Source organism: Melanostigma gelatinosum (genome assembly GCF_949748355.1).
Source record: "Melanostigma gelatinosum genome assembly, chromosome: 20".
In the NCBI taxonomy this organism is placed as follows: Eukaryota; Metazoa; Chordata; class Actinopteri; order Perciformes; family Zoarcidae; genus Melanostigma; species Melanostigma gelatinosum.
Genome location: NC_136653.1, coordinates 10,608,904 through 10,680,992, shown reverse-complemented (window position 1 = coordinate 10,680,992; position 72,089 = coordinate 10,608,904). Strand labels below are relative to the sequence as shown.

Genomic DNA, 72,089 nt, shown 5'->3' with positions numbered 1-72,089 from the left:
AAACTGGATTAAGTCTTGTACAAATGTAAAATCTATCATTGCACATTATAACATCAGTGGTAAAAGAGAACAAATACATAAATTCACTTTTAATAGCCAAACAAAACTAGCAGCACTGATTTGCTTTCGACTATTTTCAGAGCGCCGTCTCCCTTCACACCCTCCTCCTGTTCTCACACCTGCTGCTGTTATAATCTTATTTTGTTTTCAAGGCTCTCACCTTTGCACGATTCAAACCGATTCTACTTTCTCATTAATAATTGGTTGTTTATTAAAGGCCTGAAATGTAAAACTATGGTCATCTGACAAACAACAGTATGACAACAACTTTCATTTCTTTAATGAGTTATTTAATGAGTTATTTAAAAAGTTTCTTTGCGTTTTACAAGTTGCTGGCTTGTACAGGCACAAAGAGAGATGCAGTAGAAAATACACAGAACAAACATGCTCACAGCTTACATGATCGCGCTTCGAGGGAAGCAGTTCTGAACACGAATCAGACCGTTTCTTAGTTAACATAATGAGCACACTGTATCTATCGGCTCCATGAACTCCGGCTCTGGGGTTTAAAAGGGCCGTGGTCCTGCTGCTGGTCAGTTTCCACATGGCAAAGGCAGTAATATGTGTTAATGAGCCCGCTTCTCCGGGTTAGAGACTAAACTTCTAAATCTGCCACAGGCTGAGAAAGATGAAGAACTTCTGGCTTAAAATAAGCACGACTTCTTCAATCCAGGATGACCCACAAATAAAATGTACAGAACACTTTGAGTCTGGGGAAATGTACCCTTTGTAAATATATTGTATGTAGCATGTGTGTCAGATCAAAGGCCGCGAAGTGACATGAAAGCCGTTAACCGTGTTTCCAATAAATTGTCAGGCCAATTTTAAGAAAACGTTTGAAATGTCTCAAAACTAATGTGAATCAGGCGTTTTTCCATCAGCTGGTTTGGAGCAAACAAGGTTTCCAGCCAGAAACAGAACACGTCGCCTTGGCCATCGAACCCATCTATGATAGAACAATGGAGAGAGGTGTTCAGTTTGAATTAGGCAAGCTTTAATTGTTCTGTCACGTGAGCTATGGGAATATCCGGGAGGATGCCGACGGCGGATACAGCCGGTCAGTCATGTGACTGAAGTGGTCGCTATGTCAGAACTGATTTTATAACTAATTTGCATGAACCCTCTTTCAATAAAAGGTAAATCAATCTCAAGTGAGCGTAAAAAAAAAGTGATGTTTCCATGCAGCATTTCTAATGCGATACCTCTGAATGGAAATACACTATCGTTACCTCACCATGTGATTTGTCATTGTGGTCAACAAAGAGCAATGCTTTAAAATATACCTTTTGTTATTTCATCTATTGATCCCTTGATATAATAAATGATATTATCTAATAAACCTTAGTTTGTTAGTCAAAAAGAGTACAAGTCTAACCTACTGTCTCTGACTGCAGACTTGTGATCCATAAAGATGAATTTATAGAAAAACTAAATACAGACTAAGCTCATGATCATGATCATGAGTTTTTAATGAATGCATACAACTCTGATTTATAATTCACACTTTCATCTGCAACAAACTTTTGATCAGTATGCCTCTACAGTATCAAGGATTAGAGGATTTATGTCTCAACAGGATTTGGAAAAACTTGTCCACGCATTTATCTTCAGCAGACTGGACTACTGTAACGGTGTGTTTACAGGTCTCTGTAAAAAGTCCGTCAGAAGGGCCAAAATACATCTCTGATCTGCTGCGACCTTATGAACCATCCCGACCCCTCAGGTCGTCTGGGACCGGTCTACTTTCTGTTCCCAGAGTCAGAACTAAACATGGAGAAGCAGCGTTCAGTTTTTCTGCTCCACATATCTGGAACAAAGTCCCAGAAAGCTGCAGGTCTGCTGAGACCCTCAGCTCATTTAAATCAAGATTGAAGACCTTTCTGTTTGCTGCTGCCTTGAATTGAACCACGTTCAATTAATATATTAATCAATTTCCTGCATTTCTGCATTTTACTACTGCATTTTATTTCTTACACTGTTTTTTAATGTTTTAATGAATGTTGTTAATTGCTTTTAAATATCCTCTTCTTTTGCCTTATGTTTTGATGCTTTTAATGGTTTTATGTGAAGCACTTTGAATTACCTTGTTGTTGAAATGTGCTATACAAATAAACTTGCCTTGCCTTGCCTTGCAGTAGAGGGAGATTAAAGCCAACATTGCATCTTATGGTTAGTAATGTGCTGAAGTATCTCTGCCCAGAGGTGAAACTAATAAATAGATGTAAAACAAACACACACAAAAAAGAGCACGCTATTGCAATAATATGCATTTTTATTTGATACACTGTAATCAGATGTGCATTTGTTGCTGCCTGTAAAGCCGTCTAAGAGCCAATAATCGTGCCCTGGAGGAGATCTTTAGCTGAACTTGAGCTGATCTCACTGTGTGGTCTCAGTTAAAGTCTAAACAGATCCACGCCGCTCTCTGCAGCCTGAGATCCCTCATCGCTCATCGATCGAGTGATCAATACCTGGACATGTGGGTATTGACGAGGGTAATGATGATAGCTACACAACAGCGCAGCCACACACACACACACACACTGTATGGAAATACAGTATGTACACACACATACCTCAGACTGGCTCACACTACACACACTTGCTGTCTTACCAAACTGATCTCAAAAGGCAACTTTCGGAGCAGAGAAGGATTTAAGCTCACACGAGTTGTTAATGTGTGTGTGTTTGTCTGTGTGAGTAAGCCTGAATATACCGTGCACGTACAGGTGTGTGTGTGTGTGTGTCATAACAAATAAACAGCACAATGGTTTTTATAGACTTTCCAAGGCAGCGCTTTATTTGCTCTATAGTGACCCTGACATGGCAGTGAGTGACATTCATCGACCAGCTGACCCAGACGGACTCAGGCCATAAGACGTGAGAATTTGAATCCATCAGTCACTTTCTTCCTGCTTTTATTTACTGTGACAATAGATTCCCCTAAATAGAAAAAATTAAAAATATGAATGCCTGCTGCTGCTCTTTAAGAGTCCATTGAAAACAGTTCGCCTCAACTACGAGTTTAGACCAAAACTGGGTCATGGGTCTGTTTTTGGCAGGTCCCCACTGGACAAAAGAAGCAATATATTTTAATGAGTCCCAGCGCCACGATAACAGATTAAATTACTCATTTTTGTTCTGAAAAGTTTCGAGACCTCTGCTCAGACAGAGGCAAATAGGATTGAGTTTTAGAGCGTCGTTGGGTTAGGGTTAGGTTAACCCTTAGGTTAACCCTTGGAGCACTGGACTGAAAAGGCTGAAGCATTCGGTGCTATCCAGTGAGGAGGTTTACTGTTCTCCTTCATGTTGGAATTGAATTAAACAGTTAAACAGCTCAACAATTTCATCACAACAGGCTTTCCTGGTGACTGGCAGAAGTTAAATTAAGGAATCTAAATCACTTAAGTTAAAACAAGCCCTTAAATGATTTTAAAACAGTATTTCACCCTGCTCTAAAAAATAAAATGCAGAGGTAAATTGAGATACACAGATGTGGCAAAATGAAACATGTTTGGAAGGTGCAAAAGGTGTGCACTGATCGCCAATCAGAAAATGTCCCCACAGCGAAAAAAGGAGGGCACCTTAATTCATTAAAATAATCTCGGCGTGTCTTCATGTTGGTTTGAACCGTGACACACATCAAGGCATTGTTCAGGGAGGCCCAATAAAAGCAACACTGACTTAACAGGCAATTGTGTCTGTCTTGCTGCGAGCGCACTCTTAGTCACGGACAGTGAGTTTATTGGGCGGATCAGTGTCAGGAGCACATGCACGCACACGCACACACACACACACACACACGCACACACACTGCTTTAATAAGTCCACACTTTAATTTAGGCCCCGTCACTACAATGAGGCTTCCAACATCAGACAGCAAATTGTTCTTGTTCAATGAAAAAAGACATCCTGTCTTCTTGTCTGGAAAGAAAGACTGGCGGACAAAACAAAAGGAGGAGGGAGGGGGGGGGGGGCAGTGAGTGTGCAGCCATGTGTGTATTAGGGCATGGATGTGTTTGTGTGTTCGTGCGCACGTGTGCACATGCGCGGACAGAGCAGGGACAGGGAGTTGCATTGTGTGTGCATCCACCACATTGCACACCTGGTGCTTCCACATATTTATACACGCACGTGTTTGTTTCTGTGTGCATATGCATATGAGTGTACTTGTGCAGGTTTCAAACTATCAGGCGGGTGTGTAATGCTGCGTACACACCGGTCGCGTTGATTTTTTTGACACACTGCAAAATCGCATCCAACGCACCGCCGGTCGTGTTCACACCAAACGCCGCAAAATCGCTCCGCGCCGGAGAGGGGGCGTGGTTTATCGTCCTGGAAGCCGTTCACCTGGCCGTCATTTCTTTCCGCTATCAACCGTGAAAGGAATAAGGACAATTGCTGCTTTGTACGTGTTGTGGAAGTCCCTCAAACGTCGGAATGCCAAACGCCGTCATGTCTGGTTCATAATATTGTTCAGAGGAGCTCCGTGGATTGTATCGAGCTGTATTCACTGTCTAGCAAGCCACAGGTCGCTATTTACTACAGCTGTAGGAACACAAAATAAACTGATTTGGCTGTGATTCAACGGCAATAAACCGACAAAAAGGGACTCCGAAATAACTACGTAATGATGCCGATTTGTACTTGTCTTCTCTGACAAAAAGGGACTCCGAAATAACTACGTAATGATACCGATTTGTAGGTTACTGGTCTTCTCAATGGAGCTCTGATGGATCGGTGCTAGGCTATGCTAACATCGTAGCAGCTCCACCAGCACTCAATAACGTCACGTAGACGTAAATACGGCAGCGTCTATTCATTGTTTGTACCGTATGGTTTACACACACACATGTATACACATAGTTTGGTCCGGTCTCTGTTGATATGAGGTATCGTAGAGCTCTGGGTGAACACAGACGGCACAGAAGGATTTATTTCGTGATTCAACAACGGCAGGAAGCCAGTGATGACAGGGGGAGCAACTCAACGCTGATAGGCTATCGCGCCACAGCGTCACGCGATTATTTCTTAGAAGTTGAAAAATTTCAACTCGCGCGTTGGCGATTTTGCGGCGTCCAACGCGTCCACCGCACTGCAATAACGCGTCCAACGCGCCGCGCCATCGCAAAATCGCGGCGCGCCAGTCTCATCGCGTCTGTGCATAGACTTTGTATGTAATCTCGACGCGCGTCAAAAAATCAACGCGACCGGTGTGAACGCAGCATAAGAGTACTCCAGGCAGGAGTTTGTGTGTGTGTGTGTGTGTGTGTAGGGGGGGGGGGGGGGGGGGTGCTCTCTACAGCCTCTTGAATATGTTCAGCAAATAAGCCGATTGTTCTTTAAAAGCTTAATCAAAGCCTAATTAGCATAGCCGTAATTGCACTTGCCTCGTGGCTGTGGCCCATTGACATGGATTCCCATGTTAATTATTGTAATTGCCTCGCTAATACTATGAATACTTCAACGTTATGCAAATTGTGATGATGAGTAATCCACCAAGTGTTTGAAATGGCTGTCATTATACACACATGCGCACACACACACACATGCCATGGACCAGCTGATTGAGAATTGTTGGAAGTGTTTCTTTCTAATGGTAACACTCACATTGACACTCAGGTGAAGATATAACACACAGACTTATTCAGACTCATTGAACACATGTACACTAGCACACAACATTCAAACACTCAGATCAAAGTGTTAAATCATAAAGATGAGAAGCTCTCAAAGAGTCTAACACTTCAAGCAGGGTGGTGGTTGTATTAGTACAAATAATTAATGAGGGCGCACAAATACACTAACCCTCTCACTCACAAAGTCACACACACACACACACACACACACTCTCCATGGCAGACATGCAGCATGTTGGACTATTCTATGGACTAATTACCCTTGGTTCATCTCTCTCATCTCTCTTACTCACTCACTCACTCCCTCACACACACACACACACACATCAATGAAGGCCTGTTGACTGCTGTAATCCCATGCTCATACTCCAGGGAGTCAAATCAATGTGACCCCACAGTCTTTGTGCATAAAGCGGTGCGATAATGAGGTTGGTGTTGGAACACGACGCGTGCGCACACACACACACACACACACACAAACACTTGCTTTTGCACAAAGGTTGATCTCGCTCTCTCTCTGAAGATCAATGACTCAGTAAATGGATGGTCTCTATAAAAGTGTGCGTGTTCGCGGACAGAAAATGTAAGAAGTCCATTTGCAAAACATAACAAATGTCAACAGTGTGTCTGACCATCACAGAGAACATTTTCACACCCGTTGAATTGATGCTTGTTGGACAGAACAAAAAGTTCGACAAACAACAAAGTTAAAACCAAGACCGACGTTTCTAACAATATACAGTGTGGTCTATTTCTAAATAAAATATGTATTCGTAAACTGAATTGCATATGTCATACAAGCCGTAAAGCTCTATTGTATATGCATTCAAGTTCAAGTGCATTTTTTTTTCACATGTGCTTTTCAGTGAGCACGCAGTCAAGTATAGCCGAGCATATTTGCATAATGTGTACTGTAGTCATTTGGTCACTTGCAAATACAATATCCCAGACATGCTTAGAATGGATGGTTGAATTAGGGATCTTACCCTTAAATTACATTATGGTGCTTATAATCACATTCCCAGATTGCTTTCACAGGTTTCCTAAACAACTGTATAATATAGTGAAGCACACTGTGCTGTACATTGATCACCGTGGGACGTACAATTTCCAGTGTGTAATGAATATAATAGCATGCTGTTACAGCTAATTCTGTTTCCTGTAGATGAAAGTGCTTCTTTATCACAACACTTCACACAATCTTGTGCGCTGCCATATTGCCATTTTTGTAATGTCATCTCAATAACGGCAGCGGTATGAAATGTAAAATGTGTTTCCAACAGGAATGGTCACTGTGGTGTCGATGGAGACCGCAAAGAAAGAGGGCACACACATATATCCACGACATACACACAAAATCATATACATACATAGACACATGCGTCTCACACACACACACACACATAGTGACACAGTCCACACGGACAGCTCCCAGGAGAGTGCCACTACAACTTCCACCACTTTATTATTGGTCAATTTGGAGGCTTCTTTCACGGGGGTGACATGGCTTAGGAGATGTCACAGCCCAACCAATCAATACCACTCTGAAAGCTCAGGACCCACAGCCAGAGTGTGTGGTTGTGCGTGCGTGCGTGTGTGTGAGTTGCTGAAAGCTGCAGCAGCTGGGGCTGGACTCTCCCCTTCTGACCTGTTTACCGGACAGTAATTACATGGGAAGAGACGTCCGTCCAGCTCCTGCTGACCAGCTCAACGAATGAAGTAACACACAGACGGATAGGCAACGATAAGGGCAGTCAGGAAGACAGGACAGACACACAGATGGCAAGATATATGGACAGATACAGAAGAAGATGGTATCTGTGTACTTGTGCTATGGATGCTTTGTTTGCAGGCCTGTGTGTCTGCATATGCGCTTGTGAACGTGTGCATGTGCATTCGTGTACGTCTTGCACATACCTATGTGCGCTTACTTTTGCCACGTAGCCTGTGGCAGGATAGGCCCTGACTAGTGGATGAACAAGCCTCACAGCATGTAAGCAATCCCCGGCGTGAGTTTCCTTGACAAACCTATTGATTCTATGGATTTCCACCCAAAGTTGTGATAATGATACATCATGGACGGATTTGGCAGGACAGACTGCTGGGAGAGGAGGTGGCAAAGCAATTTGCAGCTGTAAAGTCTAAAGGGGGGACTCTGATTACTAATACCCCAACGAAAGAAAAAGAGGAGAAATATATCCCTTCATCTCTCTGTCCATCCCTCTATCCCGCTCTCCTTGGGTGTCTTGTTTCCTGGTGTGTCGATATGGATGTATGAATTTGTTTCAGATGCTTCTGGCACAATGGATTGGCTTTGCTGCTTTGTTAAGGATAAGGGCTGCGCAGGCATCATAGACTTTGCTGTGTTTAGCGTGTGAGCAGCAAGAATAGAGCTCATAGATAAACCCATTGTACGTATGTGTGCCGTTTTTCTTTTCAAGGCTCAGAGCATCTTATGTTAGCGGCTCAATCCCGAGGTGTTTTGCAATATTCAAACTATATTTCACTTTCGGGCAGAAAGGTATTTTAAATAAATGTATGAGTTCTTCTTTCCCCACTGCACCGCTGTACAGTGTTGTACATCAGCTGTGAGCTCTAACAGCACATACTTTTTGGAGTTTCCAGAAGTGATGCAATGCGTTCAAGTGTAGCAAATCACACTCCTTCAGGATATTAAGATGAAGGTTTCCAGGTATGACACGTCATGTAGTTTTTGTTTGTATCTTAGTTGTCTGGCATGTATGAAACAGAGGCAGTTGTGCTCCAGCCAGGGCAGGTTAATTCAAGTTTATAATGTAATTCGGATAAAAACCTTACAGTGTTGGAACATAATCCCCATGAGTGAAAGTATACCCGAATGACTTTTAATTCAGAGCTCCTGAATAAAAAGAACTATCTTTTAAGCCTCTTAAAAATGCAGAAAAATTACATTTGTGATGTGCCGCTGCAAAAACACAAGTTTGCATGAAAGGCAATAATTTATGGCCCATATTTCACTCTGATTAAAAAAACTAAGCAGCGATTATAGCGTCTACTCAGCAATCTTCTCTGACATCAAGGCATGTTTTTTCCTCATTCTAATCCACTACATTATAATTATTCAGTCATTTCAACTTTCATAGGGGAAAAATAATCATATTTTGGTTATGCAAATGATTGGGCCGTTGAAAAGGCCTTCCTTGGCAGATGGCTGGTATTTAAAATGGGGTAGGTGTTCATTTGGGTATTTCTGTCATAAGATAGATCTTTGATTTAATGAAATAGGGGCTTAGGCTCATTCTGAAGAACAAACAATACAATTACTTTATAACCACCATCTCTGATTAGAGTAATACTGTCTCTGTGTGTACATCCATGTGTGAGCACTTCAGTTCTGCTGCATTTTATTCAACACTTGGGTGACCCACATACACATGCTTAATCACAATTTGCTTAGTATCTGATTGCAATTATTGACGTACCTTGTTATTCGTTCATCCTAAATCACTTCTGCAGTGTCATCTGAAATTCATTGCAAAACAGATTGTAGAACAGCACTTTTCTTTTTTTTCATGCTCTTTCCAAATTATGAAACAAAATGATATGGACAAAAGGTGCTGTATTTTTTTACTCTTGTATTTAGTCCTCAGTCCTAAAAGAACAAAGTCTCCAACCCCTTTGTCTTTAACAGAGAGCCGAGCTGCCAGTTGGCTATCCAATCCCCAGCCGTTACAGCCAAATCAGGATAATAACACCTCCCTTTATCCCAAATGACCGCAGCGTGGGACTGCCAGCTAAAATTAATTCCACCTCTGACCAGAGGCAAGAATACCCCACTGCTTAACCCCCTCTACACACTCACACACCCACAAACACTCACGTAAGCTCTTACACACACACACTTAAGCACTTACACGCACACGCAGGCTGATGCATGCATGCACACAAGCACAAATACTGAATATGGAGCAGTCCTCATTTGCACTCGCTGCTCACTATTCAGTCTTGATCACAAGCCTGCCAGCAGACACCAAGCTGCAGCATTTGGCCGAGCTGTTGTGCATTGAAGCAACTCGGTTTATTTTTCTTATCCGTCTCTGTAATCGAACACTGAACTTCAAAATGATTAAATAACGAACAAAAAAGCTACAAATGGCATACACATTGGGGAGAGGAGCTAAATGTGGCCTTCTTGTGTCTTTTGAGTCAAACATCAAATGATCAAGACGAGTCACAAAGACGTAGCCTGTCATCTCAGACCTTGATTTGCTTTGAGATGGACTGCTCACCAGAATGGAAACTTTTAACTGTCCCAAAACGCCCATGTTTGAAAACGATTCACACAATGCATAAACTATGTAAAAAGCACCAACACGATATTCTGTGAAGAGGTTACTGTATGCTGCTGCTGCTGCTCCTGCTCAGCACAAAGCCTGTTAAAAATGTGTACGTATTGAATGGAACACTTGATACCACAGCATTAGCTCCCCTCTCCAGCAATATTGATTTACAACATCGATATAGGCTGGCTCCCTCTTAATACATTTAAACTCTAAAAACAGCAATATGTCACAGCTACTTGACTGTGATTCTTCAAAATAAACACGATGTTCTAAAAACACTGCATGATGCGCGTCTCTTTAGACCCTTGGGTTTTGTTTTATTCTGGCTGGTTGTTAAGTGACCATGTTTAAGTGACATTCGTTCTCCTGTCTCGGGGCACACTTTGTCTTTGTTACCAAGTGTTGCAACTGTTCAAATTTCCGTGTTCTTCATGCTTCGCACAATCATCGAACCAATCGAGGCTCTGCCTTCTGCGGCCTTTAAGGTGTTTATGCGCAGACAGAGGCAGCAAATGATCAAGATTCATTGCTGTTCATTTGTCTTCACAAAACCGGAGGAAAGGAGTCCAGCTGCTGCCAAATTTGATTCAGGGCCCGGTGATTTTCTGATGAAGATTTAGAGGACGTGAGTAGTGGGAGGTGACTTTTAGGATTCAAACTTGTTTATATGCATAATTAGACGCAGGAAACCACAAACAGAATTATTATACTATTATGTTGGGTGAGAGCATGACTCTAAACTATGACATCAGTCAGGTTGGGAGAATGTGTGTGTGTGTGTGTGTGTGCCACCCATGCGTGTATGTGTTATTTCTAGGGCAAGTCTAAACTCTGTCATGTTGATTAGCTGTAGGTGTTAACACACTAGATACTGCCTCCTCTCATTCTCTTTCTGACTGATCAATGTCACTCTCTGTCTGGCTTCCTCTTGCTTTTCCTCGCTCCTCTCCATTCTCTCTTTGTCTCTCCACTTTGTATTGGATAAATAAAGCCATTTTATAATAATTATTATTTTTTTTATTTTTGTTTTTTATTTGTTGACCAAATTCATTTAGTTCGAGACTCAGACTCATGAAAACAAACGATTTAAATTGAAAGTGTGTATGTGTATGAAGATTTTGGGGCACAGTTTTGTGATGATATTTCAGCCGGTTGCTAATTGTTCCTTTGCAGCTGCCAGAGGGTTACAACCATGCATGCGTCAACAGATTGTATCCTCTCAGCTGACAGCCTCCCACCAACTGCCTTTGTGCCTCTGCCACTTGACATCTCCATCCGCTGTGTGTGATGATGTAAATAATTACACTCAATTAGCACTTAATTAACAATGCTGAAACAAAAGGACAAGTCCCTGGGCGCAGCTCGTCTTCTCTCTCTCTCTCTCGCTCGCTCTACACACACACACACACACATCAGGGAAAACAAAACATGTCAGCTTTTGACAATGTGCCATCTGTCCTGGAGCCAACAGATAGGCTTAGACACACGCACACACAGATACAGCCCCTCAGCGCCCATAAGACATGTAGAAACACTAATCGGGTCCTCAGGCGAACATAATTACAGCTTGCCATGTTAATGACCTAACAATTAGCGGCCGTCTCTTCCAAGGGGCAATCAATGAATTAGCTTGTGATTCCCATGTTGAGTTGGCAGACAAGCCCTCCCCATCACGCTCTCCTCACTTCTCCCAATTACTCTTTGTCACTTTTTCTACACTCCCACACATCCTGTACATGTCCAATACATACGGTATATAAGCACCTACATGGCACAGAAAATAGGAATTCATTCACACTGTGCCCAATTAGCTTATTTCATATCCCAAGGTGGATTGTAAAAACGTTTTGCACCTTCAGTAAGCAAAGTGGTCAAGAATTCCATTTCCCCTTCTCTATATGCACCTAACGCCTGAGGGCGGCAGTTTAGAATTCAATGTAGAAATAGGCTGAGGGAAGAAACGGTAAAAAAATTATCACAATAGAGGAAATTGAACAAATTGGGTGTCTTGTATTGCTCTGTGTCTTTGTAATTCCCGCTCGTTATCGAATGAATAATGAGAAAATCTTGCTGCCATGATGCGAAATATGAATCTCAATGCCAATTGTGATTGGAAACAAATTGGTGACGCAGGTGCAGTCCTGAGACTAATGATCAATAAAAAAAAACTCATATTTCATCATTTTTAGAGGACCCAAAAAAGCTATCAGTTTGAAAAATGTGCACCCTTTACCAGAGAAATCATCCATCACTGCTCCTATTGAATTCCCCATATTAAAACTCCAATATGGAAGTCATATAGGCTGATAACGCTATCAGATTGAAAATTGAGGAAAAAATGCACCTCCTGCCGATAAATGTATACCAAGGATTAGTGCACGTGGATGGTTGCTTCCTCAATAAAAGAGAAAAGAAAACGGTCGACCTCTTAGAAGGTAAACAAACCTTTTGCTTTCTCTTGTTGCACTCAAGCCAAGTCGAGCTGTAACAGCACAACTAAAGCATTCTCTATGCACCACCGAGCTCCTATATGTGCAAACCAACAGCACACGTATAGACCCACACGTTATTTGATGTATATAATTGAATTGTGCCTCTTTCTCTTGCCCTTATAGACATTTTTATTGCTCCCATTACTCTTCATATTGCACTGGATATTACTGTGGATATTAGAGCAGTACAGATTGGCCTTTAGCTTTTTTTATTACCGAAATCTGAGGCTGGCCACATGCGTTGGTAATTCATTCATCCTGATTGCCTTGTGTTATATTTATATGTCCGTGCAATACGTATCGGCCTGCCTGTTGTAGCAGCTGCTGGTGACATATATTATATACCATGAAACCAATAAATGAGTGGCATATACTTATGTATAAACATCCTGCTAAGTAGGGTTGAAAACATTCCAAAATGGACACACATTCTTTCATTCGCTCACCCTCTTTCAGCACCACCATCACAGACCACAGTGGCCACGCTAGTCCAAGCCACAGACAGCTCTCTAATGGGCCCGGCTGTCTCCTTCTTAATTTGCTGAAATTGCAAAATCAATAGGTGTAGTCGTAGCCGCCCGCTCCCTGTTTTAGTGGGAAAAGATAAAGTCTATGGGAAGGCAATCTTCACTTTCAATTTGCTCCCTGTTCAGCATCGAGGCCGAAGTGCTTATCACTCTACTTAAAGAGACCGTATGCCTGTCTCGTGGTGGGAAGTACTGGTGGACAGGCAAGAGTTCCATTCAGTGTACTGGACAGCTTGAAAAACATCTGTAGTACAACCCAAATAATATCTGCATTGTTAATTATTGTCTGCGATCCAAATTTGGATCAAAATACTTTGGAAGGAAAAATAAGTTGTAGGTTAAATACTGGTTGTTTTTTTGCTTCCGTCTCATTTAATCTTTCAGTCGATTTTGGATTGGACTGTGGATTCAACTTCTATCAATATAGATGCTCCACCTACAACTATTGCTCTCTGGATGTGAAAACTTGAATGCTTAGTATCTCAGGACTCTTCTGAACTCTAAGGCGGGAGTGGGGGGGTCTTCTAATTCCAAGCTCACAGGGATTATTTGACAACATCTTGGCTAAATCCTTTACTGTAAGATCTGTTGCAATGTGTCACTGGAATTCCAGTTTTCCATGAGAGAGCAATCCCAAAATTCAGAGACATCACCTGCGCTGGTGTTCAATGGTTGACTGTTTTAGTGCATGTCATTACATTAGCGCGGCCTTTCATGCATGCGTTTGAAGATATGGCTCTGAGGAGAGATGCATGTGAATGCACATTTGCAAGGCAGAGTGTAGATGGTGTGCATTTACGTGTGTGTGTTCTCAGAGACGTGTGCTCTAAGCAGCTCTTGTCTGTAGGATCTTTTGTCTCAGCGAGCCTGGTCGTCCTTTCCTAATCTCCTCTTGATGCTGCATTTACCCATAATCCTTTCTTTCATTAACTGCCCTCCTCGTATACAGCGCCACCTTTATTGCAGTCTTTCACTTTCTAATTGCAAAGAGACAAGAGGAGGGGGAGGTGAGTGTGTGTGTGTGTGTGTGTGTGTGTGTGTGTGTGTGTGTGTGTGTGTGTGTGTGTGTGTGTGTGTGTGTGTGTGTGTGTGTGTGTGTGTGTGTGTGTGTGTGTGTGTGCGTGTGTGTGTGTGTGTGAGTGTGTGTAGAGAGAGGCTGGCTGGCTGGTGGATGCATTCAGAGCATCTGCATCAGAAGTTGTATTTGCGGAGGCCACAGACCATAACTGAGGGAAAAGGGAAGGACAGAGGGTGTGGGTGGGGTGGGCTTTGTGGTTGATTGCAAAAATAATTTCAAATGTTGTAGAAAAGAGCTAAAATAAATTTGAATCTTGATATGAAGAACATTATATGACGGAGTTAAGAGGGTCACCACCATGGCTGCTCTTGGCAGGAAATCCATAGAAATTAGAAACAGGATTTTGATGATGAAGATGAGACAGGAGGAGGGGGGGGCAGTTAATGTGTGTGCTTGTACCACCATTATAAGTACAATCGTAGCAATTCGCAGAATTTTCTAATTACTTTGCGACTTCAAAACATTTTTCAAATCAGCCCACATTATAATACAATAAGCAGATTTACCGGAGGAGAGGAGGAGAGACAGAGGGAGAGAGAGAAAGAACAGCTACAAGAGAGGAGATGGGAGGGAATAGAAAATGTTTCCAAAACATCCACTGGTGGGTTGCATTTAAAAAATTTTGTTTTTGTGTTGTTAGCACGAAGCAAAAAGAAGGGAGGGTGGAAAGGAAAAAGGGGGAGGGAGAGGAATAAGAGAGGAGAGAGGTTCAATTTTGAAAACACTCGTACTGATGCATATTTATGACCGTGCGTCATAAATGCACTTTATGATAAGGCAAATAATTCACACAGCGCATCACAGACATCACTTTAACATATTCTATAAGCAGAGTTAAAGAACGCCTTGTTTGCTGTTTCCCATTTCACAATAACCCTTCCAACAATAGCCCCCCTCTCCGTCCTCCCCACCTGCTCCCCCCCAGCCCGTCTCTCTCTTCCACCAATGAACAGCGGCTTCAGTGAGGCCTATACTTGGTTACACACTGGCCCCTATTGGTCGTCTTACCACTCGGCCAGATCTAAAGCGATGCATGCAAATGGGCAGAGTTGCATTTCTACAACTGGTCAAGCCATTTTTTATTTGTGGATTTTAGACAAAAAGTAGCATCTGTCACATGATGCTATTTTTATTATGTTTTTATTTAATTTTTTTAATTAAATTCACAAACGAGCCGATATAAATAAACGGAGCGCCGCATAAATGATCTGGAAATTGCACTTGAATTCGTATATATATGGTATGTTCTTTTTAATGTTATATCTCATCATGTATTGAAATGAATAGTTTTTATATTGATTTTCTTCCCCTCATACTGTCATTTTCTTTTTCTTACCCAGACATAAATATTTGTTCAGGTCTGAGGGAATGAATATCACTGTCAGAAACATGGAAATTGATCTCAACAGTAATATCCCTCAATTAATGTTGGGAGTTCTCTTTTTCCAGGGAGGAACAGTGCGTCAGTACATTTCTGCAGCTAAATACATGATTATACTTAAGCCCCTGTAGTTAGGTGTGCCCAATTTCCACACACTAACACAGGAGGAACACAAGGTCACACACAGAGAGTTGGGGAGAAATGGTCAGAAATGGAGGACAGAGTGAAAGACGAAGAAATGAAGACACAGGGAAGGTGTAGCATGGCCACAGTTTTTTTGTTACACCGTTTTGAAAGACATTCTAGATGAGCGATCACGAAATAATGAACTTGTTCCCCTTTCTTTGGTGATGGACTCATATTTGCATTTCCGCTAAACATCCGGATTTAGGAAGTAGAAGAAAAATACCAGACATTTCACAAACTTCAAAACATTTAAGAAATGCAACTTTCTCATTATGGCCTTTATTATGGCAAATGTATATTTTTGCATTTTGGACCTTTAGCTGAACAAGATATTTGAAGATGTCACCTTCGGGCATGGGAAGTTGCAATGGGCACATTTTAAATTTGTTTAAAAATCCCATTAAAATGATGAATTGAAATAATATTTGGCGATTGAGAAAGGAAAATAAACGTTGAGTTACGGCTTCAAACTTAAATGGCAATTCAGTGCGAGATGATAACGCTTTTTCAGCTGTCGTAACGTTTGTTTTAATTTCCAGGATTTTTGCATTAGTGGGAAGAAGCACCTTGATTTTCCATACACTCAGCTCACTTGATTGGAAAAAAAATCGACATTTCTGCCGAGATATTTAATCTGAATGGTTTGTCAATTGATTTTCCAGAAAATAAACTTACAACACCATGCATGTTAATGTCATTATATGAAATTGTATATACTGGGATTTAAGATTTGCTCCACATTGGCCCATCTTTGTAAAATAAATAGAGGTCTCTAAATCAAGAACACACGTATGCAATGTTTTTCTTTTCTTCAAAAATGTTAAAAGTAATAAGATTGAGAGGATTTTCATGATTATTCTGTAAAGTTAAATCAGCCCTATAGAGTCCACAAAATACTTCCTCTGCTTTAGTTTTATTTCCACATTACTTTCAAATTACTTCCACAACAATCTAAAAAGATCCAAAACTATTCCTTGTTCATTACTTCTCCTCTTAAGACGTCTGTTATGAAACTGTTCGGACAATAATAAAGATTTCTGACTGTGGCATTGAAAGGCAGACGTAAAGCAGCAAAGAAATGCAACAAAAGCAATGCAGAAGTTGTCAAAAAGGCCTTCTTTCATGCACGGCAGTGAGATTGCATTTGTCACCACACACGCACACACACACACACACACACACATTTATCCTCAGCTTCTCACGCCGAACAAAAACACCAAATGTATACATCAATACAGCCATATATTTGGTTTGCTCTGACAGCTTTTCAACAGTTACTCTTCCCTATGCAAATGAGTGGAGTCTCTCTCACTCCCAATCGTGGTGAAGTGATATGAGCCGCTGAATATAAATGATTGGAAATGATTGATAGACCCTCCCACTTGCCGCCCTCCACAGACAGATAGAAATTCAGACAGACATATGCATCTCTCTTGCTCCTTCCTTGCTTTTTCTTTCTCCGTCTCCGTCTCACCCACTCCCTTGCTAATCCACTCAGTCACACAGTTATACACGTAAAAACATGCTAATTGTCAACAAGTTAGAAACCATTCATCATGCTTTAACTCAGCCCCCTGAGCCAGGATAACCAGTCAATAATACAACTCATGCACTCAATATCAATCTCAGTTTAGGTTCCAGTCTCAAAACCTACTATGTGCAATCTTTGCTATAATTAGTATAGTATTCAAATATTTCCCGTCGTAATTTATGAGCGAAGCCCACAGAACGAACAACGATATTTTGATGACTAGCTTAGTGAGAAGTTGAACATCAACTCTGCAGACTACAGGACATGACCGGTATACATGAATAAATCAACTCAATGGACCATGAGAGTTTTCAATAAGTCACTGCAGCCATTTTAAATCCCTCAAGGTGTCAACTTTCCTCCACGTTGAGCCTTAACGTGTGACAAGTAACTGCTGAAAAATCCATCCAACTGGTTCTGCACCATCCCGACTGACAGCGCAACTCACCTGACTGTTCGCTGCAGTACATTTGACTGCAGCTCTACCGTACCTGTGCATGCACTTGCTGGGATCTTTTCCTGACAAAGCAGCAAAGCTATGAAGAAACAAGACCCGTACTCAAGAGGGCCAAACTCGAGCAGGGGGCCTCTTTAAAACACACACAAGAACGAGAGCGTTTACAATGAGAAAGTAACAAAAGCACACGGCTAAGACTGGGAATATACAACGCTGTGTTCAATGAAGGGAGAAAAAATAAGAGATAAGGCTATATGGTACACGCAGACAAACACCAAAATATCTACAATAGAATGTATTTACCCGACTGTTTCCATCCGTTCCCTTTCCCAAATGCCCGACTGGCCAGGTGTGTGTATGTCAGTGTGTGTGTGAGCTACCGTTGGAGGGTCTGTGTGTGATTTCTTTCAGACAGGAGACTGGAAATGGGGTAGAAGCCATTACACTGAGAGAATCACCCAGAGCACCCCGAAATGAGGGGCAGGGGCCTGTCAGCACGCATGTGTGTGTGTGTGTGTGTGTGTGTGTGTGCGCGTGTGTGTAGACAGGGTCCAGCCGGTGACCTTCTTCCAATGAGCCCCCCATGATTTATTTACTGTGCCCTTATCCAACCTCTGTCTGCACACACACACACACACACACACACACGCACACGGACAAACACATGATTTCTAGTATTTCAGCGATAAGCTAGAATCTGCAAATGCGGCTTTTTTCACTCAGGACAGGCAGGAGAAAATGGTGTTTGGTGCGAGGAGAACAGATCTGTCACCCTATCTCTTACTGCAGTAGCATCTTATTTTCCCCTCCATTTCTCGTCTCTCTCTGTCCTCTCCTCGTTTTAGCTCCTTCTCCAGAGCCAACGTCTGCCTCTCACCCTTATTCTCCCATTCTCGCCCTCGCTGCGCCTTCCCCTCTCACATTTTGTACCGCCCCGCCCGGACGCGTCGAGATGCCATCTCCCGCTTGTCACCCTTTCCTTCTTTTTTCTCTTTTTCTCTCTCATTCATTCGTTTCCTGTCTCCCTCGTTTTCCCTCTCTCTGTCTCTCTCTGCGAGGGGGGTGGGGTTTAGCTGTCGTTGAGCGAGATGAATTTCAGATTGCTGTCGGGCAGCACGGAGCGCTCTCATTGGACAGAATAAGCCAGGGAGGAGAGGCAAAGGCTGCAGAAAAGAAGAAAAAAGAAAAATGACAATTTTTTTTTCATTGGCTGCATATGACCATAATTGCACCCCCCCCCCCCCCCCCCCCCCCCCTCCCCCACTCAGTTTCCCTTCTCAGCAGAGCAGCAGCAGGCTATAATTTGAACCACTGGAGCCAATTATGCAGATTAGCTGGCCCCAGGTTGACCAATGACCTTCTCCCATCGTTTACATTTGTTTACAATATGCAAATCACCTCTGGGTTCAAAAGCTTGCTGGAGGGTGTCAAAATACCTATAGACTAACGTTGTACTGCCAAAAAAACACCTTCCCCCCCCCCCCTGCCAGCTCCCCCACGCTCCCCCACAAGAAGGAACAAGCTCAAATGAAACAGAAACAACTTAGCAGGAGATGCTGTTTGATGAAGTGTTTGGGGTGTTTTGTACAATGATGACTTCAATTAATATTGCAGGGTCTTGTTCTGAACTTCCGACACCGAGTTAATTCCGATATGTAAAAAAAAACCTCTTGTAATCTTGCTTTGTCTTCATTTCTCTTCACATCCTCTGTTCCTTCCTTCCTTCCACACACTATCCTTCTCTCCCTCCCTCAATCCATGTCAACCTCTCTCCATACATGCCCCTCCTTCCTTCAGCCCCCTCCACCACCCACCTCCCCCCAGTTGGTACAGAGATGGAAGCTGGTCTGTCTAATTAGCTGTATGGTTTACCTTGGCTCAGTGGGGCCTGGCTGCCTTAGCCGGGTTTAAACAGGGAGATGGACGGGCTGAAACGCTGAAACCCTAGACTGTAATTAGAGACAGGCTCACTGAGGGCACACCACTGCTGACACAGAGCCTCTGTTCCACCCAGCGCACACACACACACACTAGGGAAAGCTTGGGAGGCGGACACACACAAACTGGTTGCATACATACACACAAAATGCATGAAAACAAAAGGTGTGGGCATTAAGTTCACCCATCCATCCAGGCATGGTCACTGGCATAAAAACACACATCCATATGCAGAGAGCTGCCGTGCACTCCTGCCAACAAACAGGAGTGTTTCTGTATCCCTCACACACACACACACTGCACCGTATGGTTCGAAATATACACGAGTACTCTCATTTGGTTCCATCTTTCTTATTCCAACTCATATTTTTGCGGTTTATTTTACTGTGTTGCAGCAAGATGTCCCCAAAACACAGTACCAATTATGTCTTTCCCCTCACCTCATCTATTCTAGCCTGCTCTCCACCACTCGTTCCTTTTTTTAACACCATCTCCCCCCCCCCCCCCCCCCCATCTTGTCCGATGATTTATTCAATTTTTTTCTTCTGAATTTAATTGTCCCTCTCTCTGTTACGATTGCATGCTTTGTGGTAGGACCCATTTCTATTTTCTCTCGCTGGGCAGATTAAAAAGACACAAAACGGCCAAAGACAACACGCACACAGTCAATGTCACACACGAGCATGCGTGCACGTCTGCAGCTGTAAGTGTTGTGTTTATTCCCCTCAAAGTTAACTTCATCAAAACAAGGAACAAAGAGACAGAGCCAATCAATGAAATTCCTTAATGAAAACTGAAATGCATTTTATTCTTTTCTAATTACACGCATTGTAGTTTATAATTGAAAGGGGTGTATCAGGACTTGAGATTACTTCACACTTGTGCACGTGTGTGTGTGTGTGTGTGTGTGTGTGTGTGTGTGTGTGTGTGTGTGTGTGTGTGTGTGTGTGTGTGTGTGTGTGTGTGTGTGTGTGTGTGTGTGTGTTGTTGTTGCAGTGTATGTGTGTAAAAGGAGTCAGAGAAAGACAGGCATACAAAAACAAGGAGATGAAGCTGAATGTGGAGACAAAAGTGATATCAGGAGAGGACAGAGGGAAGAGGGTAGAATGAGAGACAAACAGAGAAATATGAAGCAATGGATTGTATCAAGATCTATTTTTCTCTGGTAGTATACTGCCCCCCTCTGTTCATGCACAGAACAACATTTACTGTCAGTCTGAGGAGCGCGTGATGAGACCTTCTGTCCCACATCTTTGCAACTAACAGCATTCACACAAACTAAACAGTCACACTGCATCAAGACTACATGGATGACTTTGATTTGAGTTCATAGTTTGACAGTATAAACTAGATTTGGTTGAGTTTATTGACTACCCAAGGGAAAGATCTTAGCAGAGAACTCAATACTTTTTTTTCCTTTTTATCTGTCTAAAAATGTGGTGTTTCGTCATGAATTCATGTCAGCACAACAAACCTGCTGTTACGTTTCATTGGCAAATCGTGATTGTCGTTCTTGAGATTAAAGTGGACCGTGATAAAGAGAGCATGTACTTACAGGTGTCAGTGTTTTACTGTGTTGTGACAACTGCAAGGCACTGCCATCAACATTGTGCATACCAAAAGTACAGACAGACACCTCGTATTCTTTTAGGCGTCGTTCACCCCCAATCAAACAGAGGATGATTAAAGAAAGGTAGATCTGATGGGCCCGTGAGGGAGCGGGTGCGCGTGTGTGTGTGTGTGTGTGTGTGTGTGTGTGTGTGTGTGTGTGTGCGTGTGTGTGTGTTTGAGAATACTGTTTGCCATCTGGCCCTAACTGCCCCACAATAACAAATGTTCCAGCTTTCTGATTGGGCAATTAAAAGCAGCAGGGGCACTGTGTTGACGGGTGAGAGTGTGACATCCATCATCTGAAACAATCGGCCCCTACCAAGTAGAGGTGTGTATATATATATATATATATATATATATATATATATATATATATATATATATATATATATATATATATATATACGGTGTATGTGTGTGTGTGTATGTGTGTGCATGAAATGGGTTCCTCAAACTAACCCAAGCCCCCTGTGTCTTTATAATAACTCCATGAAGTCAAACACACAACTCCTTATTCCCGGGTGATGCACAGTAGCCAGTGGCATCAAAAAAGAAGAGGGAAAAAAAAGAAAATCAATAATGACCATGTGACCAATCCAGGAAATGCTTGGACCAAGGGCCAGGTATGGTAGAAATCTCACGAAAAAACCTCATGGAAACACACGACTGCGGTAGATTCTGCTGGTCGCTGAACATGAGGTACATCCGAGTTACTGTGTACTGTCATGTTCACAGTCACTGCGAAAGAACTACTGGGAATGTTCAATGATTTTCCTGAGGATTTGAGCTGAGAGTTCTTGTTGCCAGCATCTAGAGGCCATTAGAGGAACTTCACCACTTCTATTCCCCATCAAAGATAAGAGTAAAGCAATTTGCCACAAAATCATTAGTATGTATAACTGTCTACATATGGCACAGCTTAATACTGGTATGAATAAAATGATCCATGTACATGATGTGCACCTTAATATGTAGCTTATACTTCTCAAAGCAAACGTGCAGCTCACTTCTTTTTCTCACGATAGCATTAGACTAAACACACACTCTTGCTTTCAATATTCTTTTGTTTATCACTGTATATCCGAGAGTTCTCAACTTCAAATTAGTCACTGGAATATAAAACAAAAGTGTCAGCGTTTATGGCTCAGAATCTCAGTTGTAAGTTTGAGATAAACTTGGCTTGAAGTTGAGACAGAAATGTAAGTGTGTCCCGTATATTCATTCAAAATTATGAGCGCTGCTGCTAAAATTTCACAAAATCATGAATATCTTGCTCTGGTTTTTCACTGAGGTAGGGTTACCCTCTCCACACACGGAGAGGACCAGAAGAAAACGTTGTCGGTACCGGTTACAAACAGGCTCGGTAGTGAACAACACGCTAACATGCTGACGGATTCAGTGTTTTTAGCTGAGCTAGACTGGAGAACATTTGGTTAAAACAGATCGGTGATGTTTTGCCTTCATTGCTCTCCTTGAAGTTTGCTAGAAGTGCTCTGATTAATTGGCATGCAGTTAACACACTAGTCATAAATTAGTTTTAATGAAAACTCAACTCCTGGCATTTGCTCCCAGTGTTCCTCAATACTGGTTTGAAAGAAATAAGCGGAGTAAAGCGGCAGACCAGCTTTAAAAGTCACGCAGCTGATTTTTTAAGTGCTGTGTGGTGGATCTAATTTAGAGTCAAAAGTAACTGATAAATATTTAGAGATCCTTTAAAGTGTTAACTTTGAGAATGGTAGGCGGTAGACTGATGATATCATAATTTAAGTATAAATTATATAAATAGATCATTGTAAAGATCTGTTAGTTTGAAGATTTGCTGTACCTTCCAAAGCTCAAGAGATACGGAGCCACAAATGAAGTCCACTTGACGCCGTCAACTATGATCTAAAAACAAACCATCATTGAGAGTTGATGTGTACTTATTATAGAAACTGTGTGAAGCAATGTGCTCCCAGACAAAATGAACAGAAATAAGTCATATAAGGCAACATTACTAATTTGACAAGTTCCGAGTGCGTCTTTGGTATGCAAAAGAGGTACTATATTTAAAAATAAAAGAATAAGTTCTTACGATTCAGCACATATCCATGAAGGACTTATACTTCCTGCAATGCAAAACTGAAGCTCAGTATCAAAGTGGAGCCTTAGCCTTAGCTGTTGATTGTCTAAGAGCATAATTAATACAGCAACTAATCCAATGTGCCATCTGGCCAACCCAGAAACGTCCAATCACATTTACTGCTTCAGCTGGGGTTTGAAGCTGCTCAAAGCCTGATTCCTCAGCTGAGGAGCTCTGAGACCTCATCATGACACCATTAACTAAGAAAACACTGGGAATTAGTCAGATGAGAGAAAAGTTGTGCTTCTCCACAGAGCTTTTGTTTCGTTAATTCCCTGTTGACAGGCCAAGTGCTCCACTTGCCTGGAGAAAACTTCCTTGAGAGGGAAAGATGACTTTTTATCCTTAATTAAGGCAGCTTATTTGCATAGCTCACCAAGTCATAATATATGTTAATGTGCATTTACATTGCAGAGCGCTGCGTAGGCAGTTAATGTGGCCTAAATATGTCCATAAATATTATTTTCTCATGTTATTTGAAGCCTTATCGTGCATCTTTTACATATATATTATATGTTTACTATTTCTCTTCATGGTGTTCTTAGTCTCTCAGGTCTTGCTCAATTACACTGAAGTATGGATTACTTACAGCAACTCACATGGCATCTGCAATCAGAACATAACTCAAAACATAACCCAAATCATTGACGTTGTAGGTCTGTGGTAGATGTGGTTGGGGTAAAATGTAAATACTGTTCAGTGTTTGGGACGAGGACAAGATAGTCATTCCAATGCAATTTACGTGTGTGTGTGTGTGTGTGTTTACTTTGCCAGCAGACCATCCTGCAGACCAATCAACCACTGAAGAGGAAAGTTTAAAACGATGCTATTAAATGAGAGGAAGAATATCACAACTGTGTTTTCAGTGCATCTCTCACGGACTGCAAAAGGGAATGAACAAACCCTCATGCCTAACGAATGCAGTAGAATAGGAGGACCTGCGTCATGTCAGCAGGTTTCTGCACAACTGGGTTTGTTTGGAAAAAAAAACACTCATCTTCACCAGCAGAAAAGATAAAACAATAAAGCTTTTTATACCAGAGATGCATATGTTGCAATAATCATAAGTGGCCACAACGTGGAATGTCCTAACTGGCCGCGAGCAATGCTTTGAGCATAACTTTTGTCAGACACAAAAAGTGCACTCAGTAGAGTGCAGATCTCCTGCAGGTCTACGTTTTGACATTACGCGTGTAAACGTGCAGTTAATGCCCAATAAAAAAAAAAGGCACGGCAGATAAGTGTGCGTCCCCGCAACCACGGGAAGTTCTTGAGCATGCAGCCATGACTGACCACCCAAAATAGTATGCAGTCCGCTGCAACAGCATGCAAGATTAGCCTTGGACAGACACGGAGGTACACAACATGAGCGATCGCATGATTCTCCTGGCAAAGATAACAAACGCATCACACAGTTAACATAAAGCTGTCGACCCCCTTCTAGAGCAGTCGGGTTAGCAGGGATAAAGACCAACATGTATCGTATATTGGGAAAGCTAATTGGTAGGAAAAAGTAGAAAACACAAAAAGTAAAAAATTGATTCAATTTTATAAGAGGAGCACAGAATTGCGGGTTGTTGACATTAATTGACTCATCCTATTCATTCCTATGTCTCGATTCCGCTGAAGTAAAGTGGATGCAAGGTCTGTGATCTTTCCCTTCTCTCTGGTCATTTGCAAGCCTCACTTATCTTTCCCTGAGTGATTTCATTTGGCTTTGAGTGGTTCTGAGAGGAGAATAACAGCAGATGAGGCCAACTTAAAAACCAGGTATCTCAGAATTTCCCGTCCTCTTTATGGATATTAAGTTTAGTATTCTCAAGCGAGCACGGCTCTTCTGAGCTATCGCAAATGGTAAGAAGCTGGGGCATTCTGTTTTTTACACAAAGAAAGAGAAAAAGAGAGGCAGAGACGGGGAGAGCAGCAAATGCGGTACATGAAAACAATAAGCACTTCCCTCTCAATCTGGGGTAGTGTTTGAGCGGTTTTCTGGTAATTGGCTTTGCCTAAAAAGATGGGGAGGTTGAAGAATGCAGCAAAGATGATAGAGAAAGAAGAACAGGCCTTCGTTTTACAGAACATGGGGACAGGAGCACTAGAACAACAGCCGACGGTTTTCTCCTCAAGTGCTCTCTCGTTTGATTACCCCTCCTGCCCTCCCCTCCACTTCTCTTCCTGCCTACGAGCAGTGATTTGTGTGCCTTTCTGTAGCATTTGGGCTTCAACACCGGGAAGTCTGAGCCACAAAGGGCAATGTGCACGCATCGGTGTATGCGCTTGTCCACATCTACAACGAAGAGGATGTGCGTGCGCTCGCTTCTGTGCAGCGTGACCGTGTGTCCACAAACTTTTTCTGTTTTCACCCATGTGGCAGAGTTAGAGACCATATTCCATCTTCAAAACATACGGCAGCACCGTCAACTGAGTCACCCCTTTCATCTGCTTCCACTGCTCTCGGTTACTCCAGCTTCCACGCCTTGCCTAATGGATTTTCAAATGCAGGTACACGATTTCTTTCAAGACTTGACAGGCATTTTCCTTTGTGTTTCGAGATGGGGATCAGGCCCTGAGTGGTTCGCTGGTGATGGTGTTGTTGAAAGATTCTGCATATTGAGTAGAAACATTTTCCCTGAACTTGTTTGGAAAGGCCAAATGTGAGCCTTCGTGCACATTTTCCACATCTGGCCAAACAAAGGTAATAAAAGCAACTCTGAAATACTTCTGTCTTTCTCATATGTACAGTTTTTGTTTGTTGTGGGCTATAATCTTGTATTGAACATTGGACTACATATAAAAAGGTGCGTCAGACAGAACCAGAAGTTGCCTGTTCAGGATCTTCTCTCAGTATTTTTTTCAAAAGGTAAATTATTTTAAAAAAACTGGAAACGCACAAATCCCATTACTGATGGTTAAGTTTCACAATGCAGGATAACAGCTCCTATCCGGCTTTTAAGCTAGGTCTTACTTAATATTATCAAAAGTAGAGATTCAAAGCTGAAATTGGATGTTACGTTGTTATAAAATAATAATTTAGCTTTTACAATTTCCTACATTTTGACAGCCTTCTCAGAATCAAAAATCATTCTTCTGAGTCATTTCGCTGAACGGTTTCTTCCAGAATGTTGCACTACTACGCAGTGGACTCTAGAATATGTGCAGACATCATTGACTGTAAATGTATAGCAAGAAGCCATTATGGTCAGCATCAGATAAGCTGTGACAAGCTGATTTGCGGTGCCAAATTCGTGTTAAAACCTGGATGTAATTGACTGTGATTTCCAACTGCCCTCTCTAAGCCAGAACGGCACAGTCTCCTAATTAACTAGAGAGCACTGACAGCCTGGTGCCACCTCCATTTGGTCCCCACTTGAAACGAGTGCCATGCCCTGAGGGTTCCCGTCAGACCTAGTGCTCCGTGAATGGTATGACATGTCCCTTCATGTCTCCAGTCATATCTCTCTCTCTGCTATTTTCTTCTAATCATGCTCAGGAAGAAAACGAGAGTGCGTTTGGCTGGAAGGAAGAAACAGACTGCGTCTATACATGTGTGTGTGAGAGATATAAAAATGAGAGAGAGAGAGAGAGAGAGATGTTCATAATATTGTCGTCTTATCTGTCTCTCTGTACTTCATTATCTGCCTGGCCTGGGGAGTGATGTCTTCCTAAATCAGCACTGCTGCAGCCTGCGGGCTGCCACCACCGCCTTCACACTTATTGCAGCACACAATCAGCAACATCATTTATTACACACACACACACACACACACAGACACAGACAATTAAAACCTTCAGAACTCCTGAATAATAAAAGGCAATATACATGCACAATCTGTTGAACACATTCAGAATACTAAAGGGTAAAAAGGCAGGGAGCTGTCGCCCTGATGCAAGGCTTGTGAGAAGAAAGAAATATGAAGAAAATGTCCAGTATGTATAGTGGAGCAGCCATCTAGCAGATAGGAGCATGTCACTAATGGAATAACTAGATTGGTAAAACCCCATTAATTGTGCTGAGGGTGATGAGGTTTAATTGAGAACAAGGACCAGGTCACTCAGAGAAAGGCTTTTCAATATTTTTATGAAGCCGGAGGGGGAAAGAGATTACAGCAAGATAGACAGTGATGTTGAGGCTCATTTAAAGGGCGAGTCCAACCTCACACCGTATTGACGTAGCTCAGCTGGTGGATTAATACCTTTAAAGCTTTCAAAGTATATTAAACTCCCAGTCTGTGCCAGTTTAATGAATTCCACTTTGAGAATAAATAACCCAGTGGCGATGATTGGCTACATGCTGGCTAGAATGTTGCACCTCATTACATCTACTGCGAGAGGGAATTAAACTATCGGAGTATAAAAGGAGCGGTATTTAACATTCTCACCATTATGATAGCAGCAAACAACTATTTGCTATTTAAAGATATAGTGGAGTAATGTCTACCTAAGCAAAATAATGAAGTCACTCCCCCTCTGTGATGTTGTTATTCAAGCTTCTTTTAAAGCATGTTAGTGCATGTGAGCGTGCTCCACTGGTTAGCTCACGGCCGCTGTTCTGTACTGCTCTCATACAGCAGCTACAGCTGATGATGACGTCCCGAACAAGTGTAGCACACATCCATCTTAAATGGGGTCGACCCGAACAGACCCAAAGAGAGAGAGAGAACACCAACACTGGCAGCTGAATTATGCACCACCAATTATTGAGTAGCCACAGTCAAAGAGTAGCAATACTCCCTGTTGTGTTTCAAAACAGACATTTTCCTTCTGCAATAACTACGACCGGACTCAGGTCCCAATCCAGATATCGGACACGAGGAACCATGTGGAGCCCCGGAGTATGAAATAAAACGATTCATTATGGACTCATAAAAAATGAAACATTTTATACTGAGTAAAGAAGTGTAGATATCTGCTCTCGTATTGGTATCACCTCTCAAGAAATGGAAAGATGATACATCACTATGAGCACTAACTGAACTTCAGCATACAATGGGTTTTTGGGCTCAATCGATTTAGGTGACAAAAAATGACGTCCTATTATAATTTCAGGATGAAATATCTATTTTGAGCAGTTATATCTAATGCTAGTCATTCCAAAGGGGGGGGGGGGTGGAGCTTGAGAAAGCTTCCAGTGGAGCAGCTTCAGTTTGTCTTGATGATATATTGATAAAACCTCACTTGTCTTTCGAGCTTGGAGAGACTTGTGTATCTTAACGCTGACCTGTGGGGAATAGCATGTGAATTTAGTTTCAAGTTACAATGTTGCTTGGAAGTGAAGGGTGCCCTTTCACTGTAAGTTGCTCATATTAGTCAGTCTCTATTTATCTTGTCACCTCCCCTCATGATACTTTTAATAAAAGCCAGAGCAGCACTTTTAAGTTTAGACACGTTTGTTGTTGTTGTTCTTCTAAACCCACCGTTAAACCTTGGACAACCTATCGCTCTCCCCATTTTTGTGACAGAGTACACTGACGTAGGCACCTAAATTTAGCAGAAGGACTTTTGTCCTTTCCTGACAACTGGCTCTTGAAGTCCCCTCAATTACCCTTCACTAAACCTGGATTTACAGGAAGACATTTGTCAAAAAACTGCAAGAACATCCCTCCAGAGCAGAAGTATTTAGTGTGTTTTGCTAAATCTCTGTGCCACACTGCAGGATCCGTCAAGTAGTTTGAGGTGCATCACAATCAGCCTAATTGGACAGGTGTTTGCAAGCCACTGTGATGCTAAACCGTTGTGTCAGTAGAAGAGCCCCAAAACAGCAAGATGCCCCCAAAAACCTGCTGAAGGATTAGCTCGGTTGTTAAGATGGGAGAGCCGGCTTTTACGTGTCAGAGTTGAGAGAAATTAAGATCGGGCAGAGAAACACAGAGCGAAAGAGAGGGAGGGAGATTAAAGAAGAGCAGCACTCTCAGTGTGTGGTAAGCCACAGTCATCTCTTGTCAGCCACCCCTGGTGGGAGTATATGTACCCCACACAGAGAAACAGAGACAGACATTAACACTCCACTCAACCTCAAACGACTCATTTATCCAAAGAATTTATATACAACAGCAGTAAACTGTCACTTGCTCCTTTTTAAAAGTGTAGCCCATCAAAATATGTGATGCAAAATAGGTCTTTAAACATAGCTGCACATTTGCAACTAAAATTGCAGTCTTTGTTAATTGTGATTATTCTTTTCAATGGATTTAATAATCTAGTTGGTCCTCAGAGCTAAAGATACAACAGTCAAATACATCTCATTTTAAATGATGTGAAAACAGACAAAAGCAGCAAAGCCTCACATTTGAGAACCACAGTATGTTTGGCGGTTTTGCTTGATAAATGACTCAAACCACGATTAAATTATCACAATAAGTTTTCATCATCCGATATAAACTTTTAGCATTTAGAAATAATCCCTCATGATTTAATCGAAACCCACAAGTGATTCCTGAAGCAATATAGGAGTCAACGTAAGGGGTGAAAGGTCACTCTCACTCATGTCACATCTCCCTTACAAGCACCTAAACCCTACCATGAACACACACACACACACACACACACACAGCTTCAATCTTCAATGCACCACATGCACAAACGCACAGTGCAAACCCTCTCCCCACCATTCCAAGCTCTCCTAAATGACCTCATGAAGTAGGGTGAGGCTCTTCACACATCTAGCAACAGTGGTGGAAACAGAGCAAAATATCCCCTCATCGATCGATTGACGACACCCAAAAGGTCAACAAGGCAGCGTTCACAGCAGGCTGAATGGCCCGAAAAAAGGTCCTGTTGGCAACCGATGAGCAAGTGAGATACTCTCAGTACTCGCATGAGATGAGCTAATAGCTGGTGAGTAATTTCAAGCATTGGAAGAGAGATACTTCTTCTTCTTCACTTTATGTCTAGCATAACTCATGTGTCTGGTTTGTCTGATAAACTGCTGATCTTTGGTAATTTGATACAATTTAATATTTAATTGGATTGGTTTTTATTTAGTTATTGATCAAATCATTTATACAGTACAACCCTTACATATGTGTTCTTTTCCTGTTCATGTCCTGCCCCAGGCCTACAATAATGTTGCCTTTCTGTAACCATTGGCGTATAGAGTGGTACAGGGATGAAATATCTCTGTAGGCCATGCCTGGAAGTTAGCATCGCACTAGCCAAAAAGGCAATGCGATTTTTCCATCTGATTTAATAATCTTCAAAAATAAACACCACTTAACTGATTTTTGAAGCATGAACGCAATCAGCAGAAGTAAAAAGCTAACGCTCGGCTATAAATAAACTACAACTCGGTCGCATGAGAGCAAGTATACCACAAAGCTGTAAAGGCGGACCAGTTGGCGTAGTCTCATTTAGCCACTTGTTAGCAACCACCTTTATCAAAACATGTAAAGGCTTTAAAATCCACCAGTCTGGTATTTACACTCTTAGCCAGAGCATACACTACCTGGCTTTGTGTGTTTATGCATGTGTGTGTTATGCGTGTGATTGAAATGTTTAGAGGCATAGAATAGTGACCTCAAATATAATTGAAATATATAACAAAGTGCACAATCTTCCTCAGTATCTACCGTAGTACCTTTGGCTCATGTTTTGGGTGTGAGTGATGGTGGATATGATCTAGAATATCACAGTAATGGTGTGTTTGGGTCTTGGCAGAGTTAAGGGTGTTGCCATCATATCATTTCCTGCATGAATTGCATCACTGCTTTGCTATTTTGCACGGAAAATCAACTACACTATGTACCATTTGAATCAAAAAGGTAATTTTTTGGGGGGGGGGGGTTTCTATCAATGGAACCTCTAGCCATTTCCTAAACGCTCTTAGTAAGTATCCCAAGAAAAGAACAATGTAATCTGTCGCAACTACAAAGGGGTTCTTCACTGAGTTTGTGAAAAAGACGACCCTGATTTGAGAGGCTGGAAGCTATGGATATCTTACAGCTCTATCAGCTCATGACTTTCTGCATTTTTAGTGACGGTAGTAGTAATATCACCATAACTTCAGAATGTGTCATTTTTTGTTCAGGTTTTGGCAGATGAACATTTGACATCTAATTCACCATGTGTTCATGGATTTAGATTCCCTGGATTCCCAGGATGTATTCATTTCTTTGTGTGTGCGTGTGTGAGCACATGCTAGGGCATCTGTGCGTGTGTTTGCATGCATGTGTGTCACTAGGGTAATTAGAAATAGGAGGACGGGTGAGATCAAAGCAGGCACTTTACACCCTCCGTTTCAATTCTGATGCGAGTGTGTGTGTGTGTGTGTGTGTGTGTGTGTGTGTGTGTGTGTGTGTGTGTGTGTGTGTGTGTGTGTGTGTGTGTGTGTGTGTGTGTGCGCGCGCTTGTGTGATGATCTCCTCCAAGCTTTGATGCTGTAAGCTCCGCCGGTTAATGTACTACGGATAAAAATACTACACCATGTAATCTGGCATTTATCCCTCGAGAGCAGAAGCCCAAAATGTGACACATGTCAAGAGTAAGGAGGTAGGAAAAAAGGGGAGATGAAGACCAAGCGGGGGGAGAAGAGGAGGAGTAATGGAAGTAAGAGACCAAAAGACTTTTAGTTCTTCTTCCTCTGCTCAGATGATTCAGAGATTGACAGAGATTTTTAACTGTGCAGAACATTTTCCATTAATTATTAGAATTAATTCAGCATAGTAAAATGAAATACAACGCTAAGACAGAGACACCCAGTTCCTTAGCGATGCATTACAAGTGTCCTTATAGACTCTTCAGAGTTAATGCAACACATTAGAGGCGGCAAAGACAGAGCCAGTCCTCAAATTGAGTGACATGAACTATATGTATTAAGAGAAGAGATCCACATTTTTTATTTTTTACATTTTGTATCTCTCTAATGTTTAACTGTGACAGGTTTTGGTACACGTGTACAACTATGGCCCAAGTTCAAAAAGCACATAAATAAATACTGCACACACACACGTACACACATTATATAATATGCTGATGTATGCTTGCATTCAGAAACATAAAAACTCGGTGGCCTCATAATTCCCACCAAGACAGCTCAAAATAGAAATGTCATGCCACGATGACCATCAAAAGGCCATACTGTATGATTTAGAGTACGCTACAGGTCAACACTGAACCAGTGCTCACGTATTAGTGGCGAGACAGGGAAAGAGTAAGCAATGCCAATAGAACATACAGTAGAAGCAGCACAAGAACGCAAATGTGATGCTTCAGCAAAGAGTAGCCGGCACAATATCTCAGAAACTGCACCGGGACCAGTGTGTGACAGCGTGTTTACATCCACAGTAAGCGAGGCAGGAAACGAGCCGAGCTGCCACAATGTACACCAGCAACAACAACACAAGACTTCATAGTCCACCGACACCTCGGGACTATTGCTGGTATAGCAACACAGCAAGCGTCCAAATGAAACATCATATATACATGCATTTCCTTACCTGTTAGAAGTGATGTAGTCTGGATATCGTTAGCAGCAGGATGTTCCTCTCAGGTCGATAAAGTCAAAAGTTAGTAAACTAACATTATTGTTTTGCATGGCACCTGCTGAGGCATCACAAACCTTCGTAAACATTCGCTTGTGCACCTTTTTAAATGTTCTCCTTTTCGTTTCGCCGTGTCCTTAACTCGCCTCCTGAAATCCTCCATGATGACTGTTAACGTCCGACGACGGCCCAACGATGGCCCCCGCGTGACCTTTACCCTCACGGCAAAACTTTTTGGTGTTCTTGTAGAACAATAAGAAAAAAAAGGCAGTTCATTTAAAAAGTAATTTTACATTACGTGTGGCTCCGTGGCATTAAATGTCCAAGTAAATCACGGTAACGAAGAATGAAGACGGGTGGAATGCAGCTTTTAGCTACTTTTGCTACTTTTTTTAATTAGCTAATTACTTGCACCTGTTCTCTTTCTGCTATTAAGTCAGAATGGCTGCTTTGAAACTGGCCTATCAAACAATCATGACATAAAACTAGACAAATTTAAACCAATTTAAAAAAAGAGGCTCTATGTTTTATTACTTATTCATTACGTATTTATGAATTTAAATGAATGAATGATATAGATTTTTTAATAATTTGAGCTTGGGTTTAACAAAATAAAAAATTTGCATTTAATACCAAAGAGGACATTTATTGCAATTTAACTCTTTATAGGAATATTTTGACATTTTCAAAAGAAAATGGGTTTATTCAGTTTCTTACTGAGGGTTAGGGGAAAAGCCAGTTTGTTTGTAGTATGGTTAGTTTGTATTGTAGTTGATGATGAGGCTATCAGACTGGAAACAGGGGGAAACAGGCAGCCTGAATCTGTCCAAAGGAAACCAAATCCGCCACTAGCATACATGTTGTAGTGACAATCAGCCGTTTTATGGGGTGATGTTAAGGCCAAACAAATAATGCTAATGCTAAGGTCTAGTTAGCTCGTTGCCGTCGGTTGTTTCATACTAACCATACAAACATGTGGTATCAATCTTCTCATGCATTTCTTGGCAAGACAGCGCATAAGCACATTTCCCAAAATGTCAAGAGTTTCCAGTAAGTAACTATTTAGTAGCAATGGGCAACCACACGGCAGGGCCAGAGGAACCACATCTGAGGCTATGTAAAGTAAACAGGAACTATTACATCAAATTCACAGTGAACGACAGCGTTGCTGAATAGATATTCTCTTTCAGCAGTTTGGGAATAGGGAGGACCATGTCTTAAATCGTTGGTAGGCGAATAAATGAGCATGGAGGTCTATCTACCTGAGATAGAAGGGACCTGCGCTAATGAAGAGGGAAATGAGAGAGCGAGTGTGTGAGTGAGCGAGACAGCCAGTGTGTGAGTGTTTGAGGTATCAAGTGTGTGACTGAGCGAACGAGTGAGGGAGAGTGAGCCTCCACAGAGCTACCTATCAGGGATGGGAGAAAAAGATAGTTAGGCGTGAAGACCATACGTCAATGGGGCCTAATTGAGCGCTTTTCCTTCCTTCTCCACTTGCTACTGACACATCGCTCCAGGGCCAATTGGGATATCGCCGGCTCCGCGTCACGTAGAAAAAGAGAGCGATGGATGATAAGGGGAGCAGAGGATAATGCTCGCTGTTTCTCCTTCCCTGGGTTCTCGCCCACAGCCCTTGTGACTTCAGGCTGATGTTTCCCCTAACTTTTGAAGAAGCGAAGTTTGTCAGCTTTCTCCTAAACACTGCAAATGGTTTTGGCCCGAAGGCTCGAGTGGCAGAATTGTGACCACAAAACTGCTCTGTCAAATACCTGGACCGGCTATGAAAACCTGGGCAGAAGATTGGAAGAATATACTCCTCTTTACCGAGGCACTGAAACTGAAATTGTAGTAGAGTATGTGTTAATGGCAAAGATAATCCAAAGGTTGTCTCTGCTCAAAATGTGTAACCCGCGGAGACATATTTATGTCATTCACCCTCTAATAACAGCTGCCATTCCACCAGTTGGGGGAATCTATATTTTCCTTCTTGTGTTTCAAGTGGTCATGTCTGCTGTTAGAGATGAGGTTGAATGTTCATGTCCACATATTTCTTTGGGACAGACCACCAGTGAAGATAAATACAGCCTTTGAGTCCAGTAATGTGGCATGACTAGTTTAAGGTCACCAAAATAGACTTTATTTGGATTTTCCTGCTTAGGGTCATGCAGCACAGGCAACGCAGGATGACATGTCCTTAAAACATGCTTGCTTTGTTTGTACTAAAGGTTCTATAGGACGAGATGAGTCTTAAAGACACTGCACTTACCCGGTAACAGGAGTTTGTTTTGTCCCAGTGTTACCTAAAAATGTTTTAAGTCACATGTATTGTTAGTTGTTCAAAAATAAAATGAACAGATTATAAATAAATCAGCAACAGATACTTATATGTACGTTGACAAAAGATATAACAGTTTGCAACCGTGTTAGTTTGGGTAAATAACCCAACAAATAACTCATTAACTTATTATCACTGGGTCAAAACAACCCATTGTCTTTGGAGGTTTTCTACCGATGTTAAGTTAAATCAGTATTGCAATAAGGGTTAATTTAAGCAACATTAAACTCAGCTGATCATGATCTATATTTTAGGCTGAAATTGAAATAAAAATCTCATTTAAACTGATACATGAATAAGGCCTCTCGAAAAGGACACAAACTATTCAACCGATTTAATCGATTATTTTCAATTCAAATAACTTTCATACTTTCATATCATTACAGTATGCGCCTATGGAATGAAAGCTTCGAAACATAAATGCTGAATACATCATAGAACAGATTTTGTCAGACCATTTCAGCAATGAGAAGCAGGTGGAGTGCAGAGCAAGGTTGAGAGGTGTGCACACAATACACACTCCCACACACACACACACAAACTGCTTTGCTCCCCCGTGTAGACCATGGAGCCGTCAAAACCACTCTGATTCTGAATTAGCTCTGATTGGCTGTCATTGCAGTGTGTCCCACACAGCTGAGACCACTCAAAACCACACACACACACACACGCACTCACACAAACACACTTTTATGGTCTGGGTATCATGTTTCACTAAACTGCTGAGTTCTCTAGGCTGTAACTAGGGCTGTTTTAGGAGCTGTGGTTGAGTATAAACGTGTATGTGTGTGTGTGTGTGTATGTGTGTCAGTGTGTGTGCTCACATCTGTCTATATGACTGCAGTAAATGCATGATTTTTTATTTATTCAAATTTTCAGATGGTTTGGCAGTTTGTCCTGCCTTTCGCAACCATTAGATATTCTCTGAGGATCTACACTAGGCTATAATACCTTTTGACATCTTTCACATATTTCACAACAACAATCTACCCGAACATCAGTTCAGTACAGTTCAGTATCTGGTGAAATGGTTCTGTGTCACTGCCGCAGAATTCATGCAAAAAGTCTTGGATCTGTTGAGTGAACTTCTCAAGAGAGAGTAAAGGAAAGCATTTGTTTTAACATTGTACTCATCTATTTAATTAAGAAATTATACAGATGTTCACATAAACGTTGCTCTGACACCGCAAGCATGCATACAAAGTAAAAAGCGGGTCCAAAAAAAGCAGACCCGCCCACCTCCAAAGGGATTCACAGTGCCAGCAAAGACTTGTGTGGCTAAGTCAGCGGGGTGTACCGGTCTTGCTAGCTCAGTTTGGGTTGGATGTCCATCCAACAAGCCTACTTCTCTGGTTAGAAATGTGTCTTGGTAAGCATCATTCCTATTCTGAAACTCAAGCTGGGAGCAGAAAAAATAAGCAAAACAGAAAGAGGGAGGAGGCGTAAAAAGAAAAAAAAGAAAAGATTATTTTCAAATGTGAAAAACCAAAGCTGGATTCCATCTATAGAGGCCTCGGTGTCACGTTTCTCTATACGGAAAGCAGCACATCTATCCAACTGAGTGCCACTAAGAACGGAAAGCAGCACTCTCTAAGAAAGAGACACGTGCAGTAACATGCATAAACACACTCATCAATGCACATGGTCATGCACGTAATATGTGCGTGTGTGTGTTGTAGGGTCCATCTACACAGGCATGCCAAGTAATCTCAGGAAGCAATTTCTCTTCTAGTGCGGCGTGGCTCTTTTTTATTGGTGATGCATGACTAACCTCTACTGGCGATATACAAGACTGCACTCATGATATTTATAGGTACAACTCCCAACCAACAACCTAATGTGTGCCCACTGGTGGTTTGGGCACTCTAGTTCTCAATGCACCAAACTTTTCACAATGATTTTTACAGTAATTACCGGTATTACACATTATATTTACTCCAAATAGTAAGTAATTAAGTATGTGATCTTTGAAAATAGTTCCTCCTCACCATCCTGTCTTTCAAACATTTACCACAAACCGCTAATAAAATGTGTGGAGCTGGAGAAATGCACATGTATTATTCTAGTTTTTGGAGGGTTCAGCTTTTATGTTTGACATCATAAGACTTTTAGACAGAACTAGAAAAAGCATTTCCTGCTGAAAATGCGTTGGAATGCTGAAAACTGAAATTAATCGCAAAAACATTGCTGAAAATAGATATCCAATTCAAAAATAAGTTGCAAAAAGCTTAATAATTCAAAAAGTTTAAAGATTACAAATATGAAAAGTCATATCACACCTCTCCTGAAAGAGCTGAACATTTTGATATTTGTTTGATATATAAGTTGTAGTATAAGTATTATTAGTAGTAGAAGTATTAGTAATTAGAAGAAGTAGTAGAAGACGTAGTATCAGTAGTCATAGTAATAGCTGTAGTATTGGTCGTAGTATTTAATATCACAGTAGTAGTAGTAATAGTAATAGTAATGGCAGTAGAAGATGTAGCAGTAGTAGTAGTACTAGTAGCAGTTGTACTAATAGCTGTAGTAGTATTACTACTTTTAGTAGCATGAATAGCAGTAGTAGTAGCAGTTGTCGTATAAGTAATAGTAGTAGTGGTAGTAATAGCAGTAGTGGTAGTAATAATATTGATGGTAGCAGTAATAGCAGTAGCAGTAGTAGTAATAGTAGCAACAGCAAAAGTTATAGTAGAAGTAGTAGTAGCAGTAGTAGTAATACTATATTAGCAGCAGCAGTATTAGTAAGAGCATTTATTTTTTAAACAAAAAAGCCTAATTTTGAGCTGAATGTTAAAATACAGTGAATCCATGGGGCTTTTATTTTGAAAGGGTGGTGATGGGTGGGGAGGGAGGGGGAGAGGAGACATAATCATAATGTTTGACACACATAAACAGAGGTTATTAAATGACAGGCTTCATCACAAGCAGTTCAGTTAGAATTCACTCTCTGGGGCTTTTATTTTGAAATGGGGTGTTTAAGCCCCACTTAGCCTCAGCGAGCCTTGATTTAGACACAATGTATACCGGTGAGAATAGATGGCAATGATATATGAAGACGAAAATGAATTTTATATTTATGGTGGTGAAGAAGAAAATCCTCAGTGTTTCTTCTTTGTTGTATGATCTTTGCTGTTTAGAAAATCACATGAACTGAAACTTTACTCTATTTGCTTTTATTGTATTGCAGTTACTAAACCGGAAAAATATACAATCTGAAAAAACACAGTCAGTATGGCACACAGTGGTAGGAAGCTGCCACCAGACAGCTTACTTTCAGCTCTCTTTCCACCACACAAGCAACCCCTGACTAAATGGAACACATAGTTCTTTTCAAGGAGCAAAGCCAACCCAAGGCTTCAATTTTACTTTAAACAACTAGTGTTTTTCATGTTAGACAACACTTGCATTTAAATGACAAAATTCCAATCCACACTTTCATGGATGGTTCATGGATTACATGGAGCAGCATTGCCTCCAGGGGCCAATAACAGGGATTTGTTTGGGACCAATTTGATGGTCTATGAAACCAGATTATTCTGTTCAACCATGGTTTACACTGCACCTTCAAACCCATTTTGCAGTGTCTTGCTAAAGTAACACAAGTGCCACTAGGGGTCACCATTTGTGAGGTTTTAAGATATCCTGTTGCACATTTGGTTTAAACGAGTTCACGAGGGAAGCTTGTTATGGGTGCAATATGAATGGCCTTCGAGGTTGGTGAATGGATCTTAAGTTAAATTGTATTTAATGCGAGACTACTTGTTATTACAGAACAATGTGCTAAGCAAACAGCTGTGGATATTTAGTCTTTTCAAGCAAAGTGTTACTAGCAATACTAATCTATGATTATGCAGAAAACATTTATGCTATTTGATTTTAAGCCAAGGCCTTCTATTTTAAATTCTGATTTATTTTGCTGCATATTTTTCTAAAGATTCTCTGTGCAAATCAAAAGCTATGTGAGGTCCAAATGTACCTCAGCTGGAAGGATCCAGGGTGAGATAGACGGGAACTCATTTCAATCCACGAGAGTCAACCCTTCCTCAGCAGCTCTCTGAATTTGAATGGAAAACTTCGGCAAAATGACTAGCACGTAACAACAGCCATCAACAGAAGTTTAGCATATTGTTTTGCAGTTTGTATCCGACGTTGTTGCTGTTCAAGTTGTTGCAGAATGAGACAAACCTTTCCTCTCGTTCATATGTCCTTCCTTCTCTTTGCATTACGTTCTTAAAACCAGTCATCCAACCAGTCCTGAACAGCAGCACTTCATTGGTTTGTTTGGCTATGACTTGAAATATTCTGAGGCTTTGACATGAATACTGCCTCTGTTCATCAGATATGGGTGATATGGTCACATGACATTAACACTGGCTGCTTTGTTTTCAGTGTGAGGTTTGTGTACTGATGTCACATGAGCGTCGTGTATCTTCATGCTACATATGTTGTGTTCATTTTCTGGCCCTAAAACAGTTACTCAGTTGAGTAATTATAAAATTGGGACAAAAAAAACAACAACACAAAATTGTATTAAAATTGAAAGAAATTTGAACAAATTTGGTCAAATGGTGGTCCTGTCATCATCATATCTCCCAGATCAATACTGTGAGCAACAGCACGTTTCCCCCATATGTCTGTAGGGAGGTGGTCATTTTATTTACACTGAAACTAAAATACTACCTCCATGTCACACCACACCCTTCAGCGTATCTCTCAGGTGCTGAAAGTGTGAAACCTGCATACAACTTTGGATGTGGCAACTGATTTAGGATAAGGTGGTTTTCTGTCACTCCTGCATAGTGGCTGGGACTTTTGCTAACTCACATGAGCTTAAAACATACAGTTAATACATCAATACAGTGCTAAACTGGAACAGCTGGTTTGTGAAGGAATCGTTGCTGCTGCGAACAAAGTCAAGATGGGCATGTTCAGTGAAGCTGACACCCTTTTTGCCATTAGTATGCGTAGAACTATTCATTTTGATGACACTCCCCTGATCGAAGCGGTGATGTGCACATGAATAGGAAGTCAACTGCAGTGTGGGATACCTTCCAGTGACATTCCACAGGATGGAAATACCCTAAATCCTGTTTAGCAGGCTGCAGCGTTTTAAAGGTTTCTACAAGAACTGTGGCAATAGATGTAACCTCAGGGACGTCAATGCGTTTCAAGGAGCAAATAAGTTTCAGTACCTGGGATGTATCTCAGAATTATTCCAAAGGATCTGGCTGAGGAAGTCGATCAGGGTTGAGAACGTCTGCTAGGTTCTTTGAGGACTTCTTTAAGGGTTGTGGGTAACCTGCTGGTCACATGGGAGAAGTTGGCCCTCATGTCGTTCTGCCAGAATGGATTCATTTTAACCCAAATCATGATATTTTTCCATACCTAACCAAGTGAGTTTGTTTACTAAAACCAAGGAGAATTCTGGTATAAAGGGCTTTCTCTCAGAAAGCCCTGAAGTCAAACTTCTTCCATGTGCCAAGTTTCACAAAGGACACTCGGGACATCCGATACTGTCAATCCCCCACCACTAGAGGGCCCAGTTTGACAACAAAAAGGAAGCATTATTATATTATTTAAAGTAGTTGGACTGTATTTTTCAAAAAGGAAATGTATTATCCATTAAGTAAGTCATTTATTTGCCCTGGTGCAATACTTTTGTATTTGGTTAATGTTTCAAATAAACTAACACCACTCTTAAACTTGGTAGATAATATAGAAATGAAAGGAAGCAATATAATAGTTTTATAGTCATACTCAAACAGCAATAAACTTTAAATTGAGTCATTGAGGCGTTAGATCTGGGAAACGTACGAGGAAACAAATGAAAATAAAGCATGATGAATTATTAACAACAGGTGCAAGGCCCAACCTGATCAGCTGACGTGAACTAGGAAGCAGCACCCAAGTAAAGGAAAAACCTGTTGGGTTGCTCTTCTGTTTGGGAAACCTTTGACTTGCAAAGAGAGATGCAGGTAGCAGAGCGGTAGCAGAGCTGTGGCAGAGCAGTTAAGTGTACAGTACTCAACTTTAGGGCTCACAAAAATGATGCAAAAAACCTTTAAAGGACTGGTCCTTTTAGCTTTTTTCAGTGTGGCATGTTTTGTTCTGGTTCTATATACCAACGGAAACTACACTTCATATATTTTTCCAAAGCAACATCGTATTGCAAATGGAAACCACACACGTTCCCAGGAGATAGAAGGACTTGTTCAAACGACTGCTAAAGTCCGAAATGTCACTCACGAAGAGACACAGAAGCCACCCACTGAGAGCAAGCCTTTGGGACGCTGCCCTGACACCCCTCCAAATCTTGTGGGTCCATTGCTTGTGGAGTTTGATTCCAAACGGACTTTGGATGAGGTGAGAGGACTGATCGGTCGTGATCTTCGGGAAGGAGGACGGTACAAGCCACCAGACTGCATTGCCCAACAGAAGGTAGGTGGAGGAATGGAGAGACAAATGAATATATGAACAGAATAATTGGAACAGTTTACCATGATTTTACATTCTTGGAATCTATTCAACTTAAGTAGTAAGTGTGAAAACGTGGAAGTAAACTTGAGTGAATATAATGTAAGAATATAATGATAGGTAAATCAACAACAACTTGTAATTGAATATCATCTATTAAGGCTTTATTGGCATAGGAAAAATATGTTTACATTGCCACGGCCATGTGAAATAAAAACAAAAAATGTATGTACAATAAGTAAAGATCTACTAGAATACAGAAATGTGTGAACAGAGCTGTGCAGCATTGCAAAAGCGTAATAAAAGATACAAATGAAGATAAGTAAAGTTGAACTTAAAAATGCTATACAAATATGTTTACCTGAGTAAAGATACCAGTAAGTCACAGAATAACCGATTACTGATTATAAAAAGATAAAAAATAAACACTGCGGCATTTCGATAGAATCATTTAAAGGTAAGGCTTATTTTTGTATGTCCACTATGTCTATCTACAGAGATCAGCACAGTGCAAATGGTAGGTGCATTAATACACAGATGACTGGCAAGTTTTGACACGGTTTTATTCCATCGGACGCAATGTTCCTGCCATGAGAGCTTCTCAAATCCTGCTGCTGTGTTTGCACATTGTTGTATTTCACGCTGCAAATATGGTGAAATCATTTAAGAGTAATTCAAGTCTCTCACAGGCAACGCCCTTGAGCCTGCCGTGATACTGGGCTTGTGTTTATTTAAGTGGGGTTTTCTCGTGTGTGTATTTAGCATTCAATTCTATATCTAACACATGACGGCGTGTTAGCCATTGTTTCATTTGTTTTCGTTCTATTTACTCTTCTTTGAAAAGTAAACAGAGAGGATAATAAAGGAGGCCCACCATTTGAACTCACTTGAAAAATACTTCCCCACATTCTATAGTTCAATGCTGTCAGACGTACTCATATTATAAGGGTTTTAAGGATTTTACACACCGTATTATAAGTTTAATTTACTAAAAGGAAAAACACCAAAATCATAATGATTGGGTAAAAGCCAACTAACTTATTTCATTTGTTTAGGTGGCGATCATCATCGCATTCCGCAATCGGCATGAGCACCTTACTCATTGGCTGCATTACCTCCATCCTATATTGATACGTCAGCAGTTGGACTACACGGTGTATGTCATCAACCAGGATGGAGAAGGCGTGTTCAACCGGGCTAAACTGATGAATGCCGGCTTCGTGGAAGCAATGAAGGAATATGATTACGACTGCTTTGTCTTCTCTGACGTAGATTTGGTTCCGATGGATGACCGTAACCTCTATAGATGTTTTGACAATCCTCGACACTTGGCTGTGGCTATGGACAAATTTAACTTCCACTTACCCTACAACAGTTACTTTGGTGGCGTGTGTTCGTTGTCTAGGAGCCAATTCTTGAAGATTAACGGCTTCCCGAACACGTTCTGGGGCTGGGGTGGGGAGGACGACGATATCTATAACCGAGTTAACTACCGTGGCATGTCTATTTCTCGACCTGACACGGCGATGGGAAAGTACAGGATGGTCAAACATAGCAGAGACTTGCACAATGAGCCTAATCCAAAGAATCCTGATAAACTGCGCCAAACCCTACATACCATGGATAAAGATGGAATTAATTCTCTCAAATACACAGTCAAGGAGATTAAGAAGGATATACTGTACACGTATATCAATGTGGATATTGAGGCTCCGCTGAACAATGGCAAATGAATGAGGATGGAACCTGTGGCTCTTGGACTGCTGTTGACCATTGACTCATGTTTCAGTCTCAAACAAAAGGTGAACTAGAGAACTTGCTTGTTCTTAAAACCTCTTGAGCAGCTGTTTGTCTTGGTGTCGGGTTGTATGCAAACCTGTGTGTGTGTGTGTGTGTGTGTGTGTCTAAGTGAACTACAGTGTACATTACATAACATAACTACAGTGTACATAATAAATACCAAATAGAGAGATTCTTTCCAGTTTTTCCTCAGTTGCTTTGGCACAATCCTGATATAACACACGCATAATTCAAATGTAGAAGCACATGTTTCTTTAAAGGTATACTGTGACGCATGGAGCTATTCTTAGTGATGGATTCAGAGACAATGACAGTCAACAGTTTGCTCAAGAAGAAGGAAAGAACAACAGTTTGAACAAGTGGACACATCCATTTGTTTTGTATGCATTACAAAGGAAAATATTATATATATATATAAGGGGTATCACATTTGTATCGCGTCATTCACACAATATTTTTCTAAATGGTAATGCTTTCGTATTGAGACAATTTTCTTCACTGTACAATGCAGTAACAACCTTTTTGTATTTGACATTACTGTAGGTTCTCAACGAACACACTGGAATGCGTGCCAAAACGCAAAGGGGAAATGTGGCATTGTTTTGGTGGCAGTGATGCACAGGTTGATGTATCTTATTTATTTTAGGAAGATGGGTTTACTGCTTTAAGTTACACATGGGCTTTTGCAACGAAGCATTGTTCTACATAACTCATGTGGTGAATTAACTTTGTTTCGTGAACTGTAATAATGTTTTAGAAAATGTCCTAAGCTATTGAGAAGAACTGTAATGACATGTATGGCCACTATGGTCCAGCACTGAGCACAATATTTCACCAAATGGAAAGTTTTCTGGCTGTCGGTTGCAGTTTTGAAATTTGCTAGGGGCGCAAGGTTCATGCAAGGCTTCTGTTGTAATTGTCTTGTCTCATATCAGGTAACGTGTGTTAGAAACACTTGTTGTAACCAAAGTGAAAGCAGGAAAAGTATCCACAGTAACATAATAAGGGCATTTCAGAAATGAAGTATGTAGTTCCAGTTTAGTTGTCTGTGTTGCTTAGACTCTTCCTCCTCAGGGTTATAAAGAGCTGGAAGGATCTGTGTGAGTAGTTTCCAACTCATATCAGATTGTATTGCTAGTTTTGTTTCTCCCGTTATTCAGGTTCCCTTCCTAGCAACAGGTACAGTTGGAGCCCTAGGGGTTAGAGAAACATGACCTGACAGGCCAGTCTTGTTAGCACTTGACAAAGAGTCTCCTGAATGATGATACTGCTTATTTTAATATTTTCACTTCTTTCATTGTTTCTGCACGCATTGTAAAGGGTCAATATTGCATAACTTTGTAAATTGAATCTTATATTCTGTTTTTAGGTTTACTTTGTAACATCTGCCTTGGGACTACAGATGAAAAATTCCCTCTTGGCTAACTCTGGCGCATTTACAGCAATGTGTGCACTATCCCTTGTCAAATAAACCAAAAAATACAATTTGAATGAGAGGCAACACAACCCACTTTGGAAGAGGGACCAACTAATGTTAATGTGTAACTCATAAAGTTGTAAAGATGCTTATCTGGTAATTCCTTTCAAGTGTTCAATAGGGGAATTCATTTCAGAAATCTGGATACATACTAGTTGTGCGTCTCACAAAAGTTCAGTTATGTGAAAATGTATCAATGTTGAATGCTAAATTCAAGACATTGTACTGTGTATAAACACCATCACTCTCCTGACCTTGTATCCTTCAATGGGATTTCTGTCATCATTTATCTCGTGATTCATAATTCAATTCATATTCTACTTTGCTGCTCACAAGGTCCCATTCAGTTTGGAAGACATGTTTCCTGTCGCTTCATCCCTTCAAAGTCAGAATTTGTCATTTACCAGTAAACTAGTACACACCAGATTTGGCTGTGGTGCTATAAAGCCTTTCCCAGTGTGCCACTATTCTGCATGCTCCCGTCTTCCCATTCACAGAGGCAACAGCTTGTCTGCTGATGAATTATTGACAAGTGAAAGGATTACACAACAATGTCCTCAGAGGAACCGTGGCGTCATACAAAAGGAAGCGAGAGAAGTGCGGTGGGGTAGGAAAAATGATGGTGGCAGTGGAGGTGATGCTGGGGGCTTCCCATGAGGTTGCAGAGGTGAAAACCGGTGGTACGAAGTGGAACCTCTAAATGACTTGTTGACGTGTGCTAAACGCCTGACTAGTGCATGTGCACTACAACATGTAGGTTAGTGTGTGTTTTTATCTGTATAAATGTTCAACTCCAATCACGATTCTCACACACTGTGTCAGCAACCCCCCAAACACTCGCCCATCCTCCTTCCTGCCCAGCCCCCTCTTTTCATTGGTTGACCTAGTGGAGTTACTATGGGAACGACTGTAGAGAAGCTGCCATGAGAAATGTGGGGTACAGCTTTTGAGTGGTGCTTAGGGCTCCATCACACACACACACACTTAACAGGGCAAGGAAACCCTATACCTATCATCATATTATTTTTTGAAATATCAGTACGACTCTACTCCATGATAGTATTTTTCAATTCTAGATTAAATTTCTGTTTATATGCAACATTATCTTCCATAAGATAAATGTCTATCTACTGCACTGCTGTGCTTGGTAGTAAAATATAAACACCCAATTGAATACTAACACAATATAGTTTCGGTAAAATGACCGTGTAGCTTCAAATTGTAAATCAGCAGACACCAACTTAGCTTTGAACACAGACAAAACATCTTACAATCAGCTGAAAGACATCCAAACATGAGCTGGAAAGTAGCTTATTACAACACACTCACAATTGATGATACAATAACCGAATGAAAAAGCACTCATACCTCTCATTTTAAAGACCATGCTACTTTTTAAAGAAGAAATTCGTATCCTTAAAAATGAAAAAAGTAAAGCTCATAAGCAATAATTCACATTCCAGGATAACAATTCACCATGATTTTGCCACTTCAGCCTCTTCTTGTTCTTGTGTAGCTTAGTTTAGCTGGGGGCTAATATCAGCTAATGCTAGCAAACAATAGACATGTATTGCAGTAACTTACATTACTGAGTCAGTTTGCTGATCTAATGACTCTTCTTTTCTTGTGTTACTAATACAGAAAGCTTTAGCTGTATCCATTATGCCGTTATTGCCACTTGCGTCTGTTGTTCGTCAAAAGCTAGCTGGCTAAAAAGCTTCATTCAAGACCATTGAAGCCAGACAAACCCTCACTCATATCTTGTTCTCTCACTTTTTCTTTGCATTGCTTTCTCACTCCCTCATGTTTGCTCTCTTCAACAGCTCACATAACAAAACGCATTGTTCAGCACAAACTTAATCCTTCACGTCGTGCACTTTATACCAGATTAATGCACCGAAACAAACACGCACACACAGGATCCAACATGGCTCACAATGAGGACGAGTGTCCACATCCAGCACACCGCGCAGCAGCAGATTAATGATGAGATCAGCCGAGGCACACTAGCATCACTTGCTTTGATCTAGTGGGCCGGTACAAGTGAGTGTTATGGTCTTACGTAAGGCTTTTACATAAACCTCAGCGTGCAGAAACAGAGAGAGAGAGAGAGAACTGGATAGAGGGAGGGGGGTTTGCTGCACCATTACAAAGGGGATTCGCACTGCACCAAATCCTCCTCCCACTACACATGCATTTGCACCCACACCACAACAACATATGAGCTTTCTCCATAGCAACATGTGTCTGCCCCCAAAACAATGAGACCCTCCCTTGCATCTATATTCAGGACACATAGAGGCAAACACACAGGTGCCATATCCATATCTCTTTGTCATCATTTTTGGCTGTCTGTCCCCGTCTTTAGGCATCTTAACCCACTGGAGACAACAACAGACAATGACACATCCATCAGGCTTTCATCTCAGCAATCAATATAATGTATTGATAACCTATTGCTCCCAAGCCAAGCAGACCTCTCTCCAAGTGTGACGCCACAACACAAATGCCACATGCTGCACATCAACAAAAGCACCCCTGTTCCGCACCCTCTCTCACACCCAACCTACTCCTTGGAGATTCAAGCCACCGGGATGTGGGGGAGGAATGATTGGGGGGGGGGGATGAAAGAAGGACTCTATTTGATTTTGCTCTAATTATACAAGCACACGAGGCGTCTCACCTTGAAGTGTATGGATTATTGTGTAAATGCGGTTACAAAGAGTCAGGAGCTCATCTATCAGCGCAAACAGTTTTATTCATTAAATATGAAAAGTGGAAAGATTTCACACTGTGAACAGACAGACAGTTTTAAAAAAAAAAGGAAAACATAATGTGCTTTACCATCACAGCAAATGACCACCTAAAGGCTCAGATTTGTAATCAGAAAGAAAGGAGAGAAGCGTCTACAAAAAAAAAAACAAGGAACTGATCCAGATGGCAATATGATGATGTGGTTGATGTGTTTAGGCCAGTGCAACGGATCAAGGTACCCAAACTTTACTTTTCACTGTCATACTTGGAAAAAGTGGAGAAACAAGTTCTACTAAAACACCAAACTGCAGCATGTGGGACAGCAACCGAGGACGATTTCATATTGAAACAAAAACCTGTTTAACATAATGATCATTCCTTGTCCAGTTCATAGTGCCCTATTTTCTCTTAGTCTTACAATCAATATCATTTGATTGGTGACAGTGTCATAAAGTGAAATTGTAATTTTTAGACTCTCAGGGCAACTGTTTTGGTTAACAATCAACAAGCGTCACCACAGCTGTTTACAAAAAAATACTCTTTTTTATTATTTTACCAGGAATACTTTAAAGGTTTAAATTGTTGCCCATTTCAATCGTCCCAAAATCGTCCATGCGTCACTCTTTTGTCAATCAGTACTCCAAAGTAGGGAGAATGAAAGCTATTGCATACTAAATCTAAAGAGCAAAGAGCACAGTGTAGGCAGAGAAAACATGAACGGATGTGACCCTTCTCTGCTCCCTAGATGACCTTTAGCCTGCCCTTTTTTTTATCGGAGGAGGAACACACTTACTGAAGACCTGGGATCAGGTTACCACATGGCCTGTCCTGCACTACACCATGAGAAAGTTGAAAAGATATCTGAACCTGGAACAGTGTTGTGGATCAATCATCACATTCTAAATGAGACAGAAAGCTATCATGAACTAGAATGACCCTCAAGTGTCGGTTGGTATCCTTATGGTTAGGATGAGCGAAAACTTGCATCATCTCGAATGTTTTTCCCTACAAAAAAAACCCCTCTCTGTAACTGAAGGGTAAGGAACACTCTGCTCTCTTTAACTTGTCTCACTGAATCCCAGACAAAGGCCTTTCAGGACTGCAACACACCCCCCCATTCTTAAAACAAGTGGTGCTTTGCGAGGCTCAACAAAGTCATTTTTCAGAGCGCGGGGGACTTAGAAAACAGTAAACTCCACCATTTGTGTCGCCCCCACAAAAGAGGGACAGAGAGGAAAAGAGACCAACACAGCTGACCAATGGTCGCCAATGAGACCGCGCTACATTCAGATTCACACACAGCTGCGGGTGTTCCTATAATGAAGTTGTACAATGTTTGCCAGTACAACAGCATAGAGAGTGAGGGTGAAGCACTCTGAGCTGATATGGCATTAGTCCCCACGTTTTGCTGTGCATTTTTTAGCTGCGATCCAGTCTATGTGACTCAGAAGTATGTTCTTTCTGGCTCACATCCTATTTTAAAACACTTGCAGGCATATTCTGGCTCTCTAAATCTGGCAGACAGCAAGGATGCCTCCCTGTCATCCCCTCACATCAGCTTGTACAGTATGTTAGTAGTAAAGAACAGAAAGCATGAGCATTAAGAAGATGGTGCAGTCACAGTTTAAGATCCGAGCAGTATGACTTATGACGAAGGAGTCTACTGTATAGAAACAGTAGAAATCCAGTGAAGAAGAAAGCACTAACTCTAAAAAAAAAAAGGTTGTTTGTGCACATGTCCTTGGAGAAGAAAGTCATCCAGTGTAGCTACGAAGGCAGTGCCAAAGGTTGAACCGTGTGTGTAACTCAGGTCATTCAGTAATAGATGACGTTCCCTGACCTTTGTGCCTTGTATGTGTGGCACTGCATGCGGAGAGGGAGAGAGAATGTTTGTGTGCCTGTCTGAAATTGTATGTGTTTGTGTGTGTGTGTGTATTGAAGCATCAGTGCAAGGGATCCCTCCAGGTTGAGTATTGCGACAGTTCTGCAGGTTTTTCATTGGTTATTCAACAGTTGTAAATCCCAGAGATTGACATCCTATGGATGCACTTTGAGTGATGCAGTGCGGTATAAGTGAAATCCAGATGCAACAGGCTGAAGCCAAACTTAGTCCGTCCACAATAATAATAATAATAGCCAGTCAAAACAGAGAGGGTCTCCCCCTCCCAAAAAAAGAAAAGAAGATATTGCGAAGCCTTCTGTCGTGCAACTTTGCTGCATTTGTAGCTGCAAAGTAAATAAATAATAAAACCAGATCTCAGTGTTCATTTGTATTTTTGCACATACAGTTTAATAATCAGTGTGCGGTCAGATAAAAAACATCTTCAAAAAGCAAAAAAACAGCCAAACAAAAAATGGTGGGTTATTCCAGGCTGTGGGTTTCGTCTGTTTAAGGGAAATGAGGAGGATTTTTTTTTTACTTTGGCTCTAAAATCAAAAGATTAGGAGGTCATTTGTTACAGATTAGACAAGAGGACAATTTTAGAAAAAATAACATTGATTCGATTAGGTCCTTATAAGCAAATGATGTTATGCCGTGTGGTGTTCCATAACAAAAATGTAAAAGATAAAAGGTGCTCTGCTTTTTTCCTTTTTTTTGCAGTGTGCAGTCATGAGCTGTCAAACTCTCCGCAGGTCAGGAGCTTTTCCAGGAAGTTACAAGGCAAATGTGTCTGTAGCGAGTCCATGGATTGTCAAAAGTCAACCTCTTAAGTTCCCGTGAGGACTGTGAAGTGTTAACCCAGCTTTTTGAGTCTCCTCGTGACTTTCTCAAGTAAACAAAACCACCTGTTCTATCCCAGCCTGTCGTCAGCTAAAACACTTGAGGAATGAGAGCTTTTAAGATTTCAGAGGAATTTATAGGCTGATAACTCTACAGCTCAACATTTTTCTCGGTCTGGGTCTTTTTGGCTCTGCATCAACAGCACTGAAGTGATGGACACTCAAGTCTTTTAGTAAGTGGGCGAGAATCCCCCTATTTGACAGGAGCTACTTCTTGTGGGCACTTCCTCTGGTTGTGCTGCCAGGTTTGTTTCCAGAACGACGGACCGGCACCTTGGATACAGGGATTCTGGTGCGAGCCGGGGGAGGTTCCTGGGTCTTTGGTGGAGGGGATTCAGCCTCTAGAACAGACGAGAGGGCTGACTGGCTTACAGAGTGGGGAGGTGGGGAGGTTTGTCTGCTGCTTATTGGGATCTTAGATTCCCGAGGAAGGCTTGTGCTGCCTTTCATTGACTGGAAGGAGGAGGAGGAGGCGGAAGAGGAAGGAGGAGTTGTTTGGGAGGTGGGGCTTAGTTTGTATTCAGTGGATGGAGAGGGAGTACTGTTTAGATCTTCATCTCCTTCCTCATCCTCTCCTACCTCTTCAGGGTCATTGTAGAAGTCGTACAGGTGGTCCCCGGAGCAACTGTCGCGTGATAGGGCCGTCCTCTGGTTACGCTGCAGCCCGCTCTCGTCAGGTGTCGCGGTGGGCGTTGCGGAGGGTGTGTCCCAGTAACCCTCATCACTGAGGGGCTCTTTTTCTCCGGGTGATGTGGGATGACGGCCGTGTGTGTGAGGGATGGGGGGTTTAGCTGGCCGGCCTCCTGTTGCACCAACGACTGGAATCTTACTGAGCCCCAATGCCTTCACCGGGGGTAACTTGCGGTCTGCGCTCCTGTGGGCTGAGAGCAGGAGGCTGCTGGCGGGGTTGGACGGGGCACGAGGGGGATAAGTAGAAGTTGGGGTGGTAGAGGGAGTTTGATGTGATCGAGGCAAAGCAGGAGAGTTGTCCCCTGTTGAGGGCAGCATGTGCCAGAGCCCCTGCATGTCTGCATCGTCCACTCCCTCTGGACTTGCCATTTCTTCCCCTCCGCCCATGTAGGCCACCACACCACTACCAGCTGGGTGCTGCTGTGGTGGAGGCGGTGCCCGGGCCCGGGCTGGGAGGGAAGAAGAAGGTACTGAGCTTGTGGGAACAGAGAACATGGGCTGGGTCAGGTGTGACGGTAGCAGGGGTTTGGTTGGGGAGCCACGAGACGTGGCACTGGTGATACCAACAGCTCTCCCAACGCCTACTCCCACACTCCCACCTCCTCCCCCACTGCTGCTGCTGCTGGTGCCACTGCCCCCGTTACCCACTGGACCTTCCTCGTCTGCGTCAGCAATAATGTCACCACAGCCTGTCAGTGAATCAAAGCTCTTGAGGGATGTGACGTCAGTGAAGAGGAGAGAGCAGAGGCGGTCCACCGAAGGTTCTGAGGGTGGGTCACCCGTGCTGCAGCGATCCAAAGGGGGTGTAGCGAGGGAGGGGGTGAGGCTGGATATTGAGGCTTTGGCTTTTTGGATGGGCGGGCGCAGTGGCGAGTCAGTGGGTGTGTAAGGAAAGGGGGAATCTGGCTCAATAGAGTACCCTGGCATGGCAACACAGTGTGGGGGTGTCATGGTAACACTAGTAGTGGGAGTCTCCGGGTTCGGTGATGCCTCTGCATTCCCACAATCCACTTGGTGATGATGCGGAGGGGGTTCAAGGGTGAGCGTAATATCCTTCACCTTTTCAGAGTCGGCAATATCCCCATCCTTCTCCGTCTTCCGCTCCACCTCTTCCCCCTCACCCTCGTTTGTTTTTTCCTTGCGTCTCCATCGCATGCTGCTAAAAAAGCCCTTTAGGCCCCTCCCTCTTCTAACAAGCCCTGCCCCTCCATTTTCACTCGACCTAAAAGTCCCACGTCGGAGTAGAGAGAAGAAACTCAGGGATTTGCTGAGGGACCTCACCGGCCCTGCCTCCAGGATAGCGAGCCCTTCCCCTCTCTGTCCATCAGCATCGTTATTAGAGCTCGTTAGTCCATCGTGGGTTTTGCTCCGAACGAGCTCTACCGATGCCGCCGAGCCATTTCCATTCAAAGAATTCCCATTGTCAGAATTCCCGTTGCTCCCGCCGTTTGTAGCCCCTTTGTTCCTGAAGGAGAAGAAGCTGGCCATCCCAGACCCGGTGCGCCGCTTTCCGAAGAGTTTGAAGGCAGCTTTGTTGATCTTCCCCGTGGGCTGGGGGTCACACTGAGGGGCCACCGGAGGCTCCACACACTCCGTCTGCACCTCCATTATCTAGCACTCTATCGTCTCCCTCAAGCAGCCTTTCTCTCTCTCTCGCTCTCTCTCTCTCTCTGACCACACATACACTCACCCTCTCTCTGTCTCTGTCTCTCTCTCTCTCTCTCCACCCTGTTGGCTGGTGCTCTTTCACTCCCACTCTGACTTGCTCTAACGCCAGCCTGCTGGTTTTCTCTCTCTGCTTGCCTCCCTCCCCTCCCTCCCGCCCTCTCTCTCTCTCTCTCTCTCTCTCTATCACAGGCACACACACACATGCTGCTCCTTACTGTATCCATGGCAACTGGGTGGGCTAAGCTGCTTTCGTCAGCGTTGGCGGGGCGCCAGTGTCGGTCCTCCACACCCTCCCCCATCCTCTTCCTCCTCTCTTCATCTACCTTCCCTGTCACCAATGCACTGTTTGCTCTTTTCTTTTAACTAGTTCATAAGCACCACATTCACTGCTTCCATCCATCCCTGTATGTGTGTCTGTGTGTGTTTATACTGTACATGTCCTAATGTGTTTGGTAAGCATGTAAAGATACACAACGATTCATGAATTACGACGGATTAGACATGAGCTCAATATGTTTAAGAGCTTCCTCAGTGGATCATGAGACAGAGTGGAATGGCTAATTATAAAGACTTCTCACATCGAATCGTTCAGATTTGATGTTGTTTATCAATGTCTGTGGAAGAAAAATCGAACAAGTGAAAACAAACTAGCACAAGTTTAAGTTTTAGTATTTTGAATAAGTTCTTAGCAGATTTGTCATACTGTGAGGTAAGTCATGAAGCTTTGCGCAAATGGTAGCTTGACATTATAAATGTATCAGCATTACTTACTTGACCCAGTCCTGTGTGTATGCGTGTGTGTGTGTGTGTGTGTGTGTGTGTGTGTGTGTGTGTGTGTGTGTGTGTGTGTGTGTGTGTCTGTGTGAGCATGGAAAAGCTCAAAGTAAACAATAATAACCATGTCAGAAGCCTCTATTAGAGGACTCAAATACAAGACCTGCTGATCAACAGTATGAGTGGGCTTAAGCGGGGATATGGATTTTGGAAAAAAGCATTCCAGTGCTGTTGTGCGCGCGCACGCACACACACACACACGCACACACATTCACAGCTCAGACATCCCTCCAGACATATAGGCCATATGGCCCCAAGCCCTCTTATATGGACACAGTACCAGGTGTCTAAGAGCTAACACATCTAATTGTCATCCTATCATCCTGTGTGTGCGTGTGTGTGTGTGTGTGTGTTTGTCACCACTTATGCAGCCAACAGCACAATCTTTCTTTTTACATTAGCTGTACTGTAAGCATCTAGCTTGGCAACAAGCAGAGTTTCTCTGGGCATGTAGAACAGTGTAGTGTTCACTAACTGGAGGAAAAAGCAGTGTTTTGCCTTCATGTGTTGCCAAGTTTCTGCTCTTCTTCTTTTCTTGTTGTCTTAAATATACATAATATATACGTGAAGTGTTTTAGATTTTACACTATGTTAAGGAAACAATGATTGAGCAAATGGTCTGCAGCAGATTCACCCAGAGTTCCCTATTTTTTCATACTGAGCGTGTTCCACTGTGGGTGCTCTTTTTACTGCCTATTCTATCCCTCCCAACCCCCCAATGAATCTCCCTGATACCCCGACCCACTTACAAGCCTCCTCTCCCCTCCTTCCTTCCCTCCCCTGCTCCTTTTCTCTCTCCTCCTCCTCCTCCTCCTCCTCCTCAGTTGCTTAGGGCACAGGCTCTCTTCTTCCAGCCCACTGCTATCAAACAATGTCTGCATTCATCCGCCCAAGGCAACACACACACTCACAGACATGCTCACACCCGCACAAACACATTGTGAGGGCTTCCCCAGAGTGGAGTGCTGAAGCATATCTTCCTTGTGCTGGCCCCCAATAAGAAAGATAATCTGTCCGCTCAGCCAACAAGTCAGTCACCCAGCCTGTCTGCCTGCCAGTCAGTCAGTCGCCTAGTGTGCAGGTTTTCAGGTACATCAGATACTCAAGCAGAATGCCCCACAGCCGTGCTAGCAGGTCAGCCGGCTGTTGGATGGACTTGAAACTGACTCTAAGCAGCAGATGGCTGGCCAAGACTGTAGACTGATGAGAGGGCTCAGTTATCACATGATGAGACAAAGGATTTTGCTAAGTTCTACACAAGACTTTTCTGTTTGCTGCTGCCTTTAATTGAACCACATTCAATTCATATATTAATCAATTTCCTGCATTTCTGCATTTTACTACTGCATTTTATTTCTTGCACTGTTTTTTAATGTTTTAATGAATGTTCTTAATTGTTTTTAAATCGCCTTTTCTTTTGCCTTATGTTTTGATGCTTTTAATGGTTTTATGTGAAGCACTTTGAATTACCTTGTTGTTGAAATGTGCTATACAAATAAACTTGCCTTGCCTTGCCTTGCCTAAGTTCTTATGGTGGAAATGCACATCGTCATTCTGCTTAAATCATTCCAACATCAGTAAGGTGTTATATTTGTATATCCAGATACAACAGAGTTCAGAGGACAATACCCATTGACATTAACCCTTACACTTTGAGATACATATTCGGCTTAACGATCAGAAAATGAAGATGCTACTCCTCTATGTCACGGTGGGCCACAAGCTTATTATGGTTAATTCTACACAAACGCCAAAGAAAGAGTGCTTTTGTCACAACCAAATACTAATTTCTTTCTCTAATTACTGTGAGTAAAACTATAGACACATGCACACAAGCAATGGAGTGGTCTCGTGTGACGTCACAGTTTAGCTGTCGGCCATGTTGGAGTACATGTTGGAGTACACACAGCCACTGGCATGCACGGCTGAGTCGCAGAACCTATCGATCATGGTGAACTTTTGTGCTGTCTTTGGTTGTGGCAGCAGAGCTGATAGAGACAAGAAATCATTCTTTGGTTTGCCAGCGGTTATTACACATCAAGGAAATTACACGAAGGAGCTATCCAAGCGACGTCGCCAGAAATGGCTGTCGCGCATCTCTCGGGATATAAAGGAATCGAATTTGGGGTACACTCGAGTATGTGCGGATCACTTTATAAGTGGTCAGTGATTTTATTTGCAAATTCGTTTGTGAACAGTATTTAATAAAGGAAATATAAATTAAACATGGACATGAGAAGGTTACCGAAGCTTCATCGGCCCGTGACAGCAGTCGGTGCCAGAGATGTGTCGAGCGTGTACAACAGGCGAAACACAGAGATGCAGCCTCAGCATTGCTTGATATGAGTTTAACGTCGTATCATGTATATATATATATGTGTATATATATATATATATGTGTGGGGGGGGGGGGATGAAGTTAGGAGTTAGTTGAAAGTGAATTCCTACACACACGCACACAATGACATGCACGTACAATGTAAACAAACACACGTGTCTGTTTGCGCTGAGTAAACATTGAATATTGCTAAATATCGGACCAGATCTGTATATATTTACTCTTCCAATGACGAGATGAGAATTCTCGACGACCGTTGCTTTGACGTCTCGGACCCATCCACTGACAAACTGATTATAAGCGTCGAGCCCTTTGTAGCACTCCAGCTCGTCTTTTGTGTAAGGACTGGGGGTGTTCACGAGATACGTGTAGATGTTGGCGTAGTTTACCGATGGAAGGTAAGTAGGATCGGCACTGAAACCATCTGCACTCATCGTATAGGGATCCAAGTTACCAATAACCTTCAATTTGGCCAGGTAGCGAACCTTTGATGCACTATCCAGTGATTCAAAGTATGGTATTTTCGCCGCACTTCCTTGTTTACTCGCCGCCATGGAGGATCTGTATGTACTCCAACATGGCCGACCGACCTGGTAACTAAGGAGATCGTGACGTCAGTGAGACCACTCCATAGAAGAAGCACACACCCTATACATCCCCCCCCCAGCCCCATCTGTCTAAATAGGGTTCCCATTTCAGCCCCCTGAGTGAAGCTCAGTACTAAGTGGGACAGTTAGAGGACATTTTCTCTCTCTATTTTCCTGTATGTCATTCTTTGCAATTGAAATAAAGGTGCACAGCATAGGCAAAAATGTTCCAGAAATGCAAATGTCTAGCTTCACGAAATGCATTTGTCTTTTTTCTTCACTGCAGCTTTAGTATCAGTGCACTCTGCTCCTCCCTGTCAAGCCTTTAATCTGTGCTGAAGCAAACAAGGCACAGGTGTAGCTGCTTGTCCATCGTTCGTCTGTTACACAGTACAAACACACACCCAGTGTGTACAGATCACACACACACACACATTCTTCATTATTATCACCCGGTGTCCTGTTAATCAGGTTGTGGACACAGAGTCTTCCAGCTCCAGATTAAGCAATAGTGTGTGTGTGTGTGTGTGTGTGTGTGTGTGTGTGTGTGCGTGTGTGTGTGTGTGTGAGTGTGTGTGTGTGTGTGTGTGTGTGGCGGCGCTCATGTTTGTGTGTAAAGTATTAAACCCTGAAGGATTACCCCCCCCCCCCCTGTGCTCTTTTGTTACTTTAGTAATCAACAGGGAGCCGTTCTAACTGTTGTTGAGCCTTCTAAGTGCAGACTCCCCAACACTTTTACATTCCAAAGGCTGTAAACAATGTCTCTATGAGCATGTGGGCCCAAAGAACCCAAACTCAATAAAATACTCACATATTAGATACATAAATTACAATAAAATAAATAATACCAGAATAATTGTCAAGTCCATGTTGATCTTTTCAATTAAATATTTTCGGTGTCAACTTTTTCTGCACATTATTGACCATTTTTGCAGCAGACTGTCATCATAGCATGAAAATCACATGTGTAAGTGATATATTATATGTCACTTACACATTATATGTTGTTGATGGCTCTCTTCCATTTAGGTTTACCAGTTCCAGAGTCCTGGTTTTATATATGCTGGCTCAACACCTTTGCTTTTCCGACTCTAACAAGTCCAAATTTCTGCCATTAAAGAGCTCTATACTTTCTCCATGTGCATACTGCACAATAATCATAGAGCAAAAAACCCAAAGAGATGCATCATGTAGCAGAGAAACACGTTAATGAATTACACAAGTGAGTAGCTGGATAAATGTAGTTGCACTACAAACACATGTCATGTGCATCCTGCATGTGCAACATCTACATACAACGTGTGTATACAGTATGCACATCAATGTGGGCTCTCTGTATATGGACATTTTGCACACTACAGCGTTTATGTTGAGTGTAGGTACAGTAGTCCCTCCTTGTCCTCAGGAGTGTTCTCCCAGCATGGCGTGCAGTACTCTTCTGAGTGATTCAAAGCCCTGGGAGAGCCCCCAGCTCCTCAATATTTAATGTGAGGTAACATGCACAAGCAGGCTACAGGAAGACCTCTCCAACAGAGATAGTATTGATATAGTGTCAGAGGTGCATTAACCTGACTTACGGCTTTGTCAACATTACAAATAGAAAGCATGCATCATTGAAAGCAATAACGCCTTAAAGCAAATAATTATTAGTACTTTGATGTTGCAACTTGAATGAATGAACACACTAATGCAAGCAACTCTAATAAATAAACCTACACTCTAAACAATTTCACCATAAAATAATGGTAACTTACTGGCAGTAGGGACGCCAGTAATTCATGTTTTTTTTATGGTGAAGCTACCGTAATTTACTTTTACGGTATTTTACCATATATTGGATTACGTTACGTGATAGTAGGATAACTGGGTTTGGGTTGGAGTGCTTAACAGCATTCCAACAATAAAGAAACAGGATAACAATAGTTGGAATGCTTAACAGCATTCCAACAATAAAAAGTTTGATCTGGTTTTAATGTTGCTCCTGAGATAATGTTGAGGATGTGGCTCGAGTGAACAGACTGAGATCGAGGCGTTTAGCTCAATTCAAGCAATACCATTTATTTGTAACAGAAGTATTATGTCCAGCAGTTAAACGTGCACAGACCCTAGAAAAGTGAAACTAAAAGGCCCTTGAGCAGAGTGCGCACGCGTGTTATAGGTTCTTCTGATGGAAGCCTATTGGTTAAAGCAAAGTAGGAGGCGGATCTGTTTCTAGCTTTCAGAGAGCCTCGTTGGAGCACTGGGCATCTCCGCCCACACTGGCTCACGTCCGGATCCCGCCTTCTCTGGAAGGTCAGTGTGTCTGCATATTGTTAACACTTAAGGTGCCGGAAAGGGTGCAGTTCTAAGCTATTTCGAAGTCTCTGTGTGAATAGATAAAGAGAACTCTACTCCTTGTTCTAAGATGGCGTTTCCGCCCTAATCTGGTGGTTTAAGCAAGTGTTTCTTACAGGGCCACTGTATCTGTTTCTATCGTGCGAACAGGCGACGGAATGCCCTGCTCGGAGTTTTTGACCTACTTACAGCGACCTCACAACTCCGCAATATAAGCTTACAAGTATAGCGCATATTATTTAACATTGAATGAATATATTTTATTTACAATAACACACAGGTAACGTTACTGTTAGCGTTACCTCAACTGTTCATCGTCTTGAACACACCTCTCCATTTTGATAATCGTCCTGTTTGCGGTTCTACAGTCGGTTCAATAAGAGCACAAGTAAACACAAGTTAGGTTACTAACGTTACACTGTAATTGGTGATTAACTTTATTTATGTTAACTTGCTGTTATCTGACTGACTAACTTTTCTAAGGTTAATTGAGCTTGAGCTATCTAACATTAGAGAGCTAGCTATCAACCTGATGTAACGAAACAGACCAAGTAAAACATTATCTAAGATGTTAACAGTTCAATAATCATGAAGACAAAACAATACTGGAGACTTTGAATTTCGGCTTATAAGCGTAACTTCACCTCGGCTCCTCGGCTGTCCTCAGAAGGACTGAAGCTGTGCTCCAAAGTCACGTTCACGAGCGGTCACGTCTTGAAACTCAAAAATGACTTTTAGGCAATGAACAGTTTGACGAATAAAAAATATTCTATCGTCATTACAGACACATTAACCTACAATCGATAGTACGATGGGATTGTGATTCACTGAACTTGTATAGAGAAGCATATTTCCACCACAATACTATATTATGCTGATAAATTACAGTAGTCTGCTGTTGTGGTTAATTGACAGCATTGACTGTTAATTTACATGTGAGGGATGAACATTTAATTGTATGTTAGTTATTATAAAAATTTGAAGTTAGAGAAACCTTTGCGAGAACAAGAAAGTTAAAATATGAATGAAAAGTGAATTTAAGGTGGCTAAAAACCCTATTCTTCATTCTTCTAAATGTGTGTTTACTCTGAGTCACTTATTGTGTCCTTTTTCCTCAGATTGTAAAGAGAAAGGAGCTTTTGAGAAAGCTGACACATCACACTGCCAGTCCATCTTTATTGCAAGTTGTTGTAGCTGCTCATAGACATTGGTTCGTCTGAGGCCAGTGGCCACTTTGTCTGATTGCTGTGTGAATGTGTGTGTGCAAGCACAGAACTCTATTTATTCCTTATACAGTATGCGAGGACGATAAAGAGAGTGGCGTTTCAGAAGGAACTAGTTCACTGCAAGTGCTGCCAGCACAAATTCCATAAAGCATGTAGAAGCACATAAGGTGGAGCCTCTGTTGTTGTGAAGTTAGCTTTGTTCCCTTCAGTGCCATGCACGACACAAATCAAATTAATGTAGATTATTGTGAATTTGCAGACACACACACAAACACACAGTCTTTCTGCAGCAATCTGATAGAGGAAGATGTTTGCCTGTACAGGAAATTCAATCCAATAAAGATCAAATCCTTCCTGAGCTCTGATATGAAGCAAAGTCACAACCTCGGTCTGGAATGAATTTATTATGGTCTTTAATAAAAGCGGAGCTAACACACACACACTCTGGCTTGAATATAAATATGAAATTCAGACCTAAATTAATAATCCACGTCCCGAGGGCAGTTAATCCAACCTCGTTAAAATAAGGGTGTAAAATAGGATGAAATGATCAATGAGGATGACAGCAGAACCTCTTCAGGGTCTGATCGTCACAGTTAATTTGTCCATTGTGACAGTAATAGTTAAATGACCAGTGACCACTTATATAAAAACTGCGTTTCGTCAGAAGTGAGGCCAAATTTTGGCTCAGCATAGTTTCCAGTGCTAGATTATCTTTACTGATGTAGAATTTGATGTTTTATTTTTTTCAATCAGTCACATTGAAGCAAAATCAGCTCAGGTCACAAACAACATTCAGATTAGGCTGGTTTCAAGCCTTTGGACCAGATGAAAAATTACTGGTGCCAAAAAAAGTGATTTTCTGTGGGTTTTCATGTGGATAAATACGAGTATTTGTTGAGAATATCGAGGTCATATGTTTAGGATTATATAAAAAGATGAACAAACTAGAAGAGTCACTATTTTTTGGATGAATTTATTCTCTTTTTCTATTCATTAGTTCTCTATAGTGCTTTTCAACATTCATAAAAAAAAACAAGCTTTTTTTTTTTTTTTTTTCTGTAGGTACAGTATATGACATAATAATGACGCTTTCCATTGAGATTTAGACTATACACACATACAACTTCATTCATTCTGCCCATTCAGGACCATTGCACAATCAGCAGGTTATCGCATACAGAACCACGGCTCCCCCTTGCCACGCACACACACTTACAGCAAGCCGCGCCTTTCCCTCAGCATCCCACAATCCCCCTGTTTGGTCTCAGCAGGTCATGCGTGCCACTCCAAACTCCAGACTGACAACCGCCGGCTCCTCTTTTGCCGACTCGCTGTTGTATGTCCCTTCCAGCTCGCCGTAGCTCTGCTTCCTGCTCTCGGTGCCGCTGCTGCCCTCCACTGTCCGCTCCGTGTCGGTGCTCTCTGTGGCCTCCTCGCCCACCTCCTCCTCCTCCGCCTCCTGCTCGTCCTCCTCCTCCTGTCGCTGCACCTCTTTGTGGTTTATGGGCGCCCCGAGAATGAGGGAATTGGGACACGGCGGGATGCTGTTGGAGTTGGAGCGCTGATCTCTGGTGAGCGGAGGAGGGTCAGAGGTCACAATGGGGGTGACACCGAGCTGGTGGAGCCGCTGGAGAGACGACAAAGAGAAGGAGGTTTTCATTCAGAAATGCAACATGTAAACGCAGTCATTTACTCTTCACCTTTTGACCGTCATGCTCTAACTAACATTATCAGTTTGAATATGAAACGTGTTTCAAGATTGATATTTATTTTCTGATTTGGTAGATTTTATGTGCATCCACTAAAAATGTTTTTGGAAAGGAAAAGGATTTTCAGTAACTTATTTCATCTCATCTCAAGAGAACATTGATCATAACGAGATAATTACCCCGTTATCCCAAAGTTATGGTGGTCCACCATTTGTTTCCCCATTGTCACAAGAAAAACTATTTTGTTAACCACACAAGTAAAAAAACAAAGCAAACATAATTGAAACTGTGGCTTCTGATGAAATGGGATTTAATTTATAAAAATAAAAAGACAACAGCATATATCCACACAGAATGAAACAAAATACACCGGCAACAAAGTGTTTCTTCAGTGCCCCAACGGTCTCATTATTATATTTTGACTCATTTGGCATCATTGATCTTGTTGTTGTTTTAGTTTTTTGTGAAAGCTTTTGTCTAACTCGTCTTTAAGGATCCCCCATGGACACGAGACGGTGCATCTTAAGGAATTATTCCCAATTAAGAATTTCCAAATAGTCTCCTCATAGATAATGCCGTGTGTATGAACTCACATTTTCCAGTGCTTGCAATGTGCTCTCTGCCTTGCGGCTGTTCTCCCTCAGAGTTAGAACGGTTTTGAGGATAGACTGCCGAGGGTGCATAGACCGATCGAACTGGTGGTACATGTTCCTCCAGAACCTTGGAAACAAAAAAACATCCGTAAGATGCCAGGGCCAATTGAAGTATGGCATTTGAAATATGTAACAATAGCAGGGTGGGGGGGGGGGCTGCACTGACTTGAAATGGTAGGGCAGAGTGGAAGGCTCCAGCACGGGGTGTGTTTCAGAGTACGCAGTGCTGTAGAACGGATTCAGGTAGTTCTGTTTTTCACTCATTAGAAATGCCCACAGTGAGTGGGTCCGCTCTCTCAGCCTGAAACACAAAACAGCAGTTAGACAGACACATAACACATTTAAAGACAAAGAAGGTTTTCAAATTGATTGATCTACTCTCTCTTAGTAAGTAAAAACGTACTTTTAGCCACTATAAAGCTGGTGTTTGATCACATACATCTGGACTCCCATTCATTGTTTCGACCCAAGCTTTCCCATTCATTATCATCCAACTCTCTCAACAATGCCCAACACTCATTTGAAACCATTGCTCTCAGCCACAGTTGAAACACAAATCTAAAAAGGGTCACTTTTCAACCTGGACCATATTTCCCCCATGATTCTGTGTCGAAGTGACTGATGCGGATACAAGGATTTTTGAAACTGGTCGAGTAATGAGGGAGAACGCTGCAGACGGCAGCCGCTAAACGGGCAGTAATGTTATCCTATTGGACATAACTGAGAGCAACCAGTTCAATGTGGCTTGATGGTGTGTGTCTGTTGCATGTGTGGTGGTGTATTTGTCAGAACTACGTGATTTACAATCCTCAATTGTGTTTGGTTTAGCCTGATACAGCACATGGACGTTTCCCACACAGGATGGGTGGGGCCCTTCTGGCTGTTCTAAAGGCGAGGCTCAAAACTAAAAGGTGACCTTTGCTTTTCAGGGCCCCTCAGCTTTGGAACGACCTGCCTGAGGAGATAAGGCTAGAAGAATCATCTTCATGATTCATCTCTTTTAAATCACTTCCTAAAACCCATTTTTACAGACTGGCTTTGATGTGATGTCGTCTTTCTGCTGCTTTATTGAATTATTCTTAGTTAATTATATTTTCTTTGCTATATGAATAAAGTTATGATAATTCTGAAGGTTTGAACACAGAAAATTATTTGGAAATCAATGTCGAATTTAGTGAGCACAGAATCGTTATCCTTGATGTCGTTATCTGTGCAATAGAAGCAAGGCTGCACAGAATAAATAACCTTGGACTCACCGCAAGTCCTCTCTCTGTCTCTGACTGTTGCCAAGGAAGTTCCCATATTGACAGGAGTGGACGTGCTCATGAATCTGCAGCAGGAACCACTCGCTGAACTCAAATGCCTACAGAGGGGGGTTATCATTCAATAAATACAATAAGCACACTGCATATACGACGCATAAGTCTGCGTAAATACAGCTCCCACACACCTGTGGGAACTGCTCTGTCAGCTGCCAGACACACTCCAGGAACTGAGTGAAGATGGGTGACACCTCTTTTGAATCCCCGTCCAACTGGTCACACCTAAGGTAAATAATTCAAACAGTAATGGTCACATGATAACCATGAAAGAACTAAGTAGTATAAATAGTACATACGCTGGCTTATTTGATCCTGTTGAAGCCTCACCTGTCGGCATACTTGTGGCCAAAGGATATCCAGTCTTTCTCTATCAGTACCTAGACGACAAGTGTGAGGATAGAGCACAAGAGAGACACTAATTACCAAAAGAGTCAGCTCATATTATTTCACTTGTGCCAAACTGTGTGTGTGTGTGTGTGTGTGTGTGTGTGTGTGTGTGTGTGTGTGTGTGTGGGGTCGGTACCATGAAGCCCTTGACCGTGCGGTAGTAAGGGTCCATGAGCAGCGCCCCCAGTGAGCAGACCTGGGATGTTCTGTCCCATCCGTCTGAACAATGAACCAACACACTGGCTCCTTCCACTGTCACCGCCTGGGGTCAAAGTTGAAGACAGACAGCAGAGGATTATGGCATGTAAAAAAAAAAAGATAGTAAGCAGTCCTTGACGAACTAGTGTAGTAGGGCCAGTAATGAGCAGTGAGGTTTTGGTGGACAGACAAGTTTGAAAGAAGACAAAGATGATATATAATAATTGCTTTTATTGAGTGGTTTAAACCTTCGATAAATGCAGAATATTACGTTCAGATAAACACTTGCATACCTTCAATAACAACAATGTTAATGTGCAAAGAAATTCATATCTAGAGAGTCTAAAATCAAGGAGCCAGGAAGGGGGAAATGTTCTACCTTGCTGAGAAAGATAGCTGCATCTATGACAGCCTTGATGTGCCGCAGCCAGCCGCAACTCTCCAGGCCAACCAGGTGGTCGCTCATGGAAAGAGACCGAGTCCCAATCACTGAGAAATACACACAGTCACTTCAGAAACAAAAACATTCACAGACGACTTTGTTGCCATTACAGTGCCCCTTTATCATCTACCAAAAATGCAAATGACATTTGTGTTTGTGCAGCAGCGTGTGTTAAACCTTCGAGCAATTTCTGCAGGCTGGTCCTCATTACGTGGATGTTTTCAATGCCAATGAACTGGAAGCGGATGTTGGAGTAGTTATCCTCGTTCTCGTAGCCTTTACCCACTGCTCGATTAGCGAGCGCATTCAACTGCGGGACAGAGAGAATGCACATATGAAACTAAATCATCTGCAACTCTGTTTTTCAAAACGTTTATGGAGCATTGAACCCAGTTCTACACACACACACACACACAGCACATTTAAAGCATTTCAGAAGAAGGTTTCGGTTCGGCGGCTACCTTCGGCCTGGTATCCATGACGTAGACGAATCGGCTGTTGTGATTGGCCTTGCTGATGGCCTGCAGCATGCTCTCATCCTCTAAGCACCGCGCGCTGAACCCAGAGAGAGGCTGACTGCATCGACACACTGCCGCCTGTCAGGGTGGAAAGAGTACGCTGATCAGAACAAAAATGAAAAGTACTGCTGCTAAATGATCAACTAAAACTGGAGCTTAGTAGCTGAAAATATGTTGATGTAGTGTCTGTGTGTGTAAATAAACTTGGCTTGCATTTGACATGACGCTCAGTACTACCTCCCCATGAAACTCACCTACAATTTAACAACTACACCGCCCATGAGTCTGGCAAAGCCAAAACAAAAACTAAATATTGATTAAATATTTATCAAACTGAAAAAAAATAAAAAAATAAAAAAATAAAAATAAATAAAAAGTTCAAATTTACTTTCTTAGTTTGGATTATGGACAGAAAACAGCAGCATTGTCTTTCAGCTTTGTAATCCTAAATAGATCAATGATAATGACGAAGCTGTTTTTGTTCACACTATGAAACCCCCAGATCAAGTCACAGTGCCGTTGATTGATTACAGAGTGTTTACAGTTTGTTTGCCAAATCAGGTGTGTCCGCGTTAGAAAGAAAGGAAAGAATGCGGGTAGTAGGTCTGCTCTCTGCTCAGACTTGTTTGACTAGAATGCCTAGGTCTGTGCACCCACCGTGCTAGAACACATGCTTTATTGACGTTCTGTTTAGCAGGGCCCACAGACATGTTCATCTGACATTATTGAACAAGATTCTATCAACCGGATTTCATGGACTCAAGTCAGTAACTGCTAATAATTATGGTGATCCTCAGACTTTCCGTCTAAAAAGGTAAAAACTTCCATCTGTACATGAAATATAAAAAGCAGATTTCCATGTCATGTGCTGCCATTTTTACGTAATCACGGCAACAAAGTTTGTCTAGCACATTCATACAAGTGAGGTAATACAGCCTTTCATTTACATGAATCCTATGGCCGTTCCTCTAGCACCACACTGTGGCAAAGCTTTACATATTTCTACTCCATTAGCAGTGAGACATTTAGGAAATCCTCAGTATGAACAGTAAGATAATGGTAAGCACACAGCAGCACTGATGGAAGAAGACCGGTACTTTCTTTTGAAAACCAATACTCTATCACACCTGCAGTCTATGGCCATTTTTATTTTCACATTCGCTCCACAAACCAAATAAAAGAAAATGTATCAAACTGTAAAATGGTGCTCATACAGTACCTTCTTTTCTTGGTAGAAGTATGTGAGTACAGGAAAGCGTCCTTTGCTTCTGAACTTGGAACTCCCCACAATGATGGGCTTACTGGCGGTGATGGGAACATACAGGTCCCGTGGATATGTCTCACACACCTGGAAAACCAACACATGCACACATCACATACTGCCAGACGTCTCCTGATTTGTGAGCATCAGAATTTGTATTGCTCTGAACCGTGAAACATGGTAACTAAAATCATCAGTCGATCGTTTTAGTCGTAGAAAACTAATTATTGTACTCTAAAAACTAATCTGTGCGTAAACACGTCGTGTTAAATGTTGACAGTAATGGGACACATGCGCCCTCTGCTGGACATGTATGCATAATGTTTTCATAATGTGTTGTACTGTCTAAACAAAACACAATAAAGTATTACCAAGTGCCAATTTTCTTTATTGATTTGTTTCTCTCTGTAATCATGTGACGTCATCAAACTGTCCGATCCGCTGTCTTTGTTGCAGGTCGTGTTTATGGCACACAGAGCCGTGCCAAGGTTCAACAACAGACTTTAACTGGCCAGAGTGCATGCTGACTATCATTTGGGAGCTCTTTTTTTTTGTTTTTCATCAATTTCTGTGCTTAAGCACATTTTACGTACAAGTCTTAACAAGACACACCATGAAACTGTAGAGACTATGTGCGTGCAGGCAACAAAAAAAGCACCAGGAATTGCCTAAATATTCTCCCCTTGAGGATTTGTCTCCAACGGTGTATTTTAATTTGGCGCTTCAGATGAAGAACACTTTACGGTTGACAAGACACAGCTTACTATCTACCTTGTAGTCTCTGTTGACGTTCGTGAGCTGCCATTGGTCGCAGGGCACGCCCATCCTCTCAAACTCCGCCCCGAGGTCGATGATTTGCCACCCTTCCTCTCTCTGTTGGTCGTTCTGTTTGGGGTTGTAGGAGAACGCGTAGAGCTCCTCGTAGGATACTGCACGAAGGAGAAAGGGAACCAGAGAAGGAGCCTTAACGAAACACTGACGGAGAAAAAAAAAAAAAAGCACAGATCTTCCACAGACTAGCTGAAAAACCCACCAGGCCGAAGGAGACGCAGCAGCGAGCTGTAAATGTCGTGGCAATCTCTCTCCCTCTGCACCACGAAATGAACCAGCCTGAAGTTCCGACACTGGATGACCAGAGGACAGCCTGTGGCGGTCAGGGAGAGCTTCTCCACAGACGCTATATGGTGGTGCAAAATCTGCGGGGGGGGAAGCAAAGGGGCAAAAGAGGGGGACAGTTCATGATCTTCAGTGAATTGCTTTAAATGTTTAGTATGCAAGGTGCTGTTTTGCCTGTACTGTGTAGTGTAACATGCGTACCCACAAGTAACCTCAAACAAGATGACTTACAAAGCAAAGCCAGAGTATGAACGTTTAACTATTTGATATACTCTACATCCTGGCACTTGTTCACCTGCTGCACACCTACATCTGTCATTAGGCCGAATGAAGAGCATCTGACACCCATGTTCAAATCATTGTAAAAAAGAGCTTTTGTTAAATGGGCCTTCATGCCTGCTGTAGCATTTGAAGCTCCTAATAAAGATCCCGAACGTAAATAAGAATGAGGAATAAACATGGTTTGCAACGTTGAAAGATGCGCGAGGATTTCAGGAACAGGCACTTTGAACAGAGGAACGTTGCAAAAAGCGTGCAGTTTGCTGCACATTAACCACATAATCATGAATGATTTGAGTGCCATGACGTGCATCACCATGTTCTATGAGGGGGCGTTGGCATCAGCATTGGTAACGACCAGTGAAACACACGCACCGTTTAATATTGTATAAAGGACAATGACATTCCAGCTCTGTCTCTCTCGCTGACCAACAGACTCATTCTGAATTGCCTCCACGACTACAGACACATACAGTACGCTGGCACATGTTTACAGGCAACCTACACGCAACCATAGCACCAAAGAAACACAGTGTACAGTAGGAGACGACGCGCCACAAGATACCACCGACAGAGGGGAAAAGAAAACGTTCCTTTTTCTCAGCATACAAAGCAGGAAGGATGGTGAGGAGGAGGTCGTGGCCCAGGATCTGCTTCACAAAGCATTTTAAAACCATCACAAGCTTTTCAGAATGAACACCAGAAAGTCCAGCTGACAGTACTAGCTTCACTCCATCATACAACAGGATACAAAGAAGTTTGACATTTCTTCCGTTGCCATTGTAACAGTAAAAAAAGGTGACCACCAACCAATCAGGATGGCCTACCGACTGTTGTACCCAGAAAGCAATAACCCAGTTCTCACGGTGCGGTAACAGTAATATTTCTCTATCAGACGGAGGAAGAAAACCGGATACCTTGCTACTTTATAATGAGGTGTTTCAACCTCTACCCAACTTCCTCTTACCACACACACAAGCTTGCAAATGATCTCCTTTTGCCCAACACACACACCACCACCACCGCACACACACAATCCACCGGGTTGCAGACTTCTTTGTGGCGGTCACGTGCATGTCTCTTTAAAACTGGCTGCACATTCAGAGCCAAAGATTTGTGACGGCAGCAGCAGCGATGATTTGGCAAGAAGCTCCTGGCAACATTACGCCGCATAAGTCCTTCCAGTGTGCGAGTGCAAGCTTTGTACAGTACAGACTAAATGTTAATAAATAGGCTAAAAGCTAAAAGTGGGGCGCATGGAGTAGTAGCCATGAGACACTGTTTCCACTGTAGACATCCTCCCAGTCTCCCGATGACCCTGCACTAGTGGGGCATACAACACTCCGCATTGGTTGGCCTTACTGTAATAACCAAAAGGCGCATTGTGTCAGCAGCCTCCACCGAAACCACTCACCCAGATCTCCTGAGCGGCAGACGTGGAGTTGTTTGAGCTGCTCTCCACAAAGATGAGATGTGTTGCTGTGAGGTACAGCGCGCCATTGGTGAATTTGTTGCTGAAGCGATCCAACAGTCGCACCTGCTCCACCTGCAAAAGACACACACACACACACAAACCAGTAATAACAACATCAATGAGCAGTTCATGGTTCTTAAACATCTTCAGCTGGGTGGGTATCCTGAAAAGAAGGAAGGTAGTGTCTTGCTAACAGAAAATGGCTGTAAGTGGCGCTTGGCACCGGCTCCAGCTGGCACACTACCTAATCCTGACCACCTGGGCCCAACTTTCAACTGCCAGTCCCATTATAGAGTCACAAATGATTTCTGGACCGTGGAAGAAAGTCTAATTATGGTTTTGACTGAACATTGTGACGAATGTGATGTCAATGTGCACGAACCATCTGGGTCCTAATTTTCTGTTTGACCAATTGCTGGCACCTCAACACTCAAACGCAACTGTTGTATTTATCCATTTTCTCCTTTCCCAGTTATTGAAAAAGTATCCTCAAATGCTGCAGGTGTGTAGCCTTGCAGTCAGCCCAACTCATCCACGCACATAAACAAGCAACATGTACTCAAGTCACACTTTTTCACTGGCAGTGACGATAAAAAAGAAGAAAAAAAAAAAAGAAGTAAGCCGATTGTTACTATAGAGACCTTTACCCTGTGCCTAAAAGGCTAGTTTGACAGTTAGCAGCGACTGCAGCAAACAGTCCAAATCCATGATTCAGCACATTAGCAGTTATCTGGTTGACTCAGACATCCTCTCCTTTGTTTCTGCTTTCCGGTCAGTCTCAGATATGATGAAATATTTGAGCCTATCTCTGTCTCCCAGCATCCAACGCGACTCAGCTTTTGCATAGGCAAGCTACTCAGCACATAGAAGTCAGGAGTGTGTGCGCGTGTGTGTGTGTGAGTGAAAAAAGTGAGTTAGTCACTTAAGAGAGTTGTTAATGTTTAATATATGTTGTCAACTAATCATGCAATCTCAGCTATGCTTCAGTACTTTGAATCTTAACCAAATAGCTTGAAAATTGCATGCTTTTTTTCTCAAGTGACAACATATGTTTGCTTTCCTCCGCTGTCTTATTCAAGCAAACAACCAAGAAGATTTGAGACAATAGGGCCACACCCAGTCTGCTTGCAATCATAGCCACCTGATCCCAGCACATGACTAATAAGATCCCTCAGTCTGTAAGACATGATGTGCGACTATCCTGGAGCCTCCAAAATCAGGTGAAACAGCTCCCTTTGAACATGCACACCCTTCACATGATTACACCTGTATGTGTGTGTGAATATGTTAGGCGTGGGCCTAAAGCGTGTGCAAAACTGGGAGCTATAGCAGCTTATGTTTGTTCTGTTTTACATGTGTGTGTGTGTGTGTGAGTGAGAGACATAAAGGGGCTTCCACTTGCATGTCGTTGTGCGACCCTGTCTTGCAGATTAACAACAAATGGACCTCGAACAATCAATCACTGTCTTAAGTATCCACCCCACAGACATCAGCAGCCACTTTGTATCGTTTATAGTGATGCTCTGCAAGGCCTGTCTGGTCTTCAGTAAGGGGGTTCCACAGTTTGGCAAAGCCCAAATCCTTGGTAGTTTTGTTAAAGTATGTTTAGGATAACTGTCCAGATCATAAAAAGTGAAACTATATTTACAGACACTATCAGACATACAGGTATGTAGGCTGTTGTGTATCTGATGGGTCCATCAATATGCAGTCATGCTTGAAGTTTGGTTTCTCCTCGTGGTGTTTTTTCACATTGCTTGGCAGTGTAACTTTAACTCAATCAATAAAATGGCTTGCAAGTAGTAGCTATTTGCAGTACAGGAAAAAAAAAAAACACAGCTCATTGATGCTCGTCACGTCTGACACTGCTATCTGCTGGCGACACTGACTGCTCCTCATCGTGCTGTCAGATCCACACACATTCAACGCGAGCATTAACTTTGATATCTAACGTTAGTGCAAGTAATCACACGAGAGAAAGCCCAACTAAGACGGGCCGAGCAGCTGACTGTTTCCTATCCATTTGTGATTAGCTGGAACTGTTAGCTACCTTTGGCGTTCGGATGTGCTCCATTTCACCGAGTCGGAACAGCAGTCAGCGACCGCAGAGCTTCACACGACGACGTACGGCGATGAAGTTATCATTGATAACGCGTTGGCTCAATTTGCTGCACAAATTTCCGGCACTTTTGTCGGAGGCATACGATGTGTGTTTATTGTCAATTATTTCTACTCCTCCATCCGCGTAAAGGTCCTGGCAATAACGTCAGCACTTCACGTTGCGTACTTTTCAAAGTAAAAGCACGACTTCGTGTTGGTTTAACAACGTGGATCACGAATGTATCCCACTCTGTAAGATGTGTCTGTTTAAGTTTGTTTTGCCACAAGCACAACTTTGATAAGCCATTTGTTAATAACAAATGGCAGGGTAGAAAAAACAACAGTTGTCATGAAGGAATGCAGTTGGCAAGTATTACACAACATCACACAAACGTGTTTGCAATTAGTACAAGGGATGGTGCAAACAGAAAAAACTAATAAATGGTATGACAAATTTGCTGAGTGTATTTCACGATATTATATAAGCAGTATAACTATAGCTAAGATAG

General features: G+C 42.2%; 3 protein-coding genes across 3 annotated transcripts; 1 reads left to right on the top strand and 2 right to left on the bottom strand.

The window, feature by feature from the left end:
• Positions 1–41,132: 41,132 nt before the first annotated feature.
• On the top strand, positions 41,133–45,150 carry LOC306794014 (beta-1,4-galactosyltransferase 1-like). The gene is made up of 2 exons (XM_079291872.1): positions 41,133–41,593; positions 42,685–45,150. Exons 1-2 carry the CDS (start codon positions 41,201–41,203, stop codon positions 43,360–43,362), a joined length of 1,071 nt encoding a protein of 356 aa, XP_079147998.1. The 5' UTR covers positions 41,133–41,200; the 3' UTR covers positions 43,363–45,150.
• A 5,498-nt stretch (positions 45,151–50,648) lies between these two features.
• On the bottom strand, positions 50,649–52,893 carry amer2 (APC membrane recruitment protein 2; the record flags this gene model as incomplete). Its single annotated transcript, XM_079292474.1, has 1 exon — positions 50,649–52,893. Exon 1 carries the CDS (start codon positions 52,737–52,739, stop codon positions 50,649–50,651), a length of 2,091 nt encoding a protein of 696 aa, XP_079148600.1. The 5' UTR covers positions 52,740–52,893.
• Positions 52,894–60,839: 7,946 nt separating this feature from the next.
• On the bottom strand, positions 60,840–71,724 carry mtmr6 (myotubularin related protein 6). Its single transcript, XM_079291683.1, has 15 exons — positions 71,531–71,724; positions 69,421–69,552; positions 67,645–67,807; positions 67,383–67,540; positions 66,570–66,698; positions 65,294–65,428; positions 65,010–65,142; positions 64,770–64,879; positions 64,329–64,454; positions 64,133–64,182; positions 63,934–64,027; positions 63,740–63,846; positions 62,650–62,784; positions 62,424–62,550; positions 60,840–61,748 (listed from the first exon to the last, which is right to left on the bottom strand). The coding sequence occupies exons 1-15, from the start codon at positions 71,552–71,554 to the stop codon at positions 61,386–61,388; spliced, it is 1,986 nt and encodes a 661-aa protein (XP_079147809.1). The 5' UTR covers positions 71,555–71,724; the 3' UTR covers positions 60,840–61,385.
• Between the last annotated feature and the right edge of the window lie 365 nt (positions 71,725–72,089).

Coding starts and splice junctions, on each gene's coding strand:
- LOC306794014 (XM_079291872.1), top strand. CDS start 41,201: ATGATGCAAAAAACCTTTAAAGGACTGGTCCTTTTAGCTTTTTTCAGT. Junction 41,594..42,684: donor ACTGCATTGCCCAACAGAAG/GTAGGTGGAGGA, acceptor TCATTTGTTTAG/GTGGCGATCATCATCGCATT.
- mtmr6 (XM_079291683.1), bottom strand. CDS start 71,554: ATGGAGCACATCCGAACGCCAAAG. Junction 69,553..71,530: donor AGCACATCCGAACGCCAAAG/GTAGCTAACAGT, acceptor TGTCTTTTGCAG/GTGGAGCAGGTGCGACTGTT. Junction 67,808..69,420: donor CTGCCGCTCAGGAGATCTGG/GTGAGTGGTTTC, acceptor CCCCCCCCGCAG/ATTTTGCACCACCATATAGC.